Source organism: Aureobasidium pullulans (assembly GCF_000721785.1).
Source record: "Aureobasidium pullulans EXF-150 unplaced genomic scaffold scaffold_49, whole genome shotgun sequence".
Lineage (NCBI taxonomy): Eukaryota > Fungi > Ascomycota > Dothideomycetes > Dothideales > Saccotheciaceae > Aureobasidium > Aureobasidium pullulans.
The window spans coordinates 18,339-83,701 of NW_021941069.1; the positions used below are offsets into that span (position 1 = coordinate 18,339).

At 41.2% G+C, this 65,363-nt stretch overlaps 12 protein-coding genes across 12 annotated transcripts; 6 read left to right on the top strand and 6 right to left on the bottom strand.

Moving 5' to 3' along the window:
• Positions 1–20,293: 20,293 nt before the first annotated feature.
• M438DRAFT_340610 (uncharacterized protein) lies at positions 20,294–21,004 on the top strand (the record flags this gene model as incomplete). The annotated part of the gene is made up of 1 exon (XM_029904343.1): positions 20,294–21,004. One exon carries the CDS (start codon positions 20,294–20,296, stop codon positions 21,002–21,004), a length of 711 nt encoding a protein of 236 aa, XP_029754669.1.
• A 2,842-nt stretch (positions 21,005–23,846) lies between these two features.
• M438DRAFT_378859 (C-4 sterol methyl oxidase) lies at positions 23,847–24,626 on the bottom strand (the record flags this gene model as incomplete). Its single annotated transcript, XM_029908855.1, has 1 exon — positions 23,847–24,626. The coding sequence occupies one exon, from the start codon at positions 24,624–24,626 to the stop codon at positions 23,847–23,849; it is 780 nt and encodes a 259-aa protein (XP_029754670.1).
• Positions 24,627–28,817: 4,191 nt separating this feature from the next.
• Positions 28,818–29,441, top strand: M438DRAFT_410193 (uncharacterized protein; the record flags this gene model as incomplete). Its single annotated transcript, XM_029910073.1, has 1 exon — positions 28,818–29,441. The coding sequence occupies one exon, from the start codon at positions 28,818–28,820 to the stop codon at positions 29,439–29,441; it is 624 nt and encodes a 207-aa protein (XP_029754671.1).
• A 744-nt stretch (positions 29,442–30,185) lies between these two features.
• Positions 30,186–30,783, top strand: M438DRAFT_389834 (uncharacterized protein; the record flags this gene model as incomplete). Its single annotated transcript, XM_029909041.1, has 2 exons — positions 30,186–30,239; positions 30,301–30,783. 2 exons carry the CDS (start codon positions 30,186–30,188, stop codon positions 30,781–30,783), a joined length of 537 nt encoding a protein of 178 aa, XP_029754672.1.
• Positions 30,784–36,638: 5,855 nt separating this feature from the next.
• On the bottom strand, positions 36,639–37,975 carry M438DRAFT_389837 (amidohydrolase-like protein; the record flags this gene model as incomplete). Its single annotated transcript, XM_029909042.1, has 3 exons — positions 36,639–36,982; positions 37,036–37,806; positions 37,858–37,975. The coding sequence occupies 3 exons, from the start codon at positions 37,973–37,975 to the stop codon at positions 36,834–36,836; spliced, it is 1,038 nt and encodes a 345-aa protein (XP_029754673.1). The 3' UTR covers positions 36,639–36,833.
• Positions 37,976–39,485: 1,510 nt separating this feature from the next.
• M438DRAFT_389841 (FAD/NAD(P)-binding domain-containing protein) lies at positions 39,486–41,065 on the bottom strand (the record flags this gene model as incomplete). Its single annotated transcript, XM_029909043.1, has 2 exons — positions 39,486–40,890; positions 40,911–41,065. The coding sequence occupies 2 exons, from the start codon at positions 41,063–41,065 to the stop codon at positions 39,486–39,488; spliced, it is 1,560 nt and encodes a 519-aa protein (XP_029754674.1).
• A 234-nt stretch (positions 41,066–41,299) lies between these two features.
• On the bottom strand, positions 41,300–42,530 carry M438DRAFT_329796 (NAD(P)-binding protein; the record flags this gene model as incomplete). The annotated part of the gene is made up of 3 exons (XM_029903263.1): positions 41,300–41,413; positions 41,466–41,696; positions 41,757–42,530. 3 exons carry the CDS (start codon positions 42,528–42,530, stop codon positions 41,300–41,302), a joined length of 1,119 nt encoding a protein of 372 aa, XP_029754675.1.
• Positions 42,531–42,778: 248 nt separating this feature from the next.
• Positions 42,779–43,970, top strand: M438DRAFT_389845 (alpha/beta-hydrolase; the record flags this gene model as incomplete). Its single annotated transcript, XM_029909044.1, has 2 exons — positions 42,779–42,836; positions 42,892–43,970. 2 exons carry the CDS (start codon positions 42,779–42,781, stop codon positions 43,968–43,970), a joined length of 1,137 nt encoding a protein of 378 aa, XP_029754676.1.
• Positions 43,971–48,903: 4,933 nt separating this feature from the next.
• On the top strand, positions 48,904–51,205 carry M438DRAFT_285600 (putative long chain fatty alcohol oxidase; the record flags this gene model as incomplete). The annotated part of the gene is made up of 2 exons (XM_029901542.1): positions 48,904–49,223; positions 49,276–51,205. 2 exons carry the CDS (start codon positions 48,904–48,906, stop codon positions 51,203–51,205), a joined length of 2,250 nt encoding a protein of 749 aa, XP_029754677.1.
• A 517-nt stretch (positions 51,206–51,722) lies between these two features.
• Positions 51,723–53,606, bottom strand: M438DRAFT_329797 (2-polyprenyl-6-methoxyphenol hydroxylase; the record flags this gene model as incomplete). The annotated part of the gene is made up of 4 exons (XM_029903264.1): positions 51,723–51,886; positions 51,934–52,111; positions 52,161–53,045; positions 53,106–53,606. The coding sequence occupies 4 exons, from the start codon at positions 53,604–53,606 to the stop codon at positions 51,723–51,725; spliced, it is 1,728 nt and encodes a 575-aa protein (XP_029754678.1).
• A 726-nt stretch (positions 53,607–54,332) lies between these two features.
• M438DRAFT_285613 (uncharacterized protein) lies at positions 54,333–56,612 on the top strand (the record flags this gene model as incomplete). The annotated part of the gene is made up of 2 exons (XM_029901543.1): positions 54,333–55,895; positions 55,959–56,612. 2 exons carry the CDS (start codon positions 54,333–54,335, stop codon positions 56,610–56,612), a joined length of 2,217 nt encoding a protein of 738 aa, XP_029754679.1.
• A 5,554-nt stretch (positions 56,613–62,166) lies between these two features.
• M438DRAFT_378867 (uncharacterized protein) lies at positions 62,167–63,270 on the bottom strand (the record flags this gene model as incomplete). The annotated part of the gene is made up of 7 exons (XM_029908856.1): positions 62,167–62,355; positions 62,428–62,493; positions 62,554–62,727; positions 62,806–62,840; positions 62,919–63,033; positions 63,106–63,186; positions 63,226–63,270. 7 exons carry the CDS (start codon positions 63,268–63,270, stop codon positions 62,167–62,169), a joined length of 705 nt encoding a protein of 234 aa, XP_029754680.1.
• Positions 63,271–65,363: the final 2,093 nt, after the last annotated feature.

The window sequence follows — 65,363 nt, forward strand, 5'->3', positions numbered from 1 at the left end:
ATACTAACTCCTAGTTACTATACGCTAGGAAGAAGATATTAAATTTGCCCTCTAGAAATGGACATACCTAGAAGATAGAATAGTAATCTAGCAAAGTGATGTAGACGTAGACATCGAAGCGTATATTACCTACTAAGTACATTATAGAGAAGACCTTAGAAGGTAGCGGTCTTAAGAAGATATATAGAAAAAGATTAAGCTTAAGCTAATGAAAAAGGCTAACGGAATATAAGAATAGATAGTAAACTCCTTTAAGCTAGGTTCTAGAGACTATTAGAGGGTGCTTATATATTTTATAGGTTCCGTTAGGCAGCTTATTAGATCGAAGCACTCTAGGACTATTACGAGCTACGACAACTCCTAGAAGTACTAGAAGAACTACTAGAGACCCTCGACGATATATACTACTAGATTCTAGAAAGAATATCGAAAAGACACCTATAAATAGCATTAACCGTTCTTAGGCTCCTCGCGTAGTCCAAAAAACCTCTAAGAATTAGAGAATTAATCGATGCTATTACTATGTAGCCGAGTAAAAGCCCTAGTTTTTATATTAAGAGCTAGATGCTAGAGCTAAGAGATTTGTTAAACATTTACTCTAGTCTTATAGTACTTATGTAGCGTCCGATCGATAATAACGAGAAATACTATAGTAAATTTCACTATAGTGACCTAAACATAGTCGAGAGCAATAGTAAAGAAGAGGTAAGTAAGCTTTAGCTAGCACATTTCTCGGTTAAGGAATACTTAGTATCGCACTGCGTTATACAACCCTTTATAGGTTATCTAGTAGAGGCTATAGCTAGAGCTAGGATCGTAACCATCTATCTTATATATCTACGTAACTTAAATTATAATCTATCGTTAAAGTAGATAAAAGCAAGATTCTAGTTTACGTAGTACTATACGAGATATTAGACTAATTACGCTAGAAAGAGTAACGAGAGGGACGAAGATCTATAAAGCTACATTCTAGAGTTCTTTAAGCATAAGACAACTGCTTATATAACATGCTATAGTCTTTATAACCTAGATTACCTAGAGAAACGCATCGACTAACGAAGAAGCGACGATGTCGCTAAGCTACTATACTACGCGTCTTTAGGTAGATTAATAGCATCTATCGTAAGGCTATTAGACGAGAGTACGGACGCTAACGCTTAAGGTAGACTCTATAGTAATGCTCTATAGGTAGCTTCGTTAGAAGGCTATAACTAGATTATATAGTTACTACTTAATAAGGGTGCTAATGTTAACGCTTAGGGTAGAAACTTTAGCGATACGCTATAGGTAGCTTCGTTAGGAGGGCACGATAAGATTATGTAGATACTACTCGATAAGGGTACTAATGTTAACGCTTAAGGTAGACTCTACGGTAACGCACTATAAGCGGCTTCTATAGGAGGGCACGACAAGATTATGTAGATACTACTTAACAAGGGTGCCGATGTTAACGCTTAAGGTAGACTCTACGGTAACGTACTATAAGTAGCTTCTATAGGAGGCTACGACTAGATTATGTAGACGCTGCTCGATAAGGGTGCTAATAATAATACTAAGGGCGGACTATATAGCAACGCGCAGAATGCTACGGCCTTCTATAGACGTCTTAGTACTCTAAACTATTAGTTTAACTATTCGAATTACTTATCTCTACTATCGTAATATCTTCTACCCGATTATTTATGTTTTAGCTATACTAAGCAATACAGAAGATTTACCTATAGTAGCTACTAATAGGTAAACTCCTTTACGTACTAATATGTATAGAAGCTAATTATATAGAACATTTACGGCCTACGATTTCGCTACAAGAATTGTACAGATTTCGACTACTGTTTTATGTATAAGTTACTAGGTAACTCTACATATGCCTACCATTAATAGGATAAGATCGAGCCGTAATCTCGGACTGCTATAGGATCGGTCTAGCTTTTCTTATGTTTGCCTCTAGAGTCTACCTGTTCTATTTAGAATCCTAATAGTGCCTTTAACTACAATTAAATTTAGTTACCATTTGTCCTTCTCTACGTTAAACTTCTTACTATTATCTTCGTATACTTAAAATCCTCTTAGGACGTGTAAGAGATTATAGTATCGGCTAAGAATGTAATAGGTTAATAAGAAAGCCTTAAGCGCAAAATAATTACTCCTTCGCCGCTTCTTCTAAGATGCGCTAGCGTAGTGTTATACTTTAGCCCCTTACTACTCTAGATGTTAAGGTTGCACGCGTATATTAAATTATCTATCGATAGCGTTTTTACTCGAATCCTATATAAAAGTGGCAAAAACTCTTAATTATAAGGACTATCTTTCTATTACTAGCTCCTATTTTATATACTTTCCCTTACGACTTACCTATCCTTAAATAATGTAGTCTTAAAGATGCCGATATCGCGTTATATAGGACCTCGGAATGTTTTAGCTAGATAGGAATCGTCTTCTTCTTTATAAAACACGACATAGCTAGCACGTATAGGGATAGACTATACGAAAAATCATAATTGTCGTCGACTATAGCATGCGTAGCGACGGTAGGACCGAGGCCGCCATAAACGAGAGTAAGTATAGTATAGATAAGAGCTAAGCCGTAGAGTTAGATAGAAGCGACTAGGAAGTCGAGGATCTAGTCTAGGACAATATAACCTATCTTAGGTAGTCCTTTAAGAACATGTTAGCGTTTCGGACTATTTGTTAGTATCTAAGTAGCTAAGTTTTATTTCGGGCTAGTAATTAACCCTTTTCTAACTTACTACTAGGCACTTTCTCAACATCTAGCGAGCTAAAGATATTGTTTATAGCTCGTTTCGAGCCTAGTAACACTATTAGTCTACCGTAATCTTTAGATATGTAGGATGCATAGATACGCATGCTATTAGACGGCCGTAATTACACTATATAACACTTTACGTTCTCTCTAGCAAGAATCTAGAAGGCAAGGGGTTACTTTAAGTAAGCGAACAAAGTAGTAAAGACGTCTATGTTATTAAGTAGAGGTTAGAAAGCTCTATCTAAGCACGAGACTTATAGTAAAGGCTACTATACCGACTATTAAAGTTAGCCGACATAATCGTGTAAGGAGACGAAGCGTAGGACGCTATTACGTTACTTAAAAGGAGCGGTAGTAGTATGTATAAGCATGTTTCTAACCGGAATCTTTTTACACTAGTTATCTAGCTCGTACGACTTTAGTACGCATCTAGATAGGTCGCTAGCTAGAGCTAACGTTAGAGGTAAACATAGGAGGGTTTAGTAGGTAGGCTAGTAAGTAGCTAGAAGCTCGGTAAGAGCGGGAATAATACGAGTAAGGATGCGCTCTTAGAGGAGAGGGAGGAGGAGTATAAGAGGTACGTAAATCGAGACGGGCGAGATGTTATTACGATAGGCTAATAAGAAGAGTAGACTACTAACGAACAAGTCGCTCGACAGCCTTAAGATATATAGTAACCTAGTCTTTCTAATAGTTAGTCGCGCTAGTTAAGTTAGTGTTTAAGGTGCGGGTCTCTTATGCTTATAGACTCTTCTTATTAGCTAGGGACGATAGCTATTAGGTAGGCGATTAGCGCGAGTAAAAGAAATAGAGAGCTAGCATATGTTAAAATACGATAGCGGCAACGCGGCTCTATAAGGTATAGATTAAGGCATACGTAATGCTTTATATCGACGTCTTACTACTTTAGACTAGCCGGACTTAAACGTCTTATGCTATATAGCCTTCCTACCCTATATAGGGTGCTAACGTACGTAACCTATATCGCACGAGAGATTAGGGTTAGTAATTAGCTATATCTTCTAGCAGTTCTTAGTCCTACTCGAGCTAATAGTCGATAAGGATAAAGACTAAAGCCTATCGCGATTCGTCGGCGTTAGCGCGGCGGCTATTCGGCTTTAAGGTACCCTAGTCCTTAAGCGACAAAATAATGACGTCAAAAGGTAACCTAGATTATCTAAAGTAAAGCTAGCCGCTAGTTACTGCGTCTAAGGTCCCGTCTTATTTCTATTTTGTATTAACAATAAGTAAGAGATAATTACTTAAGCATCATCTCTTTTTATTAATTATTCCTATAGACTCGCTCTATTAGACACTCGTCTTATAGCGTGCTTATAACATCTACTACTAATATCGCCCGACTACAAGTATTCTATCGTTATCTATACTAATAGTCGACTACGACCGCGCTACGACTATCTTTTCCTTAAAGGCCTTTACTACCGTAATCTCGTTACTATTTAAGTATAGCCTCTAACTAGCGTAGATACCCTATAGCAGCTTATAGTATAGCTCGTCGCGAGATTAAGAAGAGCTAAGGCTACTCCTTGTCGCGCTAAAAGCCTAGGTAGGTAGGTTCGTAAACTGCGTCTTTTTAACAATTTTGTAGGGCAATAAGAATCCTACTACCATTATTACTACGCTTAAAACGCTAACTATCTATAAATAGACCGTGTTTATAATTCCTAAATTAATATTATCCTATTCTATCGCCTATTACTTGTTTGTCCTTTCTGACTTTCTAAACCTTAAAATTCTCCCTCTTACTATTACTGTTCATTTATACCTTATGTTAGTATTTAAGATATATATATACATCTACATCCTTAAGCTCGATATATACGCACGCGATCTACTTAATAGTCCTCGACTATAACTACTATAGACGATGTACACTACTTAATTTCTAAGACTACGACTAACCCCTTAACCTAGGTAGTAGCTAGACTACCTATTGTTACATGCTTCCTAAGCAAATTAGACGCTAAATTATCCGAGTTTTTAGGCATAACTATAGGTCGCAATGATTACGAAGAAGACCTTTAGCTCTAGGTCGCATTAGATTAAGTCTTATACTAGCTTTTTGTTACACTAATCATTCGCATTAAGGCTTCTACGAACTGTAAGCTAAATCGTCGTCTCTTATATCCTATCGTTCTAGTAGAAGGTCTTCTTCTACGCTCCTTAGCTACCGACTACGATAGCCTTAACCTTCCTTAAGACCTCTTTAAAATACCCTATAATGTCCTATCTATAAAACAAAAAATGCTCTACATAACTTTTGAATCAAAGTTAGAGCCTAGTTATGTTGTTATGCAGTTATATCTAAATCTACCTAATCTTAGTTTCTAGGCTAAGATTCTTCTTCGTAAGCTAAGGCACCTTTCTAAAGCCTCTACTTTCGGTTTCTATACGAATTATATATAGGACAGGTAATGTGCCCTTAAGTTAGCATATAATATGTCGCTCTTAGACACTAAACCTGTTACTCCTAAGATCTATATATAAGGTCTTTACCCTAGTAGCCGACTAGGTTACATTAACAACTAGAAAAGTTAGGGCCTACGAGCAGTTACTCTAATAATACACAAAATATCCTATTAAGCGTTAGTCTCCACTTTCTAAAGCCCTAGCGCTCCTCCCCCTTACTCTAGAGTAGGGTCGAGTAAGACTCTATAGGTAGCTTCCGCTACCCTAAGCGCTACTTCTTAGGATCTACCCTACTTGCTAATAGGTATTACGTCGACACTACTATAGAACTCCTCTTAGTTATATAATAATGCTGCTACCGCTACTGCATTCCTATCCGTCCGATACTCTATAGGCCTAGACGCTAGCTTATATGTGCCTAAAACTAGTCGGGTGCTCTCTTTAATAGACTCGTTAGTTCCTTATACGCGTAAGTTATCGCTTTCTACTAGTTACACTACTACGTTCCTATCTAGTAGATTTCACTATACTTATATCTTAGCTATTTAAGTTGCTACCTCTCTATTAGACATCGATACTACGTCGCACGACTAGCATAATACTCTAGGCTAGACATCTAATAGAATACTAGATTTAATGTAGAAGTGGTAAGCCTCTACTCCGTCTAACCCTAAGCATAGTAGTATTAAAAGAGTCGCTAATCTATCTTCTGTTTAGGTTAGCAACCTAGAAGTCTAGTTATAACAATTGCCTACGACACTTACTAATCTAGCTATAGATCCTTCGTTAACTATTATTGGTCTATCCTTAGATCCTACTATAGAGATAGGACGTAGTAGGACATTAGTAGCTATGCTAGAGTCGTCGCATATGTCGAGATAGCTTCGAAAAGCATAGGAGGTTTATCTAAGCGTACACTATACCTTCATTGCCGAGCTTATAAGACTCTATAGCGCAATAGAACCTAATAAGATTATAACCTATAGTGTAAATTATATACTTGCTTTATTATAATAGGGCTTTAGAGAGCGTCTAACGCAAACGGGTTTCGAGTTAGTAGACGTTACTAGACAATAGTCGGGTAAGGACATAATAGCACTCGTATTATAGCTATAGACTTTAGAACTAGGGACTAACATTAACTTTTACGAAGACCTAATTAATCTAGCGTTGCTCGAGGATCAATTAATTAGTCCGTTTAATAAGGCTACTAAGTACGATCTTGTTAGAGTGTCATTTTTGTGCTATAAAGTAGATATTAAGACTATAGCCTACATACGACTTAGTAAAGACTTGTTAGAACTAGCTAGGATCGATATCGTTATAAGGATGTTACATATAAGGGATCGTCTAGAGATAGTAGGAGGAAATTTCCGAAAACAAAAAAGTTATTATAATGTATAGATATATAAGAAGCGCGTAAGAAAATTTAGACAGATAAAGATTAACTGCATCTACGATTCATTAACTTAAGGGGAAAAGGAAGAGCAAGGAAAAAAGTAAGAAAAGAGAAGAATAGAATAGATAAACTAAGGAAACAAGCAAAAAAAAGAATAAACTAAATAAACTAAGGCCTATCCCGTCTACCTATCTAGTCTACTACGAGAGAGCAATCTAAGAATTAGTAGTTAGCAGACTCGACGGGCTTAGTCATCTTTTTAAATGATTATCGCGATCCCCTCGAGTTTAGCAAGACCTTAGCATCGCGATCTAAGTTATGCTAATACTTATACTACGTCTAGGTTATAATACCTAGCTAATAGATTAGTTAGTTAGTTAGTTAGTTAGTTAGTTAGTTAGTTAGTTAGTTAGTTAGTTAGTTAGTTAATCCTTATAAGCTATTTACAGTCTTGTCGTCTATATAAGCTATCCTAAACATTGCTTAACTACTATGCCTATTGCTTAATCTTAAGTTCGATCTAGTAAGAATTTTAAAACTCCCCTATCCCTACCTTTCCTTGCTCTATCCTTATACTAGCGTAGCCCCTATCCCTACCTTTCCTTGCTCTATCCTTATACTAGCGTAGCCCCTATCCTAGTTGTCTATTAAAAGAACTAGATTGTTATCTTTACTATTTCTAAATTTAGCGCTTACTTCTCTATTAGACTATCTACTAACTTCCCTATACGAGCACTCTCCTCTTACTATAGCCTTCTAGTAGGTAGGAGACGTTTCGTATAGGACCTAGTAGAGAAATGTCTAATTAGTACTAGCCTTTCTTTCTCTACCTTACTACCTGTCTTAGAGCTTAGGGCTCGTTAATGTAGGGTAATATAGTCTAATATTGGAGCTATTACTTGCCCTGCTATAGGTAGTTATCTATCTCGCATATAGCGATAAGGAAAGATTTACGAACTCGACGCACCTATAACTTAGGCCCGCGTTAGACATCGTAATATAGATTTAGGCTAGTACGTCGAATATTACTTTTAACCTTCTACCTTTCTATTTTCGATTATATACACTCTTAAAATATTTACAATTCGTCTTTTTGTTACCTACCTCCCTTCTAAATATAGATTTCTATATGTGTAGCAATACTTTAAGATATATCTAATATATAGGCTTCCGTCCTAAAGCAATTTCTCTATAGGACATTCATTACTACTCCCCTCCGATATCGCTTCTCCTAATAGCTTATAGACTTATCTTAATGTTTCTACGCATTCTAAGGTCCTATAAATAGTAGAACTGAGCAGAACGGAGCTTATCGATGTCTTTTAATACATTCCTAAGCTCGGGGATGCCGTTTACAACATCTATAGAGTTACTATATGCTTTAACGATATCGACCGTTATCTATACGCTAGATATAGGGGCTATTATATCTCGATTAGGCGTGCTATAGCTTAACGACTGCAGTCCTATACTAGACTTCTATTTAAGCTTAGCTGTCTATAACATACGATGTCTCCGCTACTAGAATTAGTGCTTATGCTTATATGCTTGCTTACGTAGTTTTAAGCTCTTAGAAGCAACTAAACTACGTAAGCAACACTACTCGTACGATTAATAAGAGACAAGACTAGAAAGTATACAAATAGGTGCGACTACTATGTTCTTAGACCTAGAGAAAACCTAGGATATCTTTAAGACTCCTTACGTAGTGTAGAGTCTAATAGAGTATCTAAACTATGTAAGCAACATAAATGTACTTTAATAAATGTCTATAACCATATAACGCGAGTTTCTAGTTAGCAAACGATCTTTATAGCATAAGATAGAACCCGTTACGCATAATAGTAGTGCGTTGCTTTTATAGGTAGTAAGGAGATTCTAACTAAATTGTCTACTAGCTTAGAACTTCGCGGTACTGCTATACGTCGCGGTCTATCTTAGATAGTCCTAGAGTGGTAGAAATAGTATTCTTAGGAGGGGTCTAAGTCTAAGTTTTTAGTATAGTCGATAGATGGCCGACCATAATAATATCCTATATAGTGTTATAGCTAAGCTTTAAGCGTATAACCTACGATTTCTACAGATTTAACAGTAAGCTATTATTAGCTAAACACATTAAACCTGATTTAAATAGCTTATTATAATTGTTAATTAGGCCGGCTACTTTGTAATTATCTAGAGCTTAATTATTCTACACCGTTATTGCACCGTTATTACACCGTTATTACGTCCTTATTACATTTATGTTACATCTATGTTACATAAATATTGCTGCTTATAGCCGCCGAAACTAGCTTTCTTTTTGTATAAGCAAAATATAACCTTCTCTACTAAACACATATAACGATAACCTACTAACCGATAGTTATCGTTAATTATGCTTACTACATTCTAAAACATAGATGCTAGTTACTAAGGTCGAGGTCCGGGTTAGCTAGAATACCTGTCATTTACGTATGTAGATACTAAATATACGATACTTTTCTAGTAACAGAATATTATCTATAGAAAGTCGTTATTTTCCTAAGGAAGGTCCTAGAGTTACTAGACTCATTAATAGAGTAGTAGTTAACGCTTAAAAGCGCTTAAAGGTCGCAGAATGTCTATAGATTAAAGGATAAATGGATAATGCTATCTATAGACCTAAGCTTCTTAGTAATAATACTAATAAGGCTCTATACGCTTAGGTAACCTAGTCGCTAACAGGGTTATAACCTAGAAGGTAATCTTGTCGCCTAACTACAAAATTGAGAGAGAGTAAATAACCTATAAATGCTAAGATTTGAAGAGCTAGAAGGCTAGATTATTATAGCATATAAGGGCAACGGTGCGGGCTTTCTATAAAGCTAGAAGAATTATAAGTAATTAAGAGGGGGAGAATTATTATGATTACGGCAAAACTAGATAACGGAGCTCTAGAGACGTATAGTCCTTACTACATTAAGCTACCTAATCTCTACGGAAAGCATTAGTCTTATAAAATGATATGTACTTCTATAGTCTTAGAGGGCTTATAGTTAAAGTAGAGAAACTAATAGGGAGCTTAAAACTCGCTATTTATAACTTACGGTCCAACACTCTATAAGTAGCTATCCCTAATTTTGCCCTAGATAGACTTAGTAGCTATGTCATCTTCTAATACCTATAATCGAAATGATTGTCATTAAAATCGTTATTACTAGTTCCGTAATATATAATTATCCATGAAATTTTATCTAGCAGAAGACTACTATAGTAGATTGTTATTATCCTATGTTCTATAGGTTTCTACCGTTCCCTAGCCTCTCTACTGTCTTAAATCTAATGAATAAGTTTAGTAGTCTATCGCGCATGTTGTTAGGAAATCTGTCGCTTAAAACTAGTGACTTATAATGTCGATCTAGACTATTATTAAGATTATTGTTCCCTCTTTCTTATAGGAGAAACTAAATCTAAGCTACTATATAAAGATCCCTAATGGGACGCTAATAAGCAACACCTAGCTTAAGCTTAAAAGTAATATAACAATTAGCGAGAACACCTAGAATGTCCGACCTATAATTGTCGCAATATCGGCGCTAAAGCTTAGGAAATGTAGAGTTTCCATTAGTATAGTAAGCATAACTTATATTGATAATAGTGCTAATAAGAGACTTACGAACAAGAAGAGCAATAGCGTAGCTATAGCCTCTACGTATAGCATAGTAGACTAATAGGGTAACTTATAGAACTACTAGGTTAGACTATGTCTAGGCCGTAAGAGGCATATAGCCTAATTTAGACGCGATAGCCGTAACTAACCGTAGTAGTATCTCTTTACGACTCTCTTATTACTAAGAGATTAGAAATTGTGTATAGAACGTGACCATTGTATCTAGTTAAAGTTACTAGGTATAAGTAAGCTAGTCTTTACTATCTTATAGTCGTAGTGGTAATAGATAAGGAAAGCGTACGAACGGAGGAGCCTAGTTACGGTTAGGCGATTCGACGATCTTAAATCTTGTAAAAATGATGCTAATCCTCCTCCTACTAGTGCTTCCGCTAGATATTAGGTCTAAAAGTCGTAGTTTAGTAAGCAGAGTAGTATAGGCTTAATGTAGATTATGTTCTTTATCTACATAATATATAGTCTACTATCCTTAGATAGTATAATAGATCTCCCTTTAATCCTCTATTAATGTAGTAGATCTACGTTGTTAGAGGTACGGCGGCCTACGAGCTATAGATTAGGATACATCTCGTCTAATATAGGCGTACTAAGCTCTTCTTAGATAAAAGAATTAATATTATCATCTACGAGACTAACCGATAGTTAGCCTAGAACATAATTTAGGTTTTAAGAGGTCGGCCTTAAGAGCTAACCAGAGTTCTAAGTGTTTTAGGCTAGCCTAACAATTTGGTCATTAGATACAAGAATGCTTATATCTAGGGCCTAGTCTAGAGAGAACAATGTTTTAGTAGGGTAGCAATTAAATGAGCTCGTCATTATGTCCCTTAAAGCTTAAATGACCTTATCTACTTTCGTACGAGGCTAAAGGATTTTAAGAGGCTATAACAAGTTAGAGGAATTCATACGTAATAGGCTATCTAAGTATAGATAGGTAGATTAAGTCTAGCTCGTAGTTAGCAAACTAACGGTATGGCGACATCGCTTAGGCGAAAGTCTAATAAGCTAGTAGTATATAGAGTACGGACTTAGGATCACTATTAAAAGGGCTAACTAGCGTACGTAGCTCTTTAGCCTCTAAGGATAATTGCTTACCCCCCGAGTATTATAAAGTCTAATAAGATAGGACAATAGCTTAAATAAGTAGTAAATAGATTAGGAAATGGAAGACAAGAAGAAGATTTCTATAGTTTAGGACCTAGCCGTCTATCTAGAAGCATAGGAAAATACTATAAGCTAGAATAAATCGGTTAGAAGATAGGCCGTTCGTATGCAGGGTAGTTAGGCCGCCTATCCGTTCTAAGCTACAAAGTCCTATAACCATTTACGATGCTATCTTTAGTAAAAGAACATTTATTCTATATCGTAGGACATACTAATCTAGTGTTCTCATAATAATTATAGCATTTTATTACTCTCTACTACTATTAAAGTTAGACCTATGTCTAGGCCTTTTATAAGGCTTCCACCGTTGCAATATCTATCGCATTTAGTATCTCTTAGATTATCTTATTATTAATGTATTAATAGTTTCCTCGCGAAGAACTAGATAGTCGTTATAGCTAGCGCTTTAATCGATTTCGTACCTAATCCCTAGGATGAGCTAGTATATAAAAGCACTAAAGTATGCTCGAATAGGCTTAGAGCGTTTCCTATACTAGGACTTATAGTGCTACTATATATGTCGGTAGGGGATTAGATAATGGCAAGATCCTAAGTTCATTTAGTAGTTAGTTTAACCCTCTAGCTAGAGTCTAGCTAGAGTAGAGTACTAATCTACTCTCGCGATATCTACTAACGCCAACAATTATAATTAGATAGATAATAGTAGTAGGAACTACTACGGGGAAAATTGACTTAGTAAATTCGACCTAAATAGATCTTCGTCAAACGGTTAGTAAGCCTTATCTGCTTAAGATTAGGAGCTGCTTATCCTTATCCTTAATTATAAACAATGTTATAATGTTTCTAGCCTAAACGGTTGTTAATTACCTAGACTGCCACTTAGTTGCTACCTTTCCTAATTAATCTAATTTATTTATTAGCTAAGCGCGTTTCGAATGCGGCCTAAAGTAGCGACATTATATAGCTAAGCGCATTTATGTAGATTGCGGTTATACATGTTTGCTGCAGCTTACGCGTAGCTTACGATTAGCTAAGGTTCTAGCTTTATCTTGAGGTCTTTTCTACATTATAAGCTATGCTTACTAATAACAGCATATTAAGGGGCCCTTCCTAGGAGTGCATCCTAGGTAAGCTCTTCTAAAACGCGCACTACTACTATTTCGATCTATACTACGGCCATTCTTACTATAGAGAGCGTCGTATCGCTAGCTTCTACACTATCTCTAGCAGTCTTGCTCGCTTTCCTTTTCTATAACTAGGCTAGGAGGATAATACTGTCTCGTTTAGATTTTCGTCGAGCCCCTCGAAGCTAGGAAGGACTTATATGTGTTTACGGTAGTAATGTATATAAAGATGTTAAGGGTATAGAGTGAGTTTTGCTAAATTTGTAGACTTGTTCTTACTAATTAAGGTCGTTTTAGTATCGTGCTAGTTTATAGCCTTAGGCTAATCCTAATACGACTTAGTTAGTAGAAGCACCTAGAGATAGAGTTACTTCTAATACGTCTAACCGTTTAAATAGTGCTTTTATGGGCGGAGCGATGCGCTACGTAAATTAGGTAACTAAGTTTCTAGTCTATAACCTAGACTACGCTCTCTAGTCTACTACTTAAGTCTTCTTCTTTAACTACGGCTTATACTAGAAAAGGGATACACTAGAGATAAGGCTTTATAACATAGTAGATAAGCTTTTGTTCTATCTAAAGCTCGCTTAGGACAGTAAACATGTATGATCTCTCTAACCTTACTCTTAGATCGTTTGTTTAGTAACTAAAGTTAATAGGGAAAACGCCGTCGTCTACTATTCGTTATATATAGTTATAGCGGCCTAGTTGTTAAACAGGTAAATAGAAGTGTCTACTCGCGCGATAAGTCTACTTATACTACTAGCATAAAAGGCTATAGCTTAAGCTCTCTTAGAGCACTCGGAAATTAGAGAGTCTATAAAGGCTCTCATCTTTCTCGGCTACCCTTACTTTAGTTTAGAATTTATAAAGTAGAGCGTCGTAGCAGCGTAGGTCCTCTATCCTCTAGGATTAAATCCCGCCATGCTATAAGGGCTAGAATGCAGTTTGTTATTACTCTATAAACTTTATAGAAGATTCGTCAAAAGTCTCTTGGACGCTAAGATAATAAATTTTTTCGAGGAACGTAGAGTACGCATCCTAAAACTAGGATCGTTCTAGTAGGAGAAGCTAGTAAGTAGGATCGAGTAGCACGTACGTTCGACTATACTAATAATTGCTCTACTAGTAGTATGTTACGGAGCAAGCGGCCATATAGCTAGGTTACACCGTAGAAAACTTAGGTCTACCTATAGATTACTATAGTCTTAATAAATTTGGCTCTCGTAGCTCTACCTACAAATCCGTTAGTAACAAGATTAATAGTCTTATTCGTTTAATGTACCCTAGTCGACATAATAGTTACATGCATAATGAACACCGTAAGTGTTACTAGGTTTTAAAGACTAGCACATACGAGCAATTTAAGAACATTAACCCTAATCGTATCGAGTAGACCTATTAGTAGGCTCTATCTTACCACTTATATTAGTACTAGAGAAATAGTACATCTAATGGCCTACTCTAGATCTTGGCAGATCCTAGGTGTAGTAAGTCTATGCTCTCGAAGTCGCTAGTAGATAAAGAGCTAGAAAGTGGTGCAAATGGAGGTACGATCTACTACTTCTTCTTTAAGGATAACGACGAATAGAATAGCCTCGCGATAGGTCTATACGCATTATTATACTAGCTTTTCTAGCAACAGCTACACCTTCTCTAACACGCCGTTCTAGCCTAGAATAAGAATGGAAGCAAGTTATAGTAGGAGACTAATAAGCTATAGCGCATTCTACTTATAGCGACATCTAACCCCTTTATATAGAACACTATATATGTCTTAGATGCTCTCGATGAGTGTAGAGATAGGGATCGAAGTAACCTAATCGCAAAGCTTACTCGTTTCTATAAAGACGCTATATCTTAGGGCCCTCGTTAGTTGTAGCTTAAGTTTATCGTTACGAGCCGCCCCTACGATAACATTTAGAGAGGCTTCGACTAGATACTACTGTCTCTCCCTACTATACGTCTTAGAGGCGAGCAACAGAACGACAAAATCTATATAGAGATTAACCGTATAATTAATATTAGAGTATTACATCTAGCGATAGAACTTAGTCTTCGCGAGAGCACATCTTCGCGTCTAGTATAGACTCTACTTACGATAGAGCACCGCACATATCTCTAGCTTTATCTAGCTATTAAAGATATCTACATAACTCTACGATATAGCTTTAGGCTAGACAAAGAAGCTGTCGACTTAATTCTACTCTTTATTAAAGGTGCCTATAAGAAGATACTAGCTAGAGTTATACTAGCGTAGCATTAGAAGGTAAAGCTTATCTTATAGATCATCGTAGGAGCTTAGCGTCCACTATTAGTTAGTAAGATAGCACTTGCTCTTAGTCTAGCAAATTTAAAGCAGTGTAGGACGTCTATAGATGCTTAGCTTGATCTAGTGCACCTCGATAAGTAGTTAAGACATTAGTATAGCCTCTTTGTCTTTATCAATTAATTAAGGATATATTTAATACACTAAACAGCGTAAGAGTTTCTTATCGCTCGCTAAAACAACGAAGATTCGAAGGCTTTTATGCATAACATATAGAGGCACTGTTTATAGTAGACTAAGACTGAGCAGATAATAATATCTATCTATATACGCTATCTTAATCTTAAGGACCACAAAGTTCTAGCTAACGACAAATTCCTAACTAATAACGACCTTCTAACTAATATTTTGGTAGTAGGAGAAAACCGAAAGGAGTTTATAGAGTACTACTATAAGTAGTAGACAATCCATTATAGATTATCTTAAAACGCAAGTAGAGATAACAATCTTAGAGATATAGTAGCCTTATATAACACTAAAGGAGAGGTATTCGAGTTTTAGTTCGATAAGTTCTAGACTAAAACTAGGCGGCATAACGCTACGAATAGTATAACGCCGATACGGCTTATAGCACTAAGTAACTACGATAAGGTCCTTAGACACGTTCTAGATTTAGTAGAAAATGATGTATACGTAAAGGACAAGGCTAGAAGGTTAGCATTATGCTAGGCGTCTAAGTTAGGTTATAGGAAGATAGTAAGTATACTAGTTAACGTAGGTGCTAATGTTAATGCTTAGGGTAGGGAGTATAGTAACGCGCTATAAGTAGCTTTATACGGAGGCTACGATAAGATCGTATAGACGCTAATCGATAAAGGCGCCGATGTTAATGCTTAGGGCGGGGAGTACAGTAACGCGCTATAAGTAGCTTCGTATAGAGGCTACGACAAGATCGTATAGATGCTGCTTAATAGAGATATAGATGTTAACGCCTAGGGTAGACAGTTTAGCAATGCGCTATAGGTAGCTTTAGTAAGAGGCTACGACTAGGTTATATAGACGCTAATTAATAAAGGCGCCGATATTAATGCTTAGGGCGGGGAGTACGGCAACGCGCTATACGTAGCATTAGTAGAAGGCTACGATAAGATCGTATAGATGTTACTTAAGCATCTTGCTATCGTCGATGTAGAAACGTTTATCCTATGCTTATAAAAGGCTCGTATAGGCGAGATCTTAACTTTGCTACCTTATGTTATAGCGTTATGTGTCGCATAGATAGGTAAGGATCATTTAAAGACTCTATTATACTAGGTAGTAGAGCTTAGAGCTAAGACCGTAGTAGAGAGATGTCTTAACCTTAGCGTAAACGTTAATGTCTAAGACTAATTTAGAGAGCTCGTACTACATTATGCTATAGAAAGCGGGCACCTTAGTATTATAGAAGCACTAGTAAAGGCCGACTCTAATAGAGATGTAGTTAATGCGTATAGACGGACGCCCCTTAAATGTGCAAAAGGAGTAGGCCCTAGCGAAGGACGAAAACGTTACCTAGTAGTTATTAACTATCTCCTATTATAGTATAGTATAGACTATAGCCTACTACTAGTTTAGTAACACACTATTTAAAACAGATAGGGGTAAGTCTTTCCTAAACACGATAGGTTACGCATATTATAGTCCTCTACTAAATAAGGCTACCCTACTTAGACCTAAGCTACATTTTAATATAGTTTCTTATATAGACCTTTACTATTACATTAGAGAGAACTAGGACTAGAAATATCTCTTATCCCGTAGTGTATTTAGGACTTTATAGCTTATCATTGTAGAATAATATAATTTGGACGTCGAGACTACGAATTGCACTATAATAAGTAGTTATCTAGTGCTCCTAGAGCTACGCGGAATTAAAACGTGTTTAACCCGACTACAATCCGGCCATTAGAGACTTACTATATAGATGCCTAACATAGTCTATACGTATCCTCTAATAGAGCTAGAGAATCGTAGAGCCGTAGTTTCTAGCGCCGTAGGAAAGAAGTAGCTAGGACTATTACATCGAAGACATAATAGGGTCTCTCCTATAACTAAAGGTCGTGCGTGTTTCCTACTTAATTATACTACCTTATAACCTAAGTTCGTTTAGGTTAATATATGTAGGTAACATTCGTATATTAGATAGGTCTACTATAGTAATAGTGTTCTAAAAATGACTATAAGTCTATTCTCTAGATAGCGACACTAGCATACTCCTTACTAGAGTTATCGACTATTTAAAAGGGAGTTTAATAATAAGCGATAAATGATGGCGTAGTAGATAAGAAATAAGACAAATAAGATCCATAATAGGTAATAGACGAGTAAAATCGGAACACTAAACTTTAAGCTAGATAAAGAGACTATGCCGATTAGTACCCTTAAGCAGCTTAGGCTATTTCTTATATACCTATGCCCGTACGCTACGTATATAACGTGCGAAACCCGCCCTCCTAGGCTTTAATAAACAAAAAGAGAGTAGCCTTATCTCTAGAGATATATAGAAAAAGAATAAAGTAAAGATAAGATAGTAAGGTGATGATAACGTAAGGCTTTTAAGGTTTTAATATAGGAGGATTTGACTAAAAAGCGTAAGATAACCTATAACAAAGCAATAGCACTAGTCGGAGGCTACGCTAGTATAAGAGGTCGCTAGCACGAAGCTATTAATAGAGTAACGCGTTAGCTAGGTCTATCGCGTACTAAGGATAGTATATACGTAGTTAGGCGTCGCTAGTACAAATCGGTTACGCTTTCGACAATCTAATAAGGAAGTAGAGATAGTAGATTAAGATAGAAAGTATTTATAGAAGTATTATAAAAGAGGAAGGATAGAACGTACGTGTCGCGTAAACGTCGTAGCTATCTTAAGTACTTCTTGTTAGAAGTTACTATTATAGCCTACGAGCCTAGTATATAGATTCCAAAGTACTGCTTTTACCTAATTATATAGAGTAGAGGCTTAATGGAATCGGTAGATTTCTAGCTCTATACTATACTATACTATTCCGCTACTTTTAGCTAAAAATCTAATCTATGCTAACTACCTATTAGAATAAGGCCTATTCTATTTCCGTCGTTGTTACTAATATAACCCTACTCTTCTTCTTAAATCCGAGACTTAGCTCTTATCTCTATAATTAGATCTAAACTAAAATTAGCGTACATAATTAGCTAAAATACGTATTAGTTAGTAACAGTTCATAAATAGCTTAAGATAATTAAATCAAATTAAATTAAATCAATGTACTATAAATTCTTTACGTATCTAAGATCAAATTAATATAATTTATATAGTGTTTCTATTGTTCTCGTATCTAGCGCATCGTATTAAACGAGAAGGGGTAGGCGCGTAAGAAGCCGCTAAGAAGTAGCTAGTCGATTCTTTCTAGCTACTAATAGTAACTAGCGTGTTAATAACGAATCCTATAAGCTCGACGCGCTTAGATAATCTTAAGGTTAGGTATAGTTCTTAGCACCGAACACTAAGAATCCTTGCCTAGCGATTAAGGAACATAATTAGAGCCTATCCCTATCGCTTAGCGTCGCATCTTATTATTTCGCGTCTTACCTACTAACTACCTAACTTATAGTGTATTATCTATCTATATTACTTCTATCGCTTATAACTACTTATACGTATACTCTCTAGGTAACGCTCCTATTCTTTTCTTTCCTAAAGTTAGGGTTACTCTTAAAGCTTAGTTAGGTAGTTAGGGTAGGTTATAGTTAGCTCTAGAGTCGCTTAAGCGTCGACTAGTAAGATAGTAGTTTTCGAAGGTAGGCCATCATTTCGAAGTCTAGTTATACTTCTAAAGTACTTCTAGGGTCTATAGGGTCTAGTCGCTAGTCGTTAAATGTAGCTATAAACTAAATTTTAGCGAGCAGATTAGCTAGTCTAATCTATAGGGGCTAGAAGCTAGCTATCGTTACGATTATTCTCTACTAGTCTGCCTTACCTTAATGTCTCTAGCGAGTTAGGGCTACTCTTAAAGCCTAGGTAGGAGGGTTTTGCGCTTCGTACGTAGGGTTCTTATTCTTACTAACTTTGTTCTTATACTTATCTTTAGCTAATAAGTGTTTTTATTTAGTTACACTAAATCGCATAGAATTAGCTATTATCGCTACTAAGGCACTTATTCTAATCTGTGTACTAAATTAAGATAGCTTCTTATCTTACTAATATACTATAGACATAATTATCGAAGGAGACACGTTTCATTATAAGCTTAGTACGCCTACACGGTTAATTAATCCTGCTAAGAAGGTGCCTATCTATCTTGTTCTTAATGCTAGCTATGTCTAAGAACTAGAAGTATGTAACAACGAAACAAAAGCCATTCCTTCTAGCATTACGAGTAGCTTCATCGAGCGGGCACTTTATACTTCGTTAGACGACATTATAGGGCTTCGGTTTGTTTTAAAACGCTACGCACCTCTAGTCACTCCCGACTCGATCTTACAAAAAAGACTATCTTCGTGTAATGAAATTGAAGCTTTACTGCGGATCGGGCAGTATAAAACATTTAAGGTCTACGTGCCGTTAAGCGTAATTAATAGTAAGCGTCTCCCGAGTCTCTATAACGTACTAGCCGAGGGTGCATTAAATCCTGCTCTAGAAGGCGTTATTAGGTCACTGTATCCGAGGACTACTAGTAAGCTCGTTACGCGTATCGACTAGTTATAGAGTTTGTATCCTTAGGGCCTACTACCCTATAATTAATTAACGGCTCTAGGGGCTAGCAAAGATGAATCGACGGGCTAATTAGACTTTAGGCTACCGAGCAGGTATAGAGCACGCATAAAGAGGCGTATATTATCTCCTGCATTACGTTAAACAGCTTCTAAGCGACAATTGTTAACGGAAAACCCTGTTCGCGAGCCCTAGGAGTTAGCTATTATAGCCTAGGGGGATAAGATAGCTACTCTCCGCGTAAAGCTTTCTACTTTACGTAAAGAGCAGCAAGTTTGGCGTACACTAGTGATCGATCTTGGGACTTAGATTAACCCGTTTGTTAAGAATAGACCTCGATCTTCACTAGACCTAGTCGCATACTGTATATCACCGACCTACTATGTCTTACATAATTAGACTAGCACCGTTAAGAAGACCATTAAAGACCGTCTTATATTGGTAGAAGATACCGTTCTTAACGAAAAGAAACAACGAGCATTATTAAGTGCAAATCTCGACCATAACAATTAATAGGTATGTATGTAAGGATACTACAGGTCGTTAACCATAAGACGATTTTATTCTCTCCGCGGATTGCACGTTAGCAATCGCGTCATAGAGTGCTATCCAGAAAGCTAGAGCGTCCGTAGAGAACCAAGCCAAACGCTAACTGTATCTCTATAGACTGAATTTCCTTACCCTTACCTATACTGTCCAGCGCCATGGTCCCCTACCGAAGTCAATACACCGACTGAAGTAAACACTCCCACTCGTGTCTCCAGCTCGGTCGGACTCAACACTCCAAACAACACTAATATGTCCTTCCAAGATCAAACTTCCAGCACCCGTTATCAGTCGTCACCACACATTCGTCCGACAGTCTTTACACGCGGGTCCAAGCTCAAGAAAGAGGATGTTTCGATGGTGCGGCACGTGCAGGAGATGATGGAGATACTACCCGATCAGCTTGTCCGCGAGATACTTAATGCACCAGGAATGCAAAACCTCCTTGCCAAACAACAAGAAGCGGAGCAAGCAGAAATTCCATCGGGCTCCGATGGAGTCGCTGTTACTAAGGTCGAACAAATCGTGACAGTTCGCATGCATAGATATGTTAATGACTGTCTTGGCCAAAAGATAAAGGAAGCTTTCAAGTCGCTCGTCCGCCAACGTCTCGATCGCCTCGTCCAAGATCAATTGCCCTTAGCTGCTAATTTGTTCCTCAATGGTGCCGTCGAAGGCTATCGCGATCAGTTCTACGAGGACTGCAAGATGAATGAAGCTAGCCTTCTTAAGATGGTTGACGAGGGTCGCACTCAGCTGCAAGACACAGCGAACGAGTGTACAACAGAGATTAAAGACTTAATACAGGATCAAATCGACGAACTCGAGTCTTGGAGCGATAAGCTTAAAGCCTCTGTCGGGGAGCAACTCGCTTGTCTCGGTTACTGGTCTAATGAGTTTGCTAGATCGAATGCGAAGAAGATGCATGCCATGAAGTCCACAGCAAGATGCAAGTCTGTATAGTCCGAATTGCAAAAGGAACCATTCTAATTACTTTTGCGCCCCACACTTATTAGCTAGCAAGTCGTCCTTGACAAGAGCACTGGCCTCGATAAGAACTTATTGTAGAGGTAAAGTCTGTTGCGGAGCCGTCATCTTGAAATCTCCGATTACAGCTGCAACAAGTCCTGACGGAGAACTGAGAAACATAGCTATCAAGACGACTAGTGTCGAGACTTGATGACTCGCCTGTATCTTGTTTGTCTTTTCCCCACGTACCATAATCCGGAAGGGCAACATCTGTTCTGATGAGCAGTTGAAGAACCCAGCGTTGAGGAAGCATGGTGTATTCAAGGACGACTTACTGTTGAGATACCATGGTTAAGGATATAGGGGCCAACACATGATACAAGAATGTCCGCCAGCATGGTCACAAAGGATGGACTGAATACCGCAGACAATCGACGTATTCGCAGCCTGCCATGCCTAAAAGGTGTTTGTTTGCAACATTACTCTCCGCAACGGATACACTATTAAAGCCATGGATTCCGCAAACAGCTCCTTATGCCGGCCATGATATACTGGCGAGCTTGAAAATTCAGTTTCGGCGATGAATGATATCCATGAGACTGAGCCGTCAATATTCTTCTTCTAGCCAGTGATGAACATGAGGCGTGAGGCCTCACCTCATTACCTCATGAATCTGAGGCCTCATGAGTATGAGGGCGACTCCCGTGAGGCCTTATAGAGTATGAGGCCTCATAGCCATGGGGTAACCCCAATTCTATGAGGCCTCACCTCATGTTCATCACTGCTTCTAGCACCATTGTTCCGGAAAGCGAAGAAGACACTTGAATCTCTCTATTTTGATCAGCAAACAGCACTGAATAGTTGGCGCTTTAAACACGACAGACAGCTTGTGGGATGCCCATTCCCCACACGATGTTGACCTTGGTGTCGGTGTCGAAAAAGAAGTCTGCGCGAACTCACCCACCCAAGCTTTGCTTCAGTACAGCAGCCTTAACTCTGGTGACGGCGCGGAGATAGTTAAAGGCGTGGTGTCCATACAAGCAAACTACGACGCAGCCTGACGAGAAGCAGCACTAGTTTGGGGGTCACGCTGCAGTGCGAGGCCTGGGAGGAATAATGCCGTCGGCCATGCGACGCGTTTGTGTCAGAAATTCGTAAGGCAAGCGGAACTGACGCGCGCAGTCAGGCGTTTCAGAGAAAAGCTTTGTCGTGTCGCCATATACCCAGTGAATATTAGAGTGAATGCGAGAGTATTGGATCCAAGAAGGGAAAAAGAAGCAGTATGTTGAACGATGTTGTCGAGAAGTGTCAACGAGAAGGAAGAGGGAAGGCTAAGGGACAAGCAGGAGCTAGAACAGCGCAGCGAGGATAAGGCCGAGCGCGTGCGGGCGCTTGTGCTGTTTTACAATCTGCACTTTGATGCATTGCGATGATGTCAGGTGATCACGTCCAGGGACAATTTCGAACCTCAACGGTTAGCGCGCTTCGATCTATCGTGCCCTCGCCTTGCTGCAACTACACGCATGAAGGCAGTCCCGCGATTTACTCGTTGCGCGTCGCATCATTTCAATTAGCCCTTCGTCTTCGTAATCATCCACAGCATGGAGAACCACTCCTATTAGAAACAGTAACCCCCCTGAGACTCTGCCTGTTTACAGGCTCGTGGTAGATCGCATGTGATCGTTTCCACCAAAAATCGGTGAAAGAGGCAAACTACTCTGTTCGCTTGTTTATGTACCGGCCTATAGTTTACAATGTTCTTGGTCAGATATGGTTTTCAAACCATATATCAGCGCAGTGTAGATTAAACACATCCGGAAAAGAACAATGAACAACAATTAGGGTCCCACTCTCACTTTGTCACTGCCATGTCTCAAATTGACGGCTTCTGAATCCTGCTGCAACAATTCGTCGGTATATCGTAAGCTTATAATATCTGCCTTTTGCTGCTTATAATCGTGCAGTAGGTCCCTATGATCATCGCTCGACAGAAATCGTTTCGTGATCGTCTCACTATCAAGGATAGTTGGGACAGAGACAAAAAGAACTCCATGTCCGCTTTCGGATGTATCCTAAACAGCAATAAAGCCAAAGTGGGTAGGTCTGTCGTGATATTGCGTTTAGTCTTAAGGCTTGCGTGGGAGCAGTTTGTCGACCCATCCTTAGTACAATGGTCAATCGAGGCGAGCGTACAGGTCACACGATTATGGGCAACATCTTCATCGCGAATGCTGTGGTTAATGGCGGTAGCAAGTCCTATAAGCTCTACTAGAAGAACTTCGTGTGCGACGGGATAATATTCCCGTTCTTTCAAAAGCTACGAGGACAAAGGAGATACCTCTTGTGGCACGAGATACGGATCACGATCCAGTGTTACCTGGCCAGATTCAGTCCTTACATCGTGATAAGACAGGCTGGCTGCCACAGTAGACGAAAGGGTGTTACAAGATCTATGCATTGTCTGGGGAGCTCGTGGGAAACGGCCGAATGGCGGGTCTCGCCAACTCGTTGCTTAGAGATTGTGTCAAACGGTGTTTCCTCGTTGGCGAATCTAGAGTTTGGCAGATCACATCCCCTAAAGTGCTAGTAAAGGTTGGGGCGGCGTTTTTAGGATCAGTCGCAGGCACCTCCACACGTGCGAATGAGTTCTCCTCTGTTGTCCGAACTAAAGTACAGTTCCGCCCTAGAACAGCACGATTGGTAGAGCTCTGGTCCATCATGGTTTATCGACGCGACTGGTTCGTCATTTGGATAGCCCGAGAACCCAGACAGGATTGGTTTCTTGTCCAATCGAACATCACCCGTCACCTCCCTGTCGTGTTTTCTCCCCTCCGCTCTAGTTCTCGTGCACAGGATCCTTCCTGAGCGATTGCGCTTTCTTTGTTCTGTCCCAGCCTACGACATCTGTTCCATGAATCCAATCCATAATCCCAATCGTACTGTAGTTCACTCTGAACTTTTCGTGATGGAGATCGTGGATAGCAGCGGGCGGCAACTTTACGAAATCGTAGCCACTGTGATCGGCTGCTGCTTCCCACAGCTCGAACGAAAGGAACATGCCGAAGGACAGAATATTTGTTCCTTTCATCGCTAGTGGTAAGAAGATGGGAAGAACATTGGCTATGATGTGCTCGAACGGATGAGCGTACTGCGCTGAGAAAGCCATAGGTGCCGTGAACTTGTGGTGTTTTTTGTGGACGTAAGCATAGATGCTAGGGTGATGGAGCAAGCGATGAATGTAATAAAAGCTGATCTCGCGTGCGGCGAGACCAAAGACGAAGTCTCCAAGTGTTGTCGCGAGTGAAGGGAAGGCCAAACTCTGTATGAATAGTGTTCGGTGCAGGCCCACAATGTATCGTAAGATAAGCTGAAGTCCAATGGAGATAAGGTCGTTCATTGCGACGTACTGAACGCAGTGCTTAATCTGCTCCCATGTTGGCTGTCGACGTTCTGATTGAATTTTGTGTCGGTTGGAGAAGTCTGGGAATAACAGGTCGATAGCTAAGTAGATAGTAGCAGGTACCCAGAAAGCCAGAAGTTGTATGCTTGCGATGAAGAAGAACTCTACGAGCGATGGTGGATATCTTGAGCAGATTTCGGACCAGAATTCTTGCATGGATGTGCTCCATAACGGTAGCAGAGCAGACATTGCGGCAGAGTAGTGATGCATTGGAAAAAAAAGAATGGAGCGATGGGGTAGACACTGGTGTGCGAGATCTTCAAACGACAAGGCGTTGGAGCCGGCGTCTATCTGAACTTGTTGACGAGTTATGACTTTCACAAGCAACCCGGCGCACATCTACGACTCGCAAGCTACTGAAGCGTTTATATCATAAGATCTGTTCCAGTGGCGGTGCCTGCTCTCAACTAGTGATTCATGACCATCTGATAAGTCGGATCAGTTCCGGTTGAGCCGGTCCTCATTCGCAAGACATATCGGGCTTTACCTCGGTACAAGGGATGCCACCGTGTCCCGTTGGAGCGACGACAGGTGCATTGGGTTTCAAGTAAGGTCGAGAGTACGATAAAATACGCGATCCGGGCAGTCAGACGTCACATTAGCAAACTCGGCTACGATCCGATCAACGAAGGAATGCTCGACTCGGCTGCCATTTCCGACAGATCGCAAGAGGAATTGTCTCAATGCAACACGCAAGATGAGATTGCACCATTTTCTTCGACAATGAGATCATTTGCTTCGCTTTCTTGGAATTGGCTTTTTTTTTACGTCGTGGACTGCGCCCTATTGTAATGTCGTACCGACGGCGCTAGGCGCTGTTTGCGTCTCTGTAACGGAAGCATTGCCAGGCCGGAAATGTCATACATTGCCAGATTGACAGGTCTGCGCTCGCGTGCTATAATTATGTCTTCCCATTCCTTACCTGGACTATGATTATCTCATGTATAGCACATCCACAATTTTGAGCCTGCGTCTTATCTTCATTCTAGCGGCAATACAATGTTGTTAAGGGGAGTGGTCGACTGCAATTAGCTTGCTAGTATTTACACCTAAGTACGATATCTAAGCGTAACATTTTTTCATAGAATTGGTCAACAAATTAGATTAATAGGCGCAAGTCGGGTAGACTAGTCTATAGACCGGCTTAGATGATCTTATTAGATTCTCGCCGGTGCTACTTAACCGGTTAGACTAAGCTTACGCGTAATCTTATAACATTAAATAAGACTATTAGAAGCCGCCGATCTCTAGGCCCCCGAATTAATGAACAGAATAACTATATCATCTCCTATAACGCATAGTTTCTCTATTTGATTTATCTACTCTACTACCTTATAAGTTTATCTTTTACACTATTACTTCCTTAATCCTCTTTACATCTAAATTAATCTTATAATTAATCTCTATAATCTCGCTTATCGATAGCTAAAAACCAAAAACCGAAAAAAAAAGCCTAGAAATGGATGCGTAATAAACTTTCTACTATTCTAAGCACTAACTCTTACTTAGACATCTCGATGCTATGAATTTTCTTCTAGGACTATCTTAAGCCTTATCTGCCATCCGTAACCTACATTATAGTCTACATTAGACCCTCGCCCTTCGTTATATATAAGCGAAGCCTTCTTAATTATTCTTACGTAGGTAACATCTATATATAAATTAATCTTATAGATTAAGGTAACATCGAGGTGTTTAAAAGACCTCTACTTTGACCGTCTCCTAGGCCTTATAGCGCGATTCTTAAGGGCAAGGGCCTTAGAACTAGTTCGACTCGATATTATAGCTAATGTGTTAGAGCACTATATAAAGTAGTCTCGACACTTACGACTATAGACTATGTCTACCTCGCGATGTATCCTAAAACCCTTAGTAGCTAATCATTTTAGATTCTACTATATCTAGCACGCGTAACTAGACGTTCTAATTTAATCTAACTAGGATAAGTTCTCTTAGTTAGATCTCCGAAGGTTACCTATATAGATAAGACGCTGTTTTTTAACTTTAAAGACTGCCTATACCTTAATCCTAATATTAGTATAATAAGCACTAACTACCGCTTAATCCTATGCCTTAAATTCGCACCTCCTAGCGCGATAGCCCTACCTATAAATCCCCGACTAATAGTCTTACCCTTACGGTCGAAGTCGGGGCTAAGATCACTTATTATCTTTAACTATACTAGTTTACCTGTATAAGGCGGATATCTTAGAGCTAATAGGCTCTCTATCTAGAAAGGCGTTAAAGTTACTACCTAGTAATAGGTAAAGTAATCGAATAATGCCTTCCTACGATAGTAGCTAGATCTACTATTACTAATGCTACTAAACTCTATAGTAGGTAAAGAGGCATGTACGAAGCTGTCATTAAGACTAGCGCTACCGCTACGGGTCTCGGACAGGATACGTATAGTTTCTACTATGCTCTTAAAGGCATAGAGACCGAGTAGTATGCTATAGATCTAATTTGCTAGTCGAATAGCTTTGTCTAGGTTATCGATAGTAAGGAGCAGAAGAATAGGGCCAAAGGATTTGTTTATAATAAGTAAGTTAGAGGCTAATAGTACTAGAATAATAGTTAGAGAAATGTAATTTGTTTCTACGTCTATCTCTCCCCTATAAAGAATTTAACCTACGCTAGAGTTAAGTATCTCCTTTAGACGCGTATACTAACATAGGTTTACTATTCGGCTATAATCCTTACTCTTCTTAGGTCCTTTAGGATAGAACTCTATAATTGCAGCTTTAAGCTCTATTACTAGAGATAGTAGCACGTGTTTGTCGACTAAGATATAGTTCTAACTAACGTAGACTTAACTAGCATTAAGACCCTTAGCCTAAAGTAGGCGCCTAGTAGCTAGATGTACGTTAGTATTTTGTATAATAATAGTAGGATTACGGCCGCTAAGTTCTAGGGTTATAGGCGTTAAGGTCTTAGCTACTTTCTTTGCGATAATCTTTCTAATAGTGTCTAATCTAGTATAGAAGATTTTGTCCCATTTATGCTCTAATAGCGTAGTGCTCTCTAGGACGGTACCTTAGACGCACTTATAAACCGACAGGTCTAGCGAAGCTTCTATAGCTTCCTATATAACGGCTGCTATATATAGCGAGCCCTCCGAAGGCTTTAATATAGTAGTATAGCCTACTGCAATAGCCCTAATAAGCGGTCCGAGTAATAACTAAATAGGGAAGTTAAATAGTCTAAGGGATAGTTAGCGTAGCGAACATCTAACTATTCCTCGTAATATAGCCTACCTAAGGATTAAAATAATACCTAGCGGCTCCTTATAGATGCGAGGTCGTATAGCTATATAGGCGAGTAGTACATTAGTTACGCTCTCTTCCTTAGCCTACTTCTTAATGCTATTAATAGTAAAGATAATGTCGTTTAACACCTACCCTATTTTAGTAAAGTAAGCCTCGTAAAGAGGCTTCCTAAGGTCGCGATATAAAGCTTTGCTTAACTACTACTCTCTATCCTTAAGAGCCTACTATAGCTTACGTAACTGTGCTATACGCTAGCTTAGAGGTTTTGTCTTTTATAAATGAAATTTAGTGTATAGCTATGTGTGTATTTTGTCGATAAGCTCGAGAGCGGTATGCCTAAAGTCTAGTAGCTTTTGTTCTATCGTAAATACTAAATATTAAGAATAAAGAACAATAGCTGTCTATTTAGGTAAGCTGTCTTGCGTGTTATTAATGACCTAATGATTCGGTAGCTTATGTAAGAATTTAATGATAGACCCGGTCAACCTCGGTCGACCTGTCACGCTGTAATATATCGTTACGCCCGGATCTTAGCTTCCGGCAGCTCCGTGTGACGCCCCCGCTATATGCTGGCCTAAGCTTGAAGTGGGGGAGGTCTACATCTTTTGTTATGCTTAGGCGCGCGGATCGTCGGACTGATCCCGTTGCATGAAAAGATTGGTGAGGAGCTCCTGTCGGGATAGAACCGTTCGGGGTGATTCCTGTTTCGTTGTGGGTATTGAATACAAGATTACCAGTCAGTCCAGCTGCACAAATACACCTGTGGAGCAAATTGCGATGATTAAACATAATATTGGCAGTTGAGCTCAGTCAACAACAGTAGTCCCATCCTTCGCCTTAAAGGTCATCAATCATGATCTTTCCCCACGCTTCTATTCTCTTCCGCTAGTGCGACTCCAACCCTGGCTCCTGGACTGACAAGATCGTGAAGCTCTGTGTTGCAGCGGCAACTCGACTTCACACAGCTTTCTCGCGACTAACAACAGTTACTCGAGTATACTTCGACAGTTTGGACTACCGTCAACCGACCGACTCTCCACGTTCACTAAATCGGACACCCGTCCAGCAAGCAATGATCATGTCAACACACCGAGAGCCGAGCGATTCGACAATGAAAGGAGAGTCGCAACACGGGATCAAGCCAGGCCTGCAGGAGACCAACACAAATGTGACAACAGCCGATCAGAACAATACGAAGACAACAAAAAAGAAGCTCTCGCCCTTCCTTGACCACTTCAATGCGCACGACCTTAAGATACTATTCCGCTGCTCGGTCGCGTTATGGGTCACTTCGCTGTTGATCGTCATCGAACCTACGTTGCAAACATTCGGAAATGCCACCTTCTTTGGCTGTATCGTTGTCTTGTTTTTGCTGCCCTCGGGAATTGTCCTCATCTTCATCCTAGGAGGCTTTACGATAGTCCTTGGTATGGCTTTAGCGTGGGCTTGGGGCGTAATTGTCATGAAAGCAGCACAAGCGACGAGGCCACAAGCTGAGACACAAGCACGATTGCACCTTTTGATTGAAGACTCAGTAAGGCTAGCAAACTCGACCGCGTACCCGGCGGCTAGCGTGCTAGTGTATGAGGGCTTCATGCTCGACACACGTGTCACTGTCACCTTTTTCTGCCTGTCGTGCTTGTTCATCTACGGGAAGTACTGTGATAAAGTAGCGTGCCTGGACAACATGAAGAGGATGTGACTATCACAGATGACGTATAGGCAGCAAAGGGCCGGAGAGGACAAGGTGGCGGGAGACAGTCGTCAGAGACGACAAGTCCACTGCTAATCCACGTCTGAGGGCCTGATACCTAACAGACTTTAAAAGTTCTCAATCGCAATAAGATTGATGATGGAAGATCTTGTAACCAGAGTATATCATTGTACGAGAGTATTGACTTTGTGCTCTTGCATTGGATCTGAGACTTGTACCTGGCTACAATGTGAGTCGCTCGGCTCGGTGCCTGGTAGCCAGCTGTCGTGCGACAGCAGCCAAGACTCGCTCAAAGTCCTCCCTAGCAGCTTTCCTATAGACTCTGTATAGATCTACGATGTTCTGTCTAGCCGTCGAATGACAAGATCAGAGAGAAAGTGCGTTTGCTCAACTACCCGTTGTGGATCAATACTTCTTGATTGTGGTTTATTCTGATATTCACAGGTCATTAGATACATTACCTACCAGCCGTTATTTTTGTGCTGCGGAAACAATGGCATGGGACGGGACTTCGGCCCGAGAGATCGATGTGGCAGCCGCTGAGTGACTCATGGATCCGAGGTGATTGCCAAGGATAAGGAAGCAGTACCGAGGTGCGCAACCAGTTCAATACAACCTGCTTCGACCTGACCAACGTTGCTTCAAGGGATGGTAGTAGGCTGAAACCAAGGACTCTTCTCCAAGCTATCTGCACAGCACTACTCGCACCATCCATCAGCATACAACATCACCATGAGTGTACCCTTCGAAATGACAACCAAGAACTTAAGCGGTCATTGGGCCCTTGTGAGAGGACCAGGATGTCTGTATGATACGCATGGCAGCTAATGGCTGATTCGTTGACCAGAACAAATTGCTCTCCGACAACACCGAGTCTGCTTTGGCGTTACAGGGCGTCAGCTGGATCACACGTAAAGCTCTGAACAAGGCTCCCGTCTCGATAACAATCTCACAATACATCGACCAAGATGGCATTTATCATCTGAACACGACACAGCAGGCTCTTGGCAGGATGGTGGTTCAAAAGGCCATTCTCGACGGCAAGGCTATAGATCTTGACCACCCTTTATTTGGCAAGGTTACCATACTCCAAGCTTGGACATCTCTCTCTGCCATCGAGACCGAGTTTCTTAGAGAAGGGTCCCAGGATGGACCACAAGAGGTGATCGAGATGAAAATCTTTCACAAATCGGATGGATGGCAGTCTCATCAGGTCTTCGGTATCGAGCTGATTGACGGCAAGAGACGACACACAAGACGTATGATTGTCAGAAATGGCTCCACGGTCTCGAGGACGAGGCTTGTCTACGACTGGAAGGGAGTGGACTGACCGCCTACATTTTCATTACATCCACGTTTCAGGCACAATCTTCTGGCGTCGATAATCAAGAGCAAGCGTTGTTTCAGACCGGTTCCCAATGGATAAGTTCAGGGGTGTATGCGTCTGACTGCATAAGCGGTTTTTGTCCCATGGTAGCCCAGGGTACCAGAACATCCCATTCAATCAATGAGAAGGACAAAAAGCGTGTGACTTGCGCGCGATGTACTCACAGAATGCTTGATGCTTGCAACATCGAGGTTAGCTTCAATTTAATCCGCTGTCACGTACAGCAATGATAAAACGGATTACATACGTTCAAAAAAGCGCGCCAGTATAGTCTAGAGTTCGACAGGTCACCCAACTATAGGACTGTAGCATCTTTGATCCACATTTTGAGCATAATGGTAGAACTGTCAAAAGTTACGTAGATCGTAGTAAACGACGATTAGTTGCAATGACGACTATAACTACGATAACGACTAAGGATTACGAGACAATCATGCCGATGCGAGTAGATAAGTACTAGCAATTAGGTTGCGTACTATTAATCGTAAGCGTTAGGTCTTCGCCGAGACTATTATTAACACTAATGTTTATAGGACTGTTTATAGTAGCGTAGGTATTTAGTACTAATCTTAGAGGAAATGAGAATAAACTATAAGTATACGCATTCCTCTACTGTTAGGCATAACATAAGACATTAAAAAAACTAGTGTCATTTCCTCTATATGCTTAGACACCTAAGTGTTCAACTTATCCTATCGTAATAGCTATTCGTTTTGTTTACTTAATACCTCTTAATGGAGATTATGCTTAGACTTAGGCTATATAGTGAAGAGAATAAGGGCTAACTTAGATCTTAAAGACATAATTTTCGTTATAAATTAGCATAGATATGTCCCTTAGTAGTAGATATGTCTACTCTCATCTCCTTTATAGAAGCTAGGACTAGATTTATTATCTTAGCGACCTAATTACGATGCATGCAATTTTGCTAGTCGAGGTACTAACTTGCTAGCATTTCTAAAAGAAATCTTGTCGCAAAGTTCTAGCGTTATATCGAAATCTTCTAACTCCTTAAGGAAAGCTAGGTAGGCTAGTAGAGGCGCATATAGAAAATCGCTCTATATAAGAATAGTTAGATTAGACCTCGCGAAAACAAGTAAGATATAGGACTTATACCGTAGAGGATATGATTATGTAGAACTAGATCTATTATCATTTTAAGTACTACTAGAGAGGAAGAAAGAGCTAGGTTAAAGTAGAAACTATAGAAGTTCTATAACATCTAATCGTAGGTTATACTAGGTCGAGCCTCTATAGCAAGGTCTCGTATCTTCTTTAAAGGCGTTACGGTCTAGCTAATAAGGTAGGGAAGGGTCCTACCTATGTAGGAGAGGATAACTCTATAAGCTAGATACTTAGAACGAGTGCCTTATAGAAGCATATTATATGTAGTTCTAGTAGTTTCGTAGGGGTAGTTAACTACTAGCTAAGGCATCCTAGTATTAACTTTATTAGTATCGATAGGGTATATAGGATAGACGAAGACTATACACTCTTAGCGGTTTAGCTCTTTCTATATAGGTTTAAGATTAGCATGCCTAAGGTACGTATTACTAGCTCTATAGCGCGTAAACAAAGTAACCCCGTTAGCCTTAAGGTTATTAAGGGCGAAGCGTATCTCTTCGAGCGTAGTATCTATATTAAGAACATTAGCTAGATTTGCGAAGAACCTAAACATCCCTAGGTTCTAATCTCGGATCTTTATAGATTCTACGTTCAGTTTTCTAGTAAGATCGAACGAAGCCTATCTATTTAGGATATACGCGCCTAGCGCTATTACCGATAAGATCGCTATCTTAATTCTAAGCTTCTTTATAATGTTTTGAGACGACTCTAAGCTCTATTAAGGCGTTAGCTAACTACTTAGGTCGCCTCCTACGGTTTAGATAGCTTATATATAGAAGTTAGGCACAAAATGGTAGTAGGTGTCGACTTTATTAAGAGGCGGTCTTTCTAGCTAGGCAACTGCTAAATTTATAGTTCTATTGATTACCTAAAAAGCTATAGTTAGCTAAAGAGGTCGTAACAAGTAAATGACAATTAGTAGCGCTAAAATAGTAACGAGGATAGCTATTATTATTTAAATCTAAGCTTAATTTCGCATCTCTCTTAAACCTTAGGGCTAGATCGGCTACCTTAGCGAGCGCCGCCCGTTAGGATAGAATCCGCTTTAGCGAAACACTTATATAGAGCTCGATTTAATCTAATGCGACTGCTGTTTATTCTACGCTATCTACTATATCCTATACATCTTTAGCAAGCTACTAACGGATAAGGCTTCTAGGGTTTTAGGACGGGCGACCTACTACTAGTTTCTCTACCGTCGCGTAGGTTTTTTCCGATATTAGATTAGTTAAATAGAAAGATAGACTATAAGCTCTCTAGCTACTACGACTAAGCGGTATACTTAGTTTTAGCGGTCTAATATGTAGAGCTCGTAAGCGTAATAACATAAAGCACAAATCTATCTATAGACACTAGTAGCGAGGATTCTTTAGAGATCGAAAATCTTATATAGCGAAGGGGGCTAGTAACGCATTAGAATATAACCTTGCCCCTCGGATTTAAGACCTAGATCTTCCCTATAAACTCTAAGTCGCAAATAGAAGTTTAGCAAAGTAAGGACTATAGAACATCGGCTAATCTTAGAGGACTAATCTCTAGTTACACCTAAGTAAGAGCGGCTACTCGCTTACGTATTGCTTATAAGAAGTGTGCGACTATAGGCTGATTTAATCGTCTATGCTAGTAGAAGCGACTATAGGGATGTTATTAGCAAAATCGGAAGGATATCTAGGGCTATAGGCTTCTAGAGCATATAGCGGCGTGCTAAGGACACTAGTACCTAAGTACCTATAAGATCCCATACGAAGGGGTTTACGATAACGTTATAATTAAAGAGACGTAAAGTATTCTACTGCTTACGCGATTTCTAAGCTAGCTAGAATATCTATTAAGATAGTCTATATGCGTAGGAGATGTTATGTTATATAAACATAATAATCTTATACTAAGGCATATCTAGACCTTTAGAACTATCTTATCTAGATTACTAGTTGTACTGCAAAGTAATAACTACTCCCTTTATCTATACGTTTGTACCTTCCTTATTAGATAGACTTATTACTATTATTTAATAGCTAAAACTCTATGCTTTACTAACGTACGCTTTAGTAGATAGAAATCGAAGCTAGTCTATAGTCCTAGTCTATAGATAAATTCTCTACGTATTATATAATTGTCTATCGGAGTAGAGATCTCTTCTAACTTTCTAGTTAGGTCGACGGAGTAGATCTAGAGCTTTTATCGATCTATAACTCTAGTTCGTAAGTCGGAAATAGTAAGTAACACATTCCCTACTTACTTAATAATTTGCCTAGGCCTAAACATAACTCGATCTTATAGCCTTTAGACTCTATCTCCTACTCTAGTAGACACTATAAGTCCTTTATAATAGAATTGCCTTATTTTCGGTGAATAATTTAGAGTTTTCTACGACTAAGCTTACCTTAAGTCTATTATATAGGCAAATTCTTCGCTTTTTGTTTTTCTATATACTACTAATAGCTCACTTCCTATAGACACTAGTAAGTGCTCTATTAGCATAAGCCTCTATCTAATGCCTTGCACGTTTAAAGTAAAGATGCTAAGTATTTGTTCTACGGGTGTAGCGTTAAGCATCGCTCTTTATAGCAATGTTAAGCATAGTAAGAGGCTAGGAAGCAGTGTAGGCAGTAGTTAATATCTAGCTAATCGATCGTAACTATTATAATTAGTAATTAAGTAATACCTCGTAGTAGTAATAGCTAAGCAATTTGATTTAATTTAATTTAATTTTCTTAAGCTATTTACTCTATAAGGGGTATAAGCTATCTATAATTAATAAGCTTTCTAGTCACTTATAATCGTTAATCTTAGTTATATAAGGAGGGCGAAGGTCTCTTAGACCTTTAACTAATCGTAAACGCCTAGTACTCTAATATGCTCTTATAAAGAGTAACTCTACACTACCTTTCCTTTATTGTTAGAGGGTATAGGCCTCCTCCGTAAGGATAATTCCCTATATTATGTTCTTCCTTATTAGCTAAACACTGCTTAGAGGCAGTTAGATTAAGGTAGTAGTTATATTATTATAGTTAGATAGGGAGCACTTCTATATTACTCTATTAGGTTCGTCCTATCTTTTGCTACTTTATATCTGCCTTTGTAATCTTCCTATTTTAATAGCGTATTCGATAGTAGCTTTAACTATAGTTAAGTCTAGCTACTATTTATCTTTCTCGCCATCGACCTTCTTCCTATCTCTTTCTACTATTAAGTATCCCCCTAGTGTATAGGATAGATCCTAGTATCTACTACTATGCGCTAACTTTATAGCTTAACTTTCATTCCTCTATTCTTAGGTAGGAAGCGTTATACTATTTCTTTTATTTTGCGTTTGTATCTATCTATGTCTATAACGTTAATTTTGCGTAGATATGTGTTAAGTCTTAATATGTTTGTTCTTAGCTAGACTAGTGTAGTAGCTACTTTTCTGCTAAGAGCGTCGTATAGCTTATTTGTATGCTTTCCTAGCAGTGCCTTATTAATCTTCTAGAGATGCTTGCCTATAGTTGCACCTAGCTAAGTAATTAATAGTTCGGAGGTTATACTCGATGATATTATTAGTATAGGGTCATCCCTATAGCAACCTAATAAGATTAATTTTTAGCTAATCGGAGTACGTCCTAGCTACAACTCCTCCTAGCGTTTCTAGCTTTCCTACCGACCTTCCCTCTACTACTACTACTACTACTATAGCTACCCGAAGCTCTCAAATTGTGCACTATAGATCTCAAGATATTTCTAAGCTATTAACTAACTTATTATAAACCTCCCGCGATAACCTTACTACTATACACGCTGAATTAGACCTTCTAGAACATGTCTATAAGTCGCGTTAGTACGCGTTCGAGATTAAGTAGAGTATTGCTCTTAAGGAGTACCTACCTACCCCTAAAAGTAAGAGGAAGACTAAATCACACGCCTGGAAGACAGAGAATTGCCTCTCTATCTCCTACGTGGCTACAGATAAACGTCGCTTCCTCTGCCTCCGTTGCTATTATCTACCTCGGAAGGTCTTCAAATTGTCGCTGCAACTGCAACCACTGGCGCTACCCTCCACCTCCGTACAGAACACGCAATTGGCGAACACGGAAACCATATCAAACCAGCACTTAAAAGACCCCCTGTCTTTGAAAGCTTTCAACCAGAAAAACGCGCTCGCTCACAGCCGGCCTATCGATTTAGAACAATTCAAAAAAGCCCTCCTGAAGTGGCGGGTCCTTGATCAAGTATCTCTCCGGAAGGCTACATCACCAAATCTACACGCGCTTGTTCAACTGTTCAATCCAGAAGCTGCTAAGCTCTATTATTCGTCTCATGACTCACTTCGGAAGAACGTTGTTGAACAGTTTCAAAAGAGCAAGGAAACAATCAAGGGTTATCGAGGAGAGTATTAAGTATGGCAGGAAGGGTGTTAGATAGTCACCGGCCACGTACGTACGAGGAATTTGGCGAGGCGACGGAGTGTTTGAGGGCATGGATACGAGCTGGTCTTATCAATCTCTGAACCAGGTGATATTATCACGACTATCACGTTTATCGCGATTATCACGATATTGATCAATTGATAGCCCCGCAGGAGCTGATCAATTGATCAGAAGACCACTATCATATCATTATCAATCACTGACCACGCTGCTGGGAAGAGCTATCTAATGAGTATTTGGAAGGATCAAAGAACGCAGGTACGAACGCCAGTACAGAACTCTACATGATCCTGGTTATGCCCTACAGAGCCTCTGACCTTGGATAATCCGGACGTTCAAGCAAATGTAGAAAGAGACTTTGCATATCCAAACACGACTAAATCTCCATCTCGCACCTCCTTCCCCTTGTACTAATCCACAGTTCTCGCAATGCTGATCGTTCGCCCTCTCTTGCCACGTTGATCAGTGGATTCCTTTTGCCAATCTTGGAATAAGCTGTAACGCGTTACCGTAGGAAATCTTGTTCCTAAGATTTCTGTCCATCTTGTACATGACAAGATCATCTTTGAAATTGGCGATTCCAGTCCCCGGCGCATACGGAAAGTCAGACCCTGAGTAATCTCAGCAACCATTATCTATAACGTATGCAGGCAATCAAACTCACCATATAGGATGTGCTCCTCAGGAACCAGACTCAGAAGCAAATCTAGCTTTTCAGGCGACGAGGACAGAGCCAGATCGTAATGAAATGACCTGAAATCGCTGTAAAACTCGTCGTATGTCACACCATCAGGCAGCACGGAATGTGGTAGACCTTTTCTGTACAGACTAACGCGCGAGAGCATCCATGGGAGATTTCCTCCAGCATGAGAGAGAATCACTGTCGTGTTGGGGAACTTCCGGCGGGTACCTGATATTATCATGTCGAGGGCGGTACGTGTGGTCTCGTGAGGGTAGTCAATCGTCGGGCCTAAGATGAGGGGATTGATCCTAGAACTATCTTCAGGGGTAGTGGGATGTATGAACACCACTGCCTTCCGCTGATTGAGAGCCTGCCAGATCGGGATGAACTCTTCGTGACCAAGATAATGGTTTCCATCCCCATAACGGGTAAACAGGGTTACCCCGTCGGCCTTGAGTACGTCCAAGGCATACTCTATCTCTGCAAGTGTCCCGTTAGTGTCGAGAAGGTTGGGCAAAGCAGCAAAGCAACCAAATTTTTGAGGTTGTGCCGCCCGCACATCGGCGCAAAATTTGTTAGTTTGGCGGGCAAGCGCCCTTGCTGTAACGTTGTTTCGCGTTATAACGGCGCCGGGCGAGGTCAAAGACAAGATGGCGGTCGAGATGTTCAACTTGGACATGAGCGCTTGGCTAGAGGAGATATTCCAGGAGGGAACAGGCCATCCGGAAGGGTCTCCGCCCTCTGCTGCAACGGCTGTGAAACTGACATCAGACTTGCGAAACGTTTGGCCTCGAACCAACATACCAGCAGCATAAAAGTCTGGTACGAAGTGATGATGAGTATCAATGAGTGCCTTGGGAGTATGACCTGCTCCCGCTTGGGTGCATAGAATAAAAGTAAGCAGCGCGAGTGTTAGAAACATCGTTCTTTTGCTAATGACTGGAATTTTCAGTATGGAGGTCTAACGGTGCGAGGAGAAGGCAGGTCGAACAAGTCGAACTTTGTGGGGCCCCACAAGAAGTTTAAGCTTATATAACCGGCTTGCTTCCACTTGCGGGGTTAAGTGGGTCACCTCCCCGGAGAGAGGAGACATGCTGGATGAGCCCGCCTGTGAGAGCCTCGGATCCATTGACCTGTTTGATTCCGCGTACTGCCAGCATCTTCATTGTTCACTGCAAGTGCAGAGACGGGAGTAGTTCCGAGACTCACTTGACGGATATTAAGAAGCAAGTGTTATGATCCGAGGCTATGCGTCGCTCGCCAAGAAAGCGACGCCAGGCAGCCGCCAGGGTTCCCCGCACTGCGTCGCTCATCGCTCATCGCTGGTCGCTAGTCGCTCGTCGCTTAGTGACTGACGACCAGCGACGTGCAATCCATCACCGGGGGAGTCGCTCCATACAATCTCATCCAAGATAGTCTGGCCATGACAAATGGTATCTTTACGAATACCTAGTAGGCACACCCGAGATACTTCCAACTTGACGACCGCAGTGGTGATATGGCATAGATCTGGAATGAATCATGTCTTCACATCTTCGGATCACATCGCGGAGCAGCTCATCCTGATGGTGAATGACAGAGTCTTAGCATGGGTTAATTGACAGTAGAATGCGCCGGAAGTCCACCTCTTGTATCCAACGATTCCGCCATCCCGGAGGATCTTGATACAATAGGTTCAGACTGATCGTGCAAAGGGGGGCTCCAGAACAACAGCGTACGCTAGATCTATCGTGTTGCGGCTATTGCTTTTGTCGTAAGATTCCTCATCATTCCCGTAGATATTCATGGCAGTTAACCAATAAATAGTGTTGTGACATGTGTTACAACGCCTTACACATGCGCTGGGCAATGGCATTTTTTCCTGACAACCATAACGTGCCGTCCGTGGATCGAACACGTACGCGAAGGAATTCCCGATCTGGCGTGGATCTGAGCACAGTCGATTGTTGAGTATCTTTACGGTCATGGTCTCATGAAAGCACAATGCAAGTTTTTGAAACCATACACGCACAAATTCTGGCTTCAGAAGCCAAGCAAAGGTATCGGAAGGAAACCACGAGAATCAATACCAGTTATATGATGCTGTGATATTCGTCAATTACTACTCGCGGCAGCTAGAGCAACGACCAATGTGTGGGGAAGTTAGAGGTCTGCTAACCGGTCAAACTTCACAGTCATGGGGTTCATAGGTAAGGGGACTCGAATTAATATTGAGCAACTTGCTATATAGGTATAGGCGCAGCGATATGATAAATATGCAGTGTCATATCCGAAAGTCATCATGCGTTCGTTGTGCGACACACTTGTTCCATGGATTATCAACCGGACACCAACGACACCAGATATCTCGATTGATACATGATGTAGAATGCCAGACCCCCAAGCATCGAAATCTTCAGAGGTGAAAAAGAGTTTGTTCCCTAGACAAACGGTCAGTACTTCCTCAGACAATTGCAGAGCAAACTGACCTTAAGACCCCAATCCTTCCACACCGGAAAGAGGCTGCGATACCAGAAATGGGCTTGCGAATACGGATAGCTCATAGCGTTCCAGCCAGCACCTCCTTCGGCATCCCTCTTGACATACCAACTCTGGCAACCCGAATTCCAAACGGTGTGGCCCAGATCTTCTTGCATCTTCAATGCGTAATCTCGTTCTGCTTCCGCCTTGATCTCAACAACATCTGTTTTACCATCCATGAAAGGCTTCAAAATTCTGAGAGCGTAATTGATCGTATTTTCTGATGCCATGATCGCTGAAGTATGGCCTGTCGCTGCATTAGGGCCCAGGACCATGAAAAAGTTGGGGAAGCCGTTCATGACTGAGCAGTTGTAAGCCTCTGGACCACCCATCTCAGCCCAGTGCTCGGTGATTGTTTTGCCGTCACGGCCGTGCACAATCATGGGGGATATGAACTCGTTCGTGCGGAAGCCATTTGCGAGGACAATCACCTGAGCCTTGATTATGCCGTCTGCGGTCCGTATCCCCTCAGGAACAATTTCGATTGCTTCCCGATCTGTCAAAGTAAGATTTGATGCGTGGAGGCTGTCGAGATAGCCACAATCGAATATGCGACGCTTGCATCCGACATCAAAATCGGGTATCAAGAGATCATGGTACTTGGCGGGGGCTGCTGAACGCATGTACTTTTCTACGGTGACTCGGCGTGCTGCCCGCATACTAGCAGCTTTCTTGGTCATTGGGAAAAGTTGGAAGTCCCACTCCGCGTAACAAAAGATCGAAAGTCTGTGCAGCCAAAGTACAAGTGGCAGATGCTTGAATGCCCATCGGAGCCACCTCGGGTAAGGCTGGTCTATGGGCGCGAAGATCCAGTGCTTGGAACGGATCATCTGGGTCAGAGATCGTGTCTGCTGAACGATCGCCGGTACGATCTGTGCAGCAGTGCAGCCATTACCGATGACAATAACATCCTTGTTCTCGAGGCTTACGTCCGTTCGCCACCTTGCCGAATGGAACATGTCACCACGGAAAGTTTCTGCGCCGGGGACATCAAGATCCCGAGGATAAACAAGTTGTCCTGCGGCAGAAAAGAGAATACTGCACTCATGAACAGCGTCTTCGTTGTTGTCGAGGTTGGTAGCGTGTATGCGCCATCGACGCTTTTCGTTTATCCACTCGCATTCTTTGACCTCCATACGAAATTTCATTTTCGACAAGAGACCATACTTCCTAGCAACCTTCAGGAGGTAGCTCTCGATTTCATTGTTGCGAGGCAGCACACGAGACCATGCTGTATTTGGCTCGTACGATAGACTGTACAATGCACTGGGAACGTCACAGGCACAGCCTTTGACAGTTAGCATATGTTCATAACAACTTGCTCTCAGAACAACTACTAACCAGGATACTGATTGATGTTCCAGGTACCACAGGGGGATCTGCTTCGCTCAAAGTAGACGATGTCTTCTTCGTTGTACCATCGCTTCAGCGAAGCACCCAGCCCGATTCCCGAGACACCGGTGCCGACGCAAGCGAACTTTGTATAGGTCATTCTGTCGTCCGTGGTGGCAGAAGCAAGGGGAAGACAAACAAAGATTGTATTGAGTAGTTGTCTTGGAACCAATCTTGCCCATGTCCACAGTATATCTAGAGACAGTATCAAGGCACAAACATGACTTGCTAAGCGAAGAAACCGAGGTCCGAAGGAACGCTCACAAGTGCACGGATCCTGAGGGTCTCAGTCGCTCGGAGCTGTCCCGGAACCCGTCCCGACCGGAATGTCCATTCAATCAATCAGCCTTCCCGTGGCCCGATCTAGCTTTTGACGCCCTTTGTAGTCTACCCGCAAGTTTTCCGTTGATCTAGTTGCGAGTGCAAGCAACCATTCCGGCCCTCCTCGCTATTGATTGTGTCAGTCAGTGCGGTCACGCGGCATGTTTTGATCGGCTTACAAGACTAGCCAGATATCTTGAAATTCCAGGCCAGAAGGTGGTTCGAGAGCGGCGGCTATAAAGTACATCGACGACGTCTTCTCCGACAGTATCAACATGTATGAGAGGCGACAAGAAGTTAGATTGATTTGTCTTGCCTTTGAACATGGGAGTTTTGATGAACCCAAGGACAGCCGTTGAGACGCGAACCTTTGGCGCATTGTGTCTGAACTTCAGCTCCGCGCGCAATGTCTTCGCAAAATGTCAGTAAGAGAGTTCTTGGCGAGATAACATGCTATTGTAGGTACGAACCTCTTGCAGAATGATCATGCCTGCCTTTGTCGCCCCATAATCAGCGAGTCCGGCCGGCGTTATCATTGCGCTCATCGAGGAGATGCCGACTATGTGACCGTGGTTTCGAGCGACCATTGCGGGCAGGAATTCCTTTGTCAAAAGAAATGGAGCGATGATGTTGGTTCGAAAGGTCATCTCGACGTCTCCATACTCTCCTTCCATCACTGTCTGACCTCGTGTGAGTCCAGCATTGTTCACCAGTACCGTCGGGTCGCCAACGTCAGCTTTGATGGCTTTGCAAATCTGCTGTATAGCAGTACTGTCGCTTAAGTCGCATTGGTAAAATCGTAGAGGGCCGTCTGCAGCGATTTCGAACAGGGGTTTGACGTAGTCCACGATGACGATGGTGGTCTGTGCATTGCGAAGAAGGAGTTGTTCAACGATGCTTAGCCCAATCCCGCTGCAGCCTCCAGTGACGACCACTATCTCTTGATTCCAATCCCAGCTATCAGCATTGTTCCAGTTGTTCAGAATTTGGTCGTTTAGAAAGTCGTGCAGTTTAAGCAAGATTCCGAGAAGCGTGAAAGTCGAGATCAGAGACGCGTACCAAGTGTCGAAAGGCCAGGCGTAGACTGTCGTGCTGAACGCCTCCCGATTGTCGAATCTCCAAAACCCCACGCTTGCCCAGATCAAAGCAGCAAGATATGGATTCAGGACCGTGGCTCGAGACCATAGAACAAGAAAATCAATGTAGAATCCCTCTCTGGGCAATTTGAACAGCGATCGCGTCATTCTGCGTTGTAGGTACGGGACAAGATACTTGGTATGATCAATAGAGTAACTAATCAGAGCATGAGAATGTTTCGCTATTCACTCTGGGGGAGGTTCATATCATGACAGTACTCTGCCGATCGGTTCCGCTGATCCTCCAAGGTCCCCGGTTATCTCGGATCGATTCCGGGCCAATACAAAACTTTTAGGAATGATGATTCGTGCTATTCATTGTTCGCATTCGTGAGACTTGACCGCTCATTTCCAAGATGATTGTTCTCAGCGTTTTCGAAAAGCTCGACCTGGTGCGGCTACTGCTTGTCGTGGGTATGTGCTAGATTGTCCATACCTGAAGGTTTCACAGCATGTTAATATGGCTCAGTCCCTCTTATTACAATTTACAACTGCTGCCGAAATATTGTGTATGCATACCAGCGAGGCCTTTCCGTACGAGAATATCTACGCGTGGCGCTTGTGCGCACGATGTTGACATGTCTGACGCCGCGACAAATCGTCGCCATTCTACCTTCCACAGAGCAGACTTTCAAAGCTTGGACGAAATCTGTCTCTCGGAGGCTACAAGCCGCGCGATGCGAACAAGTCTTTGTCACTGAAGCGCCGTCCTTCATACAAGCCAAGAACCTACATTGGATCAGACACAAGCATGTGCGCACCTCCAAAGTGCTCCTTTTCCTTCACGGCGGAGGATATAATGCGCCTTTGTCCTCGGGCCATCTTGAATGGTGTTTGCGCATGGCTGAATCGTCCCAAGGCACGCTTTCCATCGCTATTCTGGAATATTCGTTGACGCCAGAGTTCATGTATCCCACGCAACTCAAGGAAGCGCGGGATGCTTTGAGTCTCTTGCTACATACTGGGGTTCGGCCGTGCGACATATTCATCGCGGGAGACTCGGCCGGCGGAAACCTTGCTCTCGCGTTGCTATCGTTGGCCATGCACCCGCTCCCATCGGTCGATCCTCTTCATCTCGATGAACCGTTAGCTGGAGCCATATTAGTGTCACCATGGCTCACGGATGATACCACAACGCCGTCTTTCGAGCGGAATGCTTACGTTGACATGCTTTCTCCGCAACTAGTCGAGCAGAGCGCACGCATATTTCTTTCTGAGCCTATCAGGAGTGCTGAGCTTAAAAACGGTCAAGGCTGGGCATTGCCTTTGTTTGCAGGATCGGATTGGTGGAATGGCCTGGACTCAGTAGTCAAAGCCATGTACATCACGGTCGGTGCACAAGAAATGTTCCATGATCATGTCGTTGAATTCACAAAGACTTTACAGGCAGGAATCGAGTCTCGTCATTCTGCGACAAGCGTACATCTTGATGTCGGGGAAACAGAAGCGCACGACCATGTGCTCACGTTGGCGATGAGCCGCACAGAGAACAATCCACCTCTGGAAAGGATGATCATCTGGTTACGTGGGAGATTAGAAAACCCATAAGGTCTAGCGGCTATTGTCTAGTACATCCTGAATTTGTAGCATGCTTATTGACTGAATCAACCCCTGCCGATGCCGGCACTATTTACTCACACTGGGTGATGACCACCTGTTTCGAGCAACCAATTATACCGTGCTTCCAGATCTTTGACAAAAGCGCTTGATCGATCTTAGTTACAAGGACCACAGGTGCGAAAGATTGACTGTTAAATTTCAGCCGCTTACAGCGTGCTGTAATTGTTCGACATCTTATGCTATTACACCTCGACAGAATTGGAAAAGGTTAACCACATGCACATCCTAGGTGATTACGATATCTTAATGCTATATTAATGATAGTTCGAATGAAGATCCTCTAGATCTCTCCTTTAGCGAGCTCGAAGACACCGGCGGCCTCTGCCTCCTATTTAACTAGATCCTTATATTCCTTGCTTCTAATTAAGACTTCTGCTACGAACAGCTTAGTAGTAAGGTGATGGTTTAAGCGTTTGCTATCTAGTTTAGTATCCTATAAAGTCAGTAAAAGAACCTACTTAACTCCTAAGGATTACTTACTATAGTAAAGTCGTAGTAGAGTACTAGGCGAGCGATGTTAATAAAGAGGCCTCTCTACGCTAATCTATAGCTAACATAGATTCGTCTTCTACTACTAAACTACTATATACTATGCAATACATTAGTCTTATAACTATCTAGCTATCGTTCGGGCTTAAAATGTTAGTATCTTCGCATTCGTTACTAATAGCGATCTCGTTAATGATAAAGCCTATTCTAGTAGGAAATATGAAACCCTCGAAGTGGATATCTATAGTAGCGGAGTAATTAGGGCTTATCTAAAAAATCGGCCGCCATCGTAAGAGCTCTTTAATAATAGCGTAAATATAAGGCATGTTCTCTAAATCCGCTAAGCCTAGCATCCTTAAAGTGCTATCTTTGCTATAGATAGAGTTAACTTTGTTACGAGCTCGAGCAAATATATTAGGATAGTAGATAGCCGCTATTATAAAGGTGTTAAGGACTTTACAGGTAGTATCGCTTCCCGCTTCGATTAACTATATAGCGACATATATAGCGTCTTAGTCCGAGCCTATATATTTAGATTTAGGGTTAAGGGGGACATCTTATACGAAAGAAGGAGGGGTAGTACTATTCCTAATCTCTTTTCTTATAGGCTACTACCATTTATAGTAGATGTTATAGTTCTATTCCCTAATCTTCTCCTAGTAGGGACGCTAGAACTATAGAAATTGCGGTACGTTGTTAAGCTACAGAAACTAGTTAATTAAGCTCTCGCTAATGCTACCGACAAAAGTTATAACAACATCCTATAGATTACTAAGCTCTTTGCCCGATTTCATAAGTCGTTGTCCTAGAGTAATCTAGTAAACTATAGAATTTGCGTAGCAGTAATGGTGCCTAAACTACCTATAAGGTTAAAGTAGATATTTGGCCATTATCTAAGTGCTTTCGAGCTCCTACTACTTACTATACTGCTTAAGAGCTATACCGTTTAATAAGCTATATATAACTCTTCGGCGTTTAGTCTAGCTATTAGGGGGTAGGAGCAAAGATCGACTGCTCTTACTAATAATACTGCTAGCGATAGGCATCGGAGATCGACCATTAGTCTACGAGCTGCGTTTAGCGATAATCTCGTTAACTACTTAAGTACTGTTTAGAAAGATCTAGGTCTTTAATCCGAGGTAAACTGTTACTATTTCCCTATACCTTATAAGGCTTCGTTGCTACGTCTTATTAGCGATAATGTATAAACTAAACGAGAATAACTACTAACCTATTAGTGCTTAATGTCGCTACGGGCACTCTTTAGTTATAGAAGATTTCCGATTAGTAGCATTCCTCTTGGCCCTACTAGAAGGTATAGTAGGCTTCTATTCTCGGTCCTACGAAGGCCTATCGGTAGGAATATATATCGGATAGTAGTAAATAGTAAGAATAAAGAAATTGTTAGCGCTAAGACTACTATAGTTACTAGCTATGCCTATACGATGTACATAAGTTCCTTAAGGACTGCTATAGCTTTACTTAGTTACTTAGTTACTTCGTTAGTTTATATACATTTACCTAGCGTCGAAGGATTATAAAGTGTAGAGAACGTAATTAGTCGAAGATTTTCTATGCTTATAGAGGCATATTAGTAGCGTAATTGCCTACTAAGGTGCGTCGGATGCTTGCTAGTAAACTTCTAGAGTAGCACTACTAGGTAGAAGAATCCTAACCGTTTCTCTAATAACGTCGCTATAATATATAATCTTACGATATTTGACTTCGCGGTTACTAAGATCTAAGTTCGCGATCTAGCATTAATAATAACTCGCTCACTTCTTAGGCGCCTACATCTATGTTACGCTAACATTAATTTACCGTTACACCTTAACCTAGGTTCGTAACAATGGCCGTAGTAGTGCTTAAAACGATTAAAGACGAGGTCGTTAGCTAGCCTTAAGCCCTAACACCGAATAAGGTCGATATATACTATCATTTTGTTCCTAACTTCTATATAAAGGCGGTCGAGTAGGCTAGGGGTAATCCTAGCGGCTAGCCTACCCCTTCCTAGACATAGACTAAATTAGAGCGCATTATAGACAAATTAGGTGTTCGTACCGCCGTTCTCTCTATTACTACTCTAGGTGCTTATATGTTATAAGGGTAGGCTTCCTATAACTTAGCCCGTAACCTTAATCTTAAAGCGAGGAGGATTTAGGATAAACAACTAACTTAGTTCAGTTTTTTTACTAGTCTACTAAGTCTACTCGATACCAAAGCTGCTCTTAAAGAAATTCGGTTCGTAGTAGATAAGCTATACGCTAACGGAGTAACCTTATTTACTCGCTATAGACAAGGAAACACATATCTTAGCTATCTAGACTTATAACCTATGTAGGCTAAGCTAAACCGTAGAAAGTGCGTTATCTTCGTTTACCTAACTTACCTAGTTAATATAACCCCTATAAACTCCTATATGCCTTAGCCTATAATCGACTACCCCTATAAGACTATAAGGGTGGCTATAGATATAATTATGTAAGGCACTAGGGCTTAGTTCCCTAATTATAAAGTAATTCTTTCTTACGCTAGAGGAACTCTACCCTACATTATTAGCTAAATAGTAACACTACTTAGTTATACGCCTAACGTAGCTACTAGGCTCTATCTTAGAATTACTTATAAGTCGTTCTTAGAAGCATTCTATAGCTTTCATTTTAACCTTACCCTATTAAGCTTAGCTTCTATTCTACAAATGCTATTAAAGCTCGTACTATATAATTATATTCTCTATAGAGTAAGTTATCTCTTATTATACATTTTCTCTTAAGACACTTCTTACTAATAAAGATTAAAACTAGAGCGACTTTCCGTACGCACTGCTCCCTACGTATCCTACGTTCTTAGAAGAGCTTAAAAACTACGAAATGTCTTCTAAACTTTAGGACAACATTAATTTTAGGAATGTAAGATAGTTGCTACTAAATTTATCTTAAGATAAGCATAGCAGTCTAGTTTGTACACCTTACATAAGAAGAGGTATACTTCTATACATGTGTAGACATTTATCTTTAAGCTCTAAACATATTCTTACGCTATACGTAATGTTAAACTACGACTCTAAGTCCTATAAAGCTTAAAGTTCTTAGACAGTCTAGCTAAGTTACGCTTAGTATTACGTAATACTAAAAGTTGCTAAATGAATAGGGCTACGGCATGATTCACTAAAGCACCCTTATAAATTCTAGCTTTACCTAGGTAGCTCGAGATAGTTACGCTAGTCGTAAGAGCAAATCCCCTCCTTTACTTAGATCTCGACCTATATACTGTAATATAGTGGAAAACTAAGTCTTTCTCATATATAGGAGATATGTACTGTGCTAATACTTAGATTAAGTATAAGGTGAGTGGACACCGACGATCATTAGCTTTTCTAGAGGGCTACCTGCATATAACCTAGCATTGCTAAAAATTAACCTAATGGGAATGGTATGCTCGATCCACCTTTCCTACACCTTCCATCTCTAACTAAGGCTTATAAAGGTTGATTTATAGACACTCACGAGCAGAATGGGGATTTATATTTGGTCGAGCTTTGTCTGACTTCGAGATGACGGGGTATTGGAAGCAAACGATATCGCTATTAGTAGTTGCAAGACACGATTAGGTGGCGTTAACGTTCTAATTGATCATGGCAAGCTTAATGTCCCTTATCACTTCTTCTTATCCTCCATTAAATGCTACAGTCGAATTGTATCGTTCAGATTGAAGATATCCAGAAAAGGACTGTGATGGCTGTCGTGGAGTTTGATCGATGGCGGTATCTTTGTCACGCTCTCAGCCGATACGGTGCTAGTAGATCCAATTTGTCGTTTTCGTGCTTGTGGCGGTGCGTGGACATCTTTATTGTTCGTAGCTTGGTCATGCTGTGAGTCCTGGCTGTGTGATCTCTGGCCCTCAATTGACGACTCACGTTGTTCGGCATTCAATGCGTCGCAAAGCATTTGGCGCTCGGCCGGCGTGAGACGAACTTGGTCAAGGAGAGTATACAGATTCATGGATAACTTCCGCTTTTGGAGGTTTTTTTTCGACGACGAACGCCGATTGTCGAATACAGACCAAAAGCCAGGAGCTCGGACTTCGCCCGAGGTCCTGCGGGAGCTTTGACGTTTGTGGTCGGGACAGAGACGACTACGTCGCACCCCGCTGTCCCACCAGAAAGCGGAGCTAGCGAAGGGCGACCAAGCGTGGGGCGGAAGTGAGCAGTGCCTCGGACTCGATCCGCAATCGTGGACCTCGGGATGTAAAGGGTGCACGACATATGTCCGTGCATATGTGCTCGATTGTGTATCCTACCCATTCATTTCATCTGCAAACTAGATACTTCTCGTCTGTAGCGAAGATGTTCGAGTCAGAAACAGTGGCTCCTATGGAGGACGTTCATGAACCAACACTGCCCGAGGCTCCACCTTTCAACGACCAACACTGGAAAACACTCTGTAGTCTAGCTGATGCTATCATCCCTTGCGTCAATGACAAGAGCGGCCCCAATGAGGGCGAAGGACATTTTCAGCCGGCCTATTCTGTCGTCACTCGACCCAGTGACGTTGGAGATGAGCTAGCAAGGGAATATCTTGCAGAGAAACCATCTCTGATACCGGAATTCAAGGATGCTCTTGCCCGGATCGTATTCGATGGTATCAACGCAACACAGCGGCGCGAGCTGTTTCTAATCCTCTCTGTTTTGGGGTGAGTTTTTCGACAATCTCGTGGCAAGAATGGGGCTCAACATGGCATCTAGGAATCGTACCAGCACTTTTTTGACCGGTCATGTCACTCCGTTCACAGCTCTTCCGGTATATACACGAAGTGTCATCATACAAGGCTGGGAGAAGTCCCGACTGCCAATTTTGCGAAAGCTGCACAAGACATTCACACAATTGACGATTCTTGCTTGGATCAGAACCTCACCATCACTTCGTCGTGTGCTCTCCTTCCCAGAACACGTCGCAGGCCACAACTTTGGCCCTGGCTTCGACTTCAATTTCGAGCGGCCTTGGCCAACCTCGGAGAAACCTGAAGTCGCAGGCGTTGACGGGACGATCGTCCTCGAGACAGACATCCTTGTGTTAGGGAGCGGCTGTACGGGTGCTGTAGCTGCAGCGAGTTTGGCAGCTCAAGGGCTCGAGGTGATGGTTGCTGACAAGGGTTATCACTGGTCTCCCCAGTGTCTGCCTATGACAGAGGATAAAGCTCTCCACAACTTGTTCGAGAATGGTGGACTGACTGGATCCGAATCCGGAAATATTTATGCCGTGTCTGGCTCGTGCTTTGGTGGAGGGGGAACAGTCAACTGGTCCGCGTCGCTCCAGCTTCAGGAGTACGTTCGTCGGGAATGGGCATCACAATACGGTCTGCCATATTTTACCAGCAGCGCTTTTCAGGCAGATATGGATGCTGTCTGTCAGCGGATGGGCGTTGGCGTAGCGGAGGTGAAGCAGAATTTCACCAACCAGCGCCTACTTTCTGGCGCCAGGAAACTTGGCATGAATGCTTCTGTCGTTCCTCAAAACACAGGAGGAGCAGCTCATGAGTGTGGTCTATGTACTCTTGGCTGCGGAAGTTGTGGCAAAAAAGGTCCTACTGAGACGTGGCTCCCAGATGCCGCCAGGAACGGAGCTCGATTCATAGAAGGATTTTCATGCAGCCATCTTCTGTTTTCAACGGCAAGGAGCGACTGTAGGAATGGGAACAGGAGGGCGATTGGAGCTTTTGGAATATGGTCTGGACGTAAAAGCAAAGATGGCATCACTAGATCACGAAGACTCAGGATCGTCGCTCGAAGAGCAGTTGTACTTGCTACAGGTGCTCTTGCAACACCACATCTACTACAGCGTAGTGGAATTCGTAATCCTCATCTCGGCGAGCACCTCAAACTCCACCCGGTCTCGTTCTTAAGCGCTGTCTACGATGAGGACATTCGACCCTGGGAGGGAGCGATCCTGACATCTGTAGTAAAGGACTTCGAGAGTATAAGCTCTGGCTACGGCGTCAAACTGGAAGCTACCGCGATGGTACCTTCTATGTTTCTCCTCTTGTTTCCTTGGAGCTCCGGACTGGACTGGAAAACCTTCTGTGCCAAGATGCGACGCATGACCGGATACATATCGTTAGCACGCGATACAGGAGAAGGTAAGATCACGATGGATCCGAGTGATTCAAAGAAGATCCGCCTGAGTTATGACGTTAGCAAAAAGGACGGAAAGCATATTGCTACTGGTCTGGTCGCTCTCGCAAAGATACAATTTATTGAAGGTGCTCGAGAAATCCATGTGTCTGTGCCGGGCATGCATCCATACGTACGAGAGGACCGCTACGACCGACCGGGAACTGAGACAAGCACGGACCTCAATGATCCAGCGTTCTGTACTTGGTTGGCTCGGCTCGAACGGTACGCCACGATGGGAATGCCTGCGCACACTACATACGGTTCGGCCCATCAGATGGGAACAGCTCGGATGGCTGCTTCTCCCGAATTGGGCGTGGTCGATCCCCATGGTCTTGTCTGGGGTTGCGAAGCCCTATATGTGGTAGACACAAGCGTTCTTCCAGGAGCGACCGGCGTCAATCCTATGATTACAGCTATGGCCACTGCGAGGGGTATCAGTAGAGGAATCCCACAGGCCGTCAGTGGTGCGTCAGAAGCAGAGCCATCTCGTGCTAAGCTCTAGTCAACCCTCAAGCGTCGCAATCATGAGCACGAAATTTAGTCAAGTATCCAGATAGTTGAAGTATCTAGTATGTTACCAAGTGACTGTTATAGCTAGTTGTTTATACAGACTGCCGATGTTTCACGCTTTGAATTCTTGATCCTGCAAGAGGGCTTTATGATGTCCAGCCCATGGGTCAACATGCGACTCGAAATCAAATCTCTTTATGAAAGTGATTATATACTAATATCTGAAGTGATAAAGAACCAGAGGGATCCCGCACTAAAAGATCGAAGAAGTGACTTGCCTCTTAATCCCAAGGTCGAAGAACTTAAGCGCACTAGCTTTGTATGATTAGGCCAAGATAATCTGGGTATAAATCCAGGCTCAATTATATATCCGCGCTCTTAGTGAGCCGAAGTAGATGCCACTATTGACTACTCGAGGAACGACGATTTATTCCCAGTCACAGGTAAGATTTTCTTGAAAAATATTCCAACCTTGCTAATGTTCTCAAGGCTTGTAAGCATTGAAACATCTAGAATCTAGTCAGTAGATGATCCAGTGGAACGGTTGTAGGCTCACATTGGTCGGGGCGAATCACGGCCACGCATCCATGATCATTGTCAATGCCAAACAACTCATACGCATGACCATGCCCATCGTGATAGCTCTCGTCGTCGATGAAGATCATGTTGATATCTGTGGCATGTTAGGCAAGGTCTGTAGTGTGGTGATCGTCGACGTACCAGCCATCCCGTGTTCCTTGTGAATTGGGTAGTACAAAGCGGGAATGTCGCGATACAACTCGATATCAACGCGACGACCTGATAACAAAAGAAGCAGCTCGATGCCAAAATCGGAATCTTGTCCGGGTGTAGCATATTCCGTAGATGGACCCTTGACAGAGCTCAAGTAGTTGGTGACCTTCAATATTCAGTGACCTGGAAGCTTGAGATTGCGACAAACGACTCACATTTCTCAGTCTGTCTGCGCCGACCTGCTTCGTTATGTCGCCGATGAAGATAGCGATCCGCCATCGGCCATCAGACTTCAATGTTTTGGCGAACTCTAGAGGTCTTGCGTCAGACAGACGAATGACCTGGGCACTCGGGAAGCGCATGCCGACGTGCACGTTCCTGGCAGAATGATGATCACTGTTCTTCATATCGATGAGGAGAGACTCTCCATATCGAGTGTTGAGACCAGCCATGTATTTCGCACTCCGCAGGAAATGGTCTTGAAAATTCTCTGCCGCACTTTTTGCCTGTGTTGTGGTGTACAGCTGGGTAAGCGACCGGTCGAAGGCGATGAGATCGGCTGCTACCGTCGAACGTTCGGACACGTAGGTGTCCAGAACCTCAGGTCGGAGCTTACCACGAAGGATATAAGCAAGCTTCCATCCAATGTTGTAGCCGTCCTGCAAGCTGACATTCATTCCTTGACCCGCCTTTGGCGAATGGGTGTGGCATGCGTCTCCTGCTAGAAACACACGATCATATGCACTAAACTTTTCGGCAAGTCGTTGGCCGATTGAATACGCAGACCACCAAAAAGTGTGTTGTACCTCGAAATCATAGCCCTCTAGGATCGATGCGGCACGCTGGTGCAGTCCCGCGAGGGACACTTGCTTTGCATCTGTTCCTGCTGGCATCTGAACATAAAACCGCACCATGTATCCTCCCTCTCTCGGGATGATGATGATAGAACCACTGTTCGAGTGAATGGTCGCCTTTTTTCGGATGTCAGGAAAATTTGTCTTTGGAAAAATATCCATCACGCCCCAGATCGCGTTCGACGAATCACCAAGCATCTTGTAGCCGAGCGATCGACGCACACTGCTGTGGGCTCCATCACATGCCTGCCGATATACTGATCAACGCTGACAATTGCAGTGACGAAGTTCATTCTCGAAACTTACCAGCACGTACTTCGCTCGGAAGATCCTTTCCTGACCGCAATGCTCGGCAATAACTTCGACTGGATAGTCCTTCACCATACCGATCCTGGTTGTCTTGACATGGTGGGCATAGTCGATGTGCTGGTCTGAGTTGAAGCTGTACATCTTGTCGAGCAACAATTCATTGATTCTGGCTTGGTTGAGGATGACGTGGGGAAGATGGGACAAGCCCGGAGGTGTATCAGGTGCTCGCCCTGTTCGTTCGAGCTTATTGCCGCGCATGCTCCAGAATGTCAGCTCGGTAACATGGTATGCTTCACGCAGCAACTCTTCGGAGATGTTCAAGCTTTCGAATATCTCTACGGTGCGGCACGCGACTCCGTCAGCTTGCCCGATCATTAATGGTCCCTCATTCTTCTCGAGGAAACGGAAAGTGATGCCTGCTTGCGCAAGCCATATGGCAGCGCATATGCCTGCGGAGCCACTGCCACAAATGACAACTTCCGTCTCGAATATGCTCATTGTCGCTGGCAACAGATCCTGGGAGATGATTGTCGTAAGAGTCAGAATCGAGGTATTGCAATATCGAGTTGTTCTTGAATCCCGGATAAGCTTTTTCCGGATTCGAGTGATACATATGCAGGGAACCTGTCCCTTCATGTCTTCGGCTCAACGACCTGAAGTTGTGTACCGAGTTAAGCTGTACCGGGATCCATTCCGTCAACCCGCTCGAGATATCCGGATGGAAGGGCACTGATGAACAGTCATGTGATGCGTACGGGATCTATCCGTGGTCCCAAAACATCGACCGATCACAACTTCGATATTCTAAGGTGTACATTGGCAGAATATGGATCTTTCGACATGACACTGTGGCGGGCGCTTTGCTAAAGAGATGCAACGATAGATACGAAAGATCTGTTTGATTCATGGAAATGACAGCAAGTCTAGCAATAGTCGTATTGGAGGCATGGAGGCTGGACGTCATTCCGCGCAGGATCATCAGTCCTACATGAGATCCGCACGCAAACCATGATGCTGAGTCTTGGACCATCACACGACAAATTGTCTGGCTCCAAATCACACATTCGTTGGGATGTTTTCCTTCGATAGTTACATTGACGTGAAGATCCTGAGTGTGCGGGGTCGTGGGTACCTCGGTGCCACTTTCCTTGGCACGCTGCTGCAATCGCTGCTAGCGGTGGCCCAAGTTACAAAGCCTTCCTTGCCTGTGTCACATCTCTCAAGATGCCAGACCCGCTCGGCGTGTTCACCGCCAATCAATCGGAAGACCATTCTCAACAGCAAGCCATTACAGGCACTCCGGCTGAGCAAAATGAACAACGCAAAAGGCGCAAGGTTGCACAAGCGTGTGATCTTTGTCGCTCGCGGAAGAGCCGCTGTGACGGCGTGAAACCCGTATGCGGAGAATGTGCACAGCGTCCTAACCTAAGGTCGCAATGTCGTTACACTCCCAATCCGAACAGAGTTCCAGATCATGATGGATACGTTTCAGGCTTGCTGTTGCGCATCCGTGAGCTTGAGGCTCGAGAATGCAATAATGACCACCTTTCAAGTTTGCGCGCACGTATTCAGGAACTCGAATCCCTGGAACGCGCGCGTGGATCGGTCAACGCCGATCCAGCAAGTCCCCAGGACATCGGTGGTCGGGCCGAGCCAAGGGCTCCGATGGTGGCAGAAAGCGCCTTGCGAGCTGTACCATTGGCCTATTCTACTGAACAACGTCCTGCGAGCGAGCCATCCTCGGTCGACGCCATGGGAGCAGACGGCTTTGAATTTGTTGAGCGAGGGCAAGACAACTCCTTCTACGGCGGATCGTCTGCCGTTTCTTTCATGCATCAGGTTCACGCCACAATCGCTGGGCAAGTCCCCATGTTGAACGTAGAACCAGTCGCTCTTCTCAATACGTCTACAACAAGCAGTGCATCCCGCACAAGGACTCCTTCGAAACAAGCATATCTTAGCCTCCCATCGAGAGCCATTGTCGACAAGGTAATGATTACCTACTGGGAAAAAGTCCACCATCTATATCCATTCGTGAATAGAATGGTATTCGGGAAAGCTTATGATAACATATGGGTCCCGGAGGCCGCCAGAAAAGACCTTGATCTTTCAGACGTGGGCATGCTGGGGTCCAGATCATGCGGACAGGACGATATCGTATTTCACTGTGCGCTTAACTCGATGCTCGCTCTCGGCGTGCAGTTCATGGACCTACCATCAGACGAGAGAACAACACTTGGTGATATATTTGCCGATAAAGCGCGCAGCTTATGTCAGCTCGACCTTTTCGATAATGGCTCGCTAGCGATGGTGCAGTCCCTGTTGCTCATGGCGCAATACCTCCAATCTACACCATTTCCTAGCAGGTGCTGGAATTGTATCGGCATCGCTTGTCGACTTGCACAGGGCTTGGGTCTACATGTAGAGCCCAAAGAGGTACACCAAATCTTTACTGCACTGGATCTAGAGATGCGCAGACGCGTTTGGCACGGTTGTGTCATGCTCGATGCCATCGTTAGTATGACTCTGGGCAGGCCACAGATGCTTCGGGGGTCACTGCTTCTTCCGTGTCCCCGAAACATGAATGATAAGGATATGACCTATCTACCGGAACACCATCCTTCATGGCTGGACTTCTACAACGAATCGATCAAGCTCTACAGGATCCTTGCAGATGTCATGTCTCAGATATATGGCCATTCGACTGGGCAATCGGAGCAAAACAGCAAGGACAGCTTTGACATCACTTTAGACATTGATGCACAAATTACCCGATTCGAAGCCCAGGTTCCAGATCATTTGCACTGGAAGAAGGAAGTAACTTCGCGTCTGGGAGCACAGGTCGCGCAGCAGGCTTGTATCTTGCAAATTCGCCGTACACACCTTCGCATCCTGCTATATCGACCCATATTTGTTCGATTCTGCGACCACGTCTGTAAACAAGGATCAAAGCAGCCAGTGGCCGGGCCGTCAAGCTCTACCAGCTCAATTGACATCTCGTTGAGCATTATCCAATCACTCGCTCAAGCTTGCGTTGTACAGTCCGTCCAATTGATAGACACCATACACCAAAGTCTAACCTGTGACACCACCGGAGCTTGGTGGTACAGTGCTTTCTACGCTCGCGCTGCCGGCACGATTGTCCTCTTAGCGATCTTGTGTGATGCACTCAGTGAGAGAACCGGAACCGATGGTCTGAAGGCTGCTTGGGAACAATGCGACTCCGTGTTTCAACTGCTGCGGGGTTATAGTCCTGCGGTTGCAACACAACACCAAGGATTAAGAGCTCTATACCATCGTATATGCATTGTAGAGCACAAGCATAAGCACAGAGGGAGCTCACCTGCCGCCATACATGTCGACGCGCCGACGAGTGCCCCCGAACATTCTTTCTATCTTGCTGACAACATCTCCGAGGCTGCTTTCGCTAGCACAGACGATTTTTACTGGCCCATAGGCGCAGACTTCACTTTGATCAACGACATTCTTGGGATCAACGCGTAAGATAGGGGGACCAATGTTAATAGTAAAAGTATGCTTTGTTCGAGGCGCAATGCTTTCCACAACATCACACCTGGTTCTCAGACCTATCAGCCGAGGAATGTCGACAACATGAAGCAAGCAAGCAAGCGAGAGAAAGGAAGCGGGGAACGATTGGAACATATGTATACTGGGAATCCACCTGTGCGTCAGGTTAGTTTTACCACATGGAGTCTTCTCGGAACACTCTTCTTATGTTTATCTTGGCATTTCCATCCTGGGAATCGACTGTTGAATCAGAGGTGGACCTGTGAGTATGTGTATGTTATGTTATGTTATGGCGTTACAGGAATAGCGTTGTTTGTTAACCATCTTCACATACCAGCTTTGGAAGCCGGATATTTACACCGTATCCTTAACGTTTGCCAGCAGCTTTTATGCACAAGCAAGCGGCATTTGCATCCTTTACGACGGTGGCCCCTCCATACTGATATGTTTGAGGATCCCGGGAGCACAGTCGGTTGTGTTTCACGATGTCTTGATGGCGGAAATATGGCCTATTGCGGCACTAGACTGGAGATTCATGTAGAAATCGAAGAAACCTATTATGGCCAATACTTGCCAGCCCGTAGCATATGAAGAGCCGCTACCATGTAATAGCGTAAGACTGTCATTGCCACGAGACTAATTCAGAATGACTAAGCCTACGAGCTAAGAAAAGGACAAGGCATTCCGGAACGCACATATACTAGCTATAGGCCTTACGAAGTCACATCTTAACCTTTTGCATTCCTAAAGTCGCCATCCGTCTTGTTACTAGGTAAGGCGTAGAGTAGTAGCGGAAGTAGTAGGGCCTCTAACGCTAACGCATCATAATTAGCAAGGTTTCATTAAGAGATTTGCTTACGATATTAAGTAGAGGGTCGATATAGAGATGGTAGGGCTAGTATCGAGCTTAAGACGGCGACGTAGAGAGGGTTAGGGTTACTAAACACCTACTTCTACTATAACCTAATCTTCTATCTTCTACGACACTAAGCTCTTAGATTTATGCTGCTTTCTACGAAGGCAAAAGGTTCCTCTATTCCTAATAAGTCCTCGTAAGAGCTATCGAGCTACATAAGATCGATGTAGGTTAGCGCTACTCCTATAAAGCTTAGATACCTATAGCTATTTAGACGCTATAACCTCGTAAGTCCCATATAAGCTACATTACGGACATAACACGACTAACGCTAACGGTGCTCGCGTAAATGGTAGCTTAGCTATAAGTAATAGCACTTTTATAAACCACTAAATGAATACATAGCTTAGAACATAATACATTTAATAACGACCAAGATTCCTATAACTAGAACGATGCCCTATAGAGGGTGAAGCATCCTATATATACGAGTACACATATTACAGTCCTAATTAGAGCTAGTAAGGCTATAATAATCATTATATAATTACCTACTCTAATAATCGTTGTTTATATTTGCTAATAATGTGGTTCTCTAGTATAAGACATCCCCTCTAGTGTCCTTAATAGTACTAGTCTAACTAAGTAATACATAGTAACTAAGTAGTGTATAGCATAGGACAAAATCTAGTAGGAGTTGCTACTAGTATCGAACTACAAAATTAAGATAAGGAGCTAATCTAAATCCTAAGCTCGATTACTTACGTACATTAAGGCTATTATATACCTTAGTAAAATACTTTATATAGATGTTAGTAGTTAGAGTGCCCTAGATTATAACAACTATCTCCTAGGGGCTATAGGTCTTCTTAGAGGGAGTTATAGTGCAATATAAGGCATACCTTTAAACAAATTCCGTATATTTCTAGCTATTAGTGCTTAACTCCCTAGCTAGTAGAGTAGTGCTAGTTGCTAGTTCTTTTGCAATCTATAATGCTTAAGAATCCGCTCTCGTAGGCACGATAGAAACATAAGAAAAGTTCGTTACTACTAGAATTTTTGGTCTTATTAAATTTATTAACGCCTTCCTTTATACCTTATTCCTAGTCGACTCCATTAATTATAAACGTCCTTTAGACATTAGATTTACCATTCGATCTATAACTATTATTTATATAGCTCTCTTCTTAGGTATTAACAACATACTGTCTAGGGTGTTATTACTATAATCTACTTCTCTAGATTTAGTTAGGCTATTAGCAAGATTTTTAATTTGATTATTGCTATAATATTGCTAACCGAGTCTTTTAAACTAGAACTAATTTAACATCTTATTAACATAGAGATCTTCCCCTTACGTTTACGTATGTTTCGTAGATCTATCGCTATAGCGGTCTACTTCGTAAATTAATATAGCGACTTAGGAGCTATACCTAAGATGTTTGTTACTATAACTACTACTAGAACTATATTAGTCTTTACTACCATTATATTAGTAGGTTTTAGATAGGCATAATTCTTCCTATCTAAGACTAGTAATCTTTCCTTAGAGAGGTTAAATACTCTCTTAGAGCTAATGTAGTCTAAGGCTACAAAACATAGTAGTAAGGCCGCTATTTCCTTAATATAGTTTAAGAACAAGAAGATTAGTATAGTAGAGATAAACTAATATATAGGGTACCTAGAGTCGTCTCGTTAAGGCATCTAGTTTATAATTGTATACGTAACATGTTCGCATAAGCAATAAGTCTACTACTCCTATATTTATATCCTTATTTCTACTATTCTCTATACCTAGATAGTAACTTACTTATTTGCTAATGCCTAGTTTTATTCTATGCATCCTTCCTTCTATCTATAATAGCGCTAGATTTTCTGCTAAGATAATATCTTCTTAGTAGATTAATACGTAGCAATAAGCTTTCTAACGCTAGAAGTAGCGTCATCGTCTAGATTATAGACCTATGTTTCGTATAGAAAAGTCCTTTATATAGCTAGACTTATATCGTAGCTACTAACTAGTGCGGCCTTAATCTTAAGTTTAACTTATACCTTAATAGTGCTACTAAGAATGCGTTAATTTTAGATATTAAGGGATAGATTAGCTATAGGCAATACTATTTTATGTTCTTATAGTTAGTAGAGTAGTACTGTTGTTTACTAAGAAGGTCATCTCTAAAGGAAAGGTTCTCTCTTATACTTAGCCTATAGTCTTTACTAATATCTTCGATAATCTAGCCTTAAGTCTTAGGATATCTAAATAGCGTCAAAAACTCTATCTATCGATTAAGTATCTTTACTTTCTATGTCTATCATTCTAGATATAGAAGATTATCGATTTTGCGCTAGATATGCTTCTTCTAATAGACTTTGTAGTTAGAAACATAATGCGACGTTACCTTCCTTAAACGGATTTCGTAGGAGAGACAAGCTTATATAAGGGTTCCTATAATCCTACATTATTCCCCTTAATTATCTTATTCTATTTTACGAACTACTATAGGAATACATTTATCCTATAGATTAGTACTACTAGCATAGTAGCTATAATAGTATAGGGCGCATTATACTATAATAGCTAACCTAGCATAAGGCTTAATAGCGCCTTAATAATTACTAGAACATAATAGGTAGGCCAAAATATAGGTAGATCTTGTAGAGCCTAGTTAAAGTATATATGTATTTGAAGATAACCTAGTGCACTATACTAAGGAGTTATTAAAGGACTACCCTAGCAAATATAATTAGACTAATAATCTAATAACTCTAACTCTAAGGAACTATAATGATGGTGCACTTAGAGGGAGCATAACAAAGACATAGAAGTGTATACCTACCGAGAATGTGCTATATTCATTGCTTACATTTGTTTTTAGACTATATAGCTTAGATGTTAGGTATCCTATTATCCTAGACTATATCGTGTTCTCTATAATACCTTCTAATCTAGCTAGCTTTTAGGAGTCTATCTATGCTACTCTAATGACGTAGATGTAAGCGAGAAAGGCATAAACATACGTACTATATCCTATGTCGTCGCTATATAGGACAAGCGTTATAGAGTCTATATCTCTATGCTACTACTAAGGGTAGTCTACGAGTACCTAGATAGTCTAGACATACGAGATAAAAAATCGCCATCTATTATTGCGCTTATAGAGAGGCTAGAATCTAGCTATTAAGTAGAGCGATACATAAATACTAATAACTATACGTTCTAACTAGTAGTATAAGCAAAATTACTTACTAAAGTAATAATACTATATTAAAGAGTGAAGGCAAACTTCCTATTACGCATGCCTAATACCTAGCTATAAAAGATAGAAAGTTAAGTCTAAGATTACGTAAGTAGGTAGCTAGAATAAATAGAGCCTCGCGTTTACTTTCTTCTAATGCCTATCTTTATTCCTTTAAAGTACTTATTAACTATCTACTTCTTTAACATTTCTACTATCTAAGACTTCACCCTTTAAGGCTTTACCCTCTTACGCTTTAGATTTTAAGGCTTTAGTTCTCTTACTTTCCTTCCTCTATCTCTACGTTAGCACATTTCTATAATGTTAGAGACTATCTATGACGAAAGACATACTACTAATAACCTAATGCGCAAGTTTATAATCTAATTTAGTAATGGCCTAATCTTGCCCTTAGCCCTAATAGTAAGCCTCTCCTCCCTTATCTTATTAGGCCTAGTTATCTTCGCCTAACTAGCTAGATTATCTTTTGACGCCATTAGTATAGGATCGTCTTCTTTTCTAGCTACCTTAATAGACGCGGCCTAATATATAGTAGCGTTAGTGCGTAAAAATATAGAAATAGAAGAATGCATTTAGGGAAAGAATAATAGATTTATAATATCTATGCAAGATATAGGATTAAGAAAATGCATACGTTTATAGAGGTAAAGAGATTAAATAGAATCCTAAGATGTAGGTTAAGGTAGGTTAGGTACTAAAAGATGCCCCCCTCTACTTTATTAACTTATACTAAAGCTTCTTGCGTTATAGTCTATAACGGACTTTAAGCTTAACCTTATAAACCCGCATCGTGCTAGCGCTAGGATCGAGGGTCTAGTAATTAGATTGTCGTAGCTACGAGGTATATATACATTGTTATGAAAAGCATTAGAACGCTACAAAGTTTAATGCTAGCTACTAACTAGAACGATTAAATAAGTAGGATTCTACCTATAACTCTATACTCTAGATTTAGGTGCATAACTAATGCACTATTTACCTTAGACGGCATTACCATTATTATCCTAAGTACCTTAGTTATAGTAAATCGCCGTTATAGGGAATCCGTTTAGGAACTCTATCGTTAGTGCTTACTACATCTTCTTATAGATAAAATTGTAGTAGGGATAAGCTATGACAATGTAAGAGATATAGAGTTTACTAACCCTATTAGAGCGTAGTTTTCGTTTAATAGTAGGTAGGATACGACTATAGTGCAATGCCGTCTTAAAGTAAGAATAATGGTATCCCTAGGTAATTAGGATATATCTCATATTTTTAAAGTCTTAAAATTAAGTTAGTATACGTACCATTAGTAACAATAGTTTTTGTCTATTAGAATAGACTATTACCTATTAGGAGACTAGATATTACTACGCTATATAAAGAACTAGGATAGTATCGCTACGCGTATATGCGCAAGTAGGTCTAAGATAAACTATGTAGTAATTATAGTAGTAGCCTTACTTATAAAATAATCCTTGCCCTTAACTATTGCAACTATAAAGCTAAATGGCATAAACTTACTAATCTGCCTAGTGCCGGTTTTGCTTCTAATAGGCACAAAAATCATTAACTTATTACTAGCATCATAGGTTATAAGCGATCCTACCTTAGTAATTATATTCTTAATATTATTAGCTACAATAGGGATTTAATCTTTGATTTTAAGGTAGTAACGTTATTTATAGTATATTACGTCGCTAAGGGCGTAGACAGAATTGTCGGCGATAGATAAGATACGTATGTTCTCGTCGACTCTAATCTAGCCGTCGTTATCTAGGGTGTTATAGGGCATAAAGGAAGTGTTTATAATGTTACCTACTATCGAGATAACTAGAGCCACTTCTAGAGTCCTACTATCATTAAGGTAAGTAATAGATTTTCCGTTCTTATACGTTATCTTATTAACTCGAGTAGAGTAGACAATCTTAATATCTAAGTTCTTAAGACTTATATAAGCGGATCTAGTAGCTAAGGCTTTAAGGTTAAGGAGAACCTAGGCGTACGAAGAGATTAGGGTAACTTTAGTTTTAGGATATGCTTAAGTAATCTTACTAGCGCTTTCAACACCTACTAGTCCTACGCTAATAATAATAATACTATTAGTAGCTACGACTCTCTTCTATGCTACCTCGACTTTTTAGCTAATATCTACTCTAGTAGTTTTAAAAGGAATAGCCTCCTAACTAATAGTTCCTAGTGTCGTTAAACCTAACGCGACGACTAAATAATCGTATAGAATCTCCTTTCTACTCTTAACGCGCACTACTTTAGTAGAAGTGTTAATAGATTTAGTATAATCCTAGACAAAAGTAAATCTAGTAGTAGGATACTGCTTAAATTTATCTATAACAGGAATTAAGTATTAGTCGACTCTAGCCTCCTTTAGCTTAGCGATAATTCGTAGCGAGGTAATATTATAGTAGAAGACGTTAGAAGGGTCGATTAGAGTAACCTTTGAATTAGGTACTTACTTAAGTACTTAGTAAGCGACTTTTGTTCCTACGTACGAGCCGCCAATAATAACGACGTACGACATAATAATAATTTCAAGGTTTTAGTAGTATATAAGATTATGGCGCTAGAATTTAATGTAGGGCCTAAGACAAAAGTGAATAGCATAAAGACTCGTTAATTAGGCGAGGAGAAGCGCTAGGCTATAGTATAGAAAATGTAGGAAGCTACTAGGGGAAATACTTATCTCTCTATTCTATGTAGTAAAAAAAGTTCTGTATAGGGAAATTCTTTCTATCGCGCGCGACAATAATCGCTTAGGATATAAATTAGCGCGCTAGCTAGCTATCTAATCATTTAGTCTTAGATTGGGTCTAATTATGTTCTGCGCTTATAATTTATATACCAAGCTTTGCGGAATAGGGCGCTAAATTTAATGATGGATAAGTAGGTTTACGTTACTAAGCCGTATTAGCCTTAAGGGTCTATAGTCGTAGGGGTAATAGAAGTTTTTATAGGCAATTTAATCTATACCTTAATTATAAGTAGCCTAAGCTCAATTTCTCATTAATTCTAAAGACATCTTATTATAGCTAGGTAGATTGCTTAACTATATCGTTATGCTAAGATACTAGAATGTGCTATAGCGTTAACTAAGTATCTTTTCTAGAAAGACAAGATTATGCGCGACCTTCTAGTACCCCTAAGTTAGTAGACATATTTAAACGGCCTTCTTAAGGATTAACTTACTACAAAAAGGTACCTTAAAGCCTAGAAATGAAATCAAAAAGTAACTAGAATATTATAGTAGAAGATAAAACGTTATAATACGCCTTACTTCTATTACCTTTCTACTTTCCCTCTAAGTTAGTAAGCCTCTAAAGGTAGTCGAAGAAATTTAAGAAAATAATAGCTAGAAAGTAAAGAGGATAGTAGAAAGAATAAGGAAGAACTAAATAGCGAGCATAAGGCTTAAGCGTAGGTATAAGTAAACTAAACCCCTACAAAATAAGAATAAGGAGGTATAAGGAGATGTAACTTATTATGTACTTTTATAAGTAGTTATATCTATAGCTCGTCTAAACCTCTATCTATTGCCCGTGCGTAGATAAGCTTTATCCTCTAGGATTTCGTCCTAGCTCTTAGTTATAACATTGTTTTAGCTAAGTTAGAGTTCTACTCTACTTAGTCTAAAATCTGTCTTAGTCCTACTAAGCAACTAGTAGCTATCTTTATAGTTATAATCCTCTTAGAGGCTCCTATAGTATATGTAAGGAGCAAGTAGAAGAGCAATCTAAACACTTATCTAAATCTAATGTAATCTACTAGCGAGATAAGAATAAGGCTCGCTCTATATAGCTATATACGACTCTTTAGTAGAGTTATATAGGAGATCTAACGAAAATTTATTCAGTACTAGCAACGGTTCCTTATAGTAGTTATAATACGAGTTAAGACTTATTTACCTAGTATAGAACGGCGCGTAGAAGATAGACGACGATAGAAGCATTAAGAGTCTAGGGTGCGCTAGTAGTAAGAGACGATCTATAAACATTATAGGAAGAGTCTAACTAAAAGTTATACTCTTATAGTAGGGTTATTAATAAGAAAGTCCGAGACTACTACTTTACCTAGTACTATCTATTTAAGCTATTTAACGAGTTTAGAGGAATATGCCGTTTATTATTATAGCTTCTATAACTATGTCCTCTAACTTATTCTAATTATATGCTATCTACTATTAAGTCTTGCTATGCCGCACTTCTTATTAGAATCCTACTATACACTAACATAATTATAAGAACGTCCTTAGGGACTAGCTATCTATAGGCACTATAGAGAGAATAATACGAGGTATAACCTCTATATTTATATAAAGTCTTTATTACTATTAGGTAGTTATTATTATGTTAAAACACTTATAGATAAGGTAATTCTTATATTAACTACCTATAACGACCACTATAGATAGCTAGTCGACATATAGGCCTTAAATCTAGTAATAGACTTATATAGAGGTACTAAAATAGGTCTTTCTTATTGTTACTACTAGCTACTATCTCTATAAGATAGCTATTAAAGTGTTATCTTCTCTACCTTATCTATCTACTATATATAAACCTATTATTATAATATAGTAGTTAGGGTAATAGATGTAGTAAGAGGAAGTTAGGTAAT